Below are 71,838 nucleotides of genomic sequence, written 5' to 3' on the forward strand. Positions count from 1 at the left end.
GTCCTGTGACCTGGTGTCGGGGGTATCATGTCCTGTGGCCTGGTGTCGGGGGTATCATTTCCTGTGACCTGGTGTCGGGGGTATCATGTCCTGTGACCTGGTGTCGGGGGTATCATGTCCTGTGATCTGGTGTTGGGAGTATCATTTCCTGTGACCTGGTGTCGGGGGTATCATTTCCTGTGACCTGGTGTCGGGGGTATCATGCCCTGTGACCTGGTGTCGGGGGTATCATGCCCTGTGACCTGGTGTTGGGAGTATCATGTCCTGTGACCTGGTGTCGGGGGTATCATGCCCTGTGACCTGGTGTCGGGGGTATCATGCCCTGTGACCTGGTGTCGGGGGTATCATGCCCTGTGACCTGGTGTCGGGGGTATCATGCCCTGTGACCTGGTGTTGGGAGTATCATGTCCTGTGACCTGGTGTCGGGGGTATCATGCCCTGTGACCTGGTGTCGGGGCTTTCATGTCCTGTGACCTGGTGTCGGGGGTATCATGCCCTGTGACCTGGTGTCGGGGGTATCATGTCCTGTGACCTGGTGTCGGGGGTATCATGCCCTGTGACCTGGTGTCGGGGGTATCATGTCCTGTGACCTGGTGTCGGGGTATCATGCCCTGTGACCTGGTGTCGGGGTATCATGCCCTGTGACCTGGTGTCGGGGGTATCATGCCCTGTGACCTGGTGTCGGGGTATCATGTCCTGTGACCTGGTGTCGGGGTATCATGCCCTGTGACCTGGTGTCGGGAGTATCATGCCCTGTGACCTGGTGTCGGGGGTATCATGCCCTGTGACCTGGTGTCGGGGTATCATGTCCTGTGACCTGGTGTCGGGGTATCATGCCCTGTGACCTGGTGTCGGGAGTATCATGTCCTGTGGAATGCTGGCTCCCTTTGTATTCTCACAGACACAAGTTGGGCTCGATATTACCGGGGCTGGGGTTCGCGGCGGGGGGTCGACCCACACGCCCGGTGAAATTAGTTAGCCCCCCGCGCGATCGTGGCCCAATTGGATCCACTTACCTTCTCCTCCGGGTTCCCCGCTGCTGGTCTGCACGTCGGGCGGGCTGCGCATGCGCAGTAAGGTCTGTCAGCTGGAGGAGCTCTATTTAAAGGGGCAGTCCTCCACTGACAGATGCTGCAGGAAATAGCAAAAATTACAGCATGGAGCAGCCCAGGGGGAAGGCTGCTCCCAGGTTTAATGATGCCTCACTCCAGGTATCATTAGATGGGGTGAGGAGGAGGGGGAGGACAGAGATCATCCCCCCGGCGGGTGGGAGGAAGCGGCCTGCCTTTGCCACCAGGAAGTCCTGGCTCGAGGTGGCAGAGGGGGTCACCTGCGCCACCAACATATCGCCCACCTGCATACAGTGCAGGAGGCGCTCCAATGACCTCAGTAGGTCAGCCAAAGTGAGTACACTTACTCATTCCCCTGCACTCCGTCTGCCACATCACCGCCCCCACCCCACATCTCCTTCTGCACTGCCAACACTACTCTGTCACATCACCCCTCACACCCACTCAAACCTCATCCTCATCTTACCTGCACTTACTCACCTCGCCAGTACTAATCCCACCACTACCACTCAACCCAATCCTCATACAATCTCATGGCTCTCTCTCATACTCACCCTCTCGTGCATCTCTTTCACGGTCAGTCTCACTCAACCTGCCACTACCTGTGCTGCAGCCACAGGGCATGCATCACATATGTGCAGTAGGCAGCATAAGGCAAACGTGTCGTGAGCATGAAGGGGATGCACAAGGGTGTTTGAGGGTTTGTCATGGTTTTTACTTGTATTGAATTTCTGACCAACTCACATTACATATTATATTGGCACCACTACTGCCATGTCTCCGCGAATCCTGTCCGGTTTGTGCAATAATGCCCACTCCTGGGTATCACTATGAGGACCCACTACTGATGCCACCCATTGTGTCACTGCAGAGTGGGTGTAGGTGTATTTGCAGGGCTCTTTTGTGCAGACGGCTGAGAGACGTCGGCGATGTCCCCGGTTGCACCCTGGAAGGATGCGGAGGAGAAGTTGTTGAGGGCAGTGGTGACTTTGACAGCGACAGGTAAGAAGATGGTGCTCGGGCCAGCCAGGAGCAGCTCAGCATGAAAGAGGCTGCAGATGACCACGACTACATGTCGAGTGACTCTGAGCCTCCGTGTGCACTGCTGCTCAGAGAGGTCCAGGAGGCTGAGCCTCGGTCTGTGGACCCTGTGGCGAGGGTAGTGCCCTCTGCGACGCATCTCTCTCTGCGGTAGCCCTCCCTCCTGCTGTGCAGGTGGATGTGTCACAGCACTCTGTTGTGGAGCTCCACGTGTCAGAGGTGGACGGCGAGGCTGGTGAGGCTGGTGAGGCTGTTCGCCCTCCGAGGAGGTCATGGCTGCAGCTACGGCGGCCCCCATCCGGAAGATGTACATCTGAGGGGGCCCGCAAGGTAGGCACATGTCTCCGGACCCCGGGGTAAGTGTGCAGGTTGGTGACTTTGACCGTCAGGAGGAGGGTGGTGGAGGCCAAACTTTGTCCCAAGTGACGGAGCGGCCTCCTGCAATGGGTGAGGGTCTCCCCCCCGACCCCACAACTGTCAAATGGACCTTTGCAGCTGCCACAGGCTGATGGCTGCAACACATCCAATTCAACTGGGAGTGTTTCCCCCAGTATGGGAAACAGTCCCAGTTGTCTCTAAAATCCCACCCCTCCTGACATATTCCCCTAATCAGGTCTGTTAATGACCTGAAAGACCAAGGTAAATATTGTCAAGTGGCACCCCGCTGGCTTTAATTGCCTGCAGGATTCCCACATGCGGGGGCTGCGCGCACACGTCGGCACGTCAGCGGGGAACCCGGAAGTGGGCGGGATCGAGGCGGGCTCCAAACCCGCTCCGGGATTTCCGGATTTTTGGAGCCCCCCCGCCAGGAACGCACCCGATAGCGGGTGCTAAAATGAAGCCCAGAAGTTTCCCCACTACTGAGGTTAAACTGACCGGCCTGTAGTCGCTGGGTTTATCCTTACACCCTTTTTTGAACAAGGGTGTAACATTTGCAATTCTCCAGTCCTCTGCCACCACCCCTGTATCTACGGATGTTTGGAAGATTATGGCCAGTACCTCCGCAATTTCCACCCTGACTTCCCTCAGCAACCTAGGATGCATCCCATCCAGACCGGGTGATTTATCTACTTTAAGTACAGCCAGCCTTTCTAGTACCTCCTCTTTATCAATTTTTAGCCCATCCAGTATCTCAACTATATGTTTCTTTACTGAGACTCTGGCAGCATCTTCTTCCTTGGTAAAGACAGATGCAAAGTTCTCATTTAGTACCTCGGCCATGCCCTCTGCCTCCACGAGTGGATCTCCTTTATGGTCCCTAATCGGCCCCACCCCTCCTCTTACTACCCGTTTACTGTTTACAGCCTGTAGAAGACTTTTAGATTCCCTTTTATGTTGGCCGCCAGTCTATTCTCACACTCTCTCTTTGTCCCTCTTATTTCCTTTTTCACTTCCTCTCTGAACTTTCTATATTCTGTCTGGTTCTCACTTGTGTTATCAACCTGACATCTGTCATACGTCCCTTTTTTTCCATTTCATCTTACTCTCTATCTCTTTTGTCATCCAGGGAGCTCTGGCTTTAGTTGCCCCTTTCCCCCTTGTGGGAATGTACCCAGACTGTACCTGAACCACCTCCTCTTTAAAGGCCACCCATTGTTCAATTACAGTTTTGCCTGTCAATCTTTGATTCCAATTTACCCGGGCCAGATCTGTTCTCATCCCATTGAAATTGGCTCTTGTCCAATTGAGTATTTTTACCTTAGAGTGGTCCATGTCCTTTTCCATAGCTATTCTAAACCTTATGGTACTATGATCGCTGCTCCCTAAATGCTCCCCCACTGACACTTGATCCACTTGGCCCGCTTCATACCCCAGAACCAAGTCCAGCAATTCCTCCTTCCTCATTGGCCGGAAATGTACTGGTGAAGAAAATTATCCTGGTCACACTTCAAAAATCCCTCCCCCTCTTTGCCCCTTATATTATTATTGTTATCCCAGTCTGTATTAGGATAGTTGAAATCCCCAGTTATCATTACTCTATGGCTTTTGTAATTTCCCTGCAAATTTGCTCCTCTATATCCTTCCCACTAGTTGGTGGCCTATGGAATACACCCAGTAGTGTAATGGCACCTGTTTTATTTCTTAAGTCGAACCAAACAGATTCTGTCCTTGACCCCTCCAGGATATCCTCTCTCTCCAGCACTGCAATATTCTCCTTCATCAATGCTGCCATCCCCCCACCTCCTTTCTTTCCTTCCCTATCTTTCCTGAACACCTTGTATCCAGGAATATTTAGTACCCAATCCTGCCCTTTTTTGAGCCAGGTCTCTGTTATCACCATGACATCATATTCCCATGTGATTATTTGCACCTGCAGCTCACCAACCTTGTTTACCACGCTTCATGCGTTTACACACATGCACTGTGAACCCGTCTTAGACTTTCTTGTACCCTTTTAGTCTGATCCCATCTAATACTGTACTATTACTTGCTCTAGTGTTATCTTTCTCTCCCAATCCTTTGTGCCATTTGTTTCTCCTTTCCAGTGCTACATCCTGGTGCCCATCCCCCTGCCAAATTAGTTTAAACCCTCCCACAGCACTAGTGAACCTCCCCGCGAGGATGTTGGTCTCAGCTCTGTTGAGGTGCAACCCATCCAGCCAGTGCAGATCCCACCTCCCCCAGAACTGGTCCCAATGCCCCAGGAATCTAAAGCCCTCCCCCTTGCCCCATCTCTCCCGCCATGCATTCATCTGCTCTATCCTCCTATTTCTATACTCACTAGTGCAAGGCACCGGGAGTTGTCTGGTTTATCCCTCTTGTCTTTTTTCTGCAGGGGTGTAACATTTGCAATCCTCCAGTCCTCTGACACTGATCCCATATCTATTTAAGGAGGATTGGAAGATTGTGGCCAGAGCCTCTGCAATTTCCACCCTTCCTTCAGTAACCTGAGGTGCGTCCCATCCGGACCAGATTACTTTTCTACTTTGAGCACTGCCAATCTTTTAAGTGACTCCTCTTTATCTATTTTATCCTATCCAATATCTCTATTACCTTGTCTTTTACTGTGACAGTGGCAGCACCCTCTTTAGTGAAGACACATGCAAAATACTCCTTTAGTACCTCAGCCTTATCCTCTGCCTCCAAAAGATCTCCTTTTTAATTATTTAGTACCTGTCCATTGGTTTTAGTGATTTCTGTACTTGGACCCCTAAATCTCTCTGCTCATCTACAGTTCCGAGTTTCTCACCATTTAGAAAATACTCTGATTTGTTTTACTTGGGTCCAAAGTGGATGACCTCACACTGAACTCCATCTCCACAGTTTTGCCCACTCTCAGAACAGACACAGCAACAAGTGATCTGCAGTCAGCCAGTTCATTGATTTATTCAGACAGAAAAGGCAGAAAGGTTCCAGACACATTCTCACAGACCAGTAACTGTCCAATGCCGACAGTGAATGGTGAGTCAGTACAGAGCCCCTTAGACACTCGCTGACAGCAATAAACTGCACAGAGTCCGGGATTAATCCTGGCTCTGTTCACACAGCAGCAGATGTTACATTAGACAGGAATTACAGTTTCAATGTGTGGGACAGACACTGTCAGTGGGCCAGGGATGGGACTGATCCCATCACTCTGTGTCCCTGTGTCCTGGGCCCTGGTGTTTTACAGATTCTTTCCCTGGGGACTGGGCCCCTTTCACTGATCACCGTCCTGGTGGCTGTGATTTGTCTTTCACTCTCTGTTCTCGGATGTGCTGCAGAAACCCTTAAAGGGAGACGTGATGCGTAAATTCATTGTTTAAAGCTGGACTGGACCGAGCTGGGCCCAGGATAAGAAGCCGATGGTGATCTGGATTTGTTGCGTAAGCTAGAAGCACAAACTGGACATTTCCAAACCAGCGCTGATTTCAGTTTGGATCATTCCAGAATTCTGGAAAAAAAAAATCAGTGTCAGGGAATAACATTTTTACATATTAATTCTGGGGAATTGGGCGTCGCTGGCAAGGCTGGCATTTATTGCCCATCCCTCGTTGCCCTGAGAAGGTGGTGATGGGCCTTCATGAACCACTGGTAGTGGTTTGATTCAACTGAGTGTGTTGCTGGACCACTTCAGAGGGCAGTTAAGAGTCAACCACGTTGGTGTGGGGACTGGAGTCACATAGAGGCCCAGACCGGGTAAGGACGGCAGGTTTCCTTCCCTAAAAGACATTAGAAAATTGGATGTTCCCACTCCCACTCTGACCTCTCTGTCCTCGGGCTCTTACTCTGTTCCAGTGAAGCTCAACGGAAGCTCGAGGAACAGAACCTCATCTTTCAATTAGACATTTTACAACCTCCCGGACTCAATAATTTGAGATCAGAGCTATTGTTCCCCATTGTTTTCGGACAGCAGGTGCTGGGAATGGTTCTGCTGTGACCATTTACACCTCCTCCAGACCCATCTTTTGTCACTTGTCCCATTCCCGCCCTCCGTGCCTCGCACCATCATCCCTTTTGTCATTTAATCACTCCCGCCCTCCACCCTATCACAGACCTTCCCTTTTGTTCTTTCCCCCCACCCCTCCCTCCCCTCCCTCCCCTCCCTCCCCCCCCCCTTTCCATGACTCTGTATTTGCTCAAAAACTGTTCAATCTTTAACTTTCTCCAGTTCTGACGAAAGATCTTCGACCTGAAATGTTAACTCTGTTTCTTTCTCCACAGACGCTGCCTCACTCGCTGAGTATTTCCAGCATTTTCTGTCTTTGTTTCAGATTTCCAGCAAAGGCTGTATTTTGCTTTCAATGTATTGGGAGATTGTTCGGAGTGAATGGACCTGGATATTTATTGCGGGAATGATGCTGCAGTGAGTGGGGATCGCAGGGAGCTTCTCAGTGCCGGGGTAGAAAGTAACTTCACATCAGCTCGGCATTGGGAACAGGGGCCTTGGTAACAAGGGATGGCTGAGCCCTGGTTGGTGGAGGCCCATCTCTAAGCAGGTTGCAGGGTCGTTGTGAGTCCATGCCGACAGTGGGAGACTCGGCCAGCTCCAACGTCAGTCAGAGATTTGAACGAGCTCAGCCCGTGAGCTTCTGACCGTTCAAAGCCTCTGTTTCAAGCCGGGCAAGGCAGGTTCGTAAGATAACCCCCTGACTGTCCGCTTGGCTCATTCAGTGGAACACGCACTTAATCAGAGGGATTGTGGATAGAGGATTGGTTAACGGACAGAAAACAGAGAGTCGGGATAAACGGGTCATTCTCAGGTTGTCAGGCTGTAACTAGTGGGGTGCCGCAAGGATCAGTGCTTGGGCCTCAGCTATTTACAATCTATATTAATGACTTAGATGAAGGGACCGAGTGTAATGTATCCAAGTTTGCTGACGATACAAAGCTAGGTGGGAAAGTAAGCTGTGAGGAGGACACAAAGAGTCTGCAAAGGGATAGAAACATAGAAAATAGGAGCAAGAGTAGGCCATTCGGCCCTTCGGGCCTGCTCCCCCATTCAAAATGATCATGGCTGATCGTCTAACTCAGTACCCTGTTCCCACTTTTTCCCCATATCCCTTGATCCCTTTAGCATTAAGAAATATATCTATCTCCTTCTTGAATACATCTAATGACTTGGCCTCCACTGCCTTCTGTGGTAGAGAATTCCACAGGTTCACCACCCTCTGAGTGAAGAAATGTCTCCTCATCTCGGTTCTAAATGGCATACCCCGTATCCTGAGACTGTGACCCCTGGTTCTGGACTCCCCAGCCATCGGGAACATCCTCCCTGCATCCAGTCTGTCTAGTCCTGTTAGAATTTTATATGTTTTGATGAGATCACCTCTCATTCTTCTAAACTCCAGTGAATATAGGCCCAGTCGACCCAATCTCTCCTCATACGTCAGTCCTGCCATCCTAGGGATCAGTCTGGTAAACCTTCGTTGCACTCCCTCCATGGCAAGGACATCCTTCCTCAAATAAGGAGACCAAAACTGCACATAATACTCCAGATGTGGTCTCACCAAGGCCCTGTATAACTGCAGTAAGACATCCCTGCTCCTGTACTCAAATCCTCTTGCAATGAAGGCCAACATACCATTCGCCTTCCTAACTGCTTGCCGCACCTGAATGCTCGCTTTCAGCGACTGGTGTACAAGGACACCCAGGTCTCGTTGCACCTCCCCTTTTCCCAATCTATCACCATTCAGATAATAATCTATCTTTTTGTTTTTACAACCAAAGTGGATAACCTCACATTTATCCACATTATACTGCATCTGCCATGTTCTTGCCCACTCACCCAACTTGTCTAAATCACAAGACAGGTCAAGTGAGTGGGCAAGAAGGTGGCAGATGGAGTATAATGTGGGGAAATGTGAGGTTATTCATTTTGGTAGGAAGAATAGAAAAACAGAGTATTTTTTAAATGGTGAGGAATTATAAAATGTTGGTGTTCAGAGAGATTTGGGTGTCCTCGTACAAGAAATACAAAAAGTTAACATGCAGGTACAGCAGGAAATTAGGAAAGCAAATTGTATGTTATAAGAGTATAAGAAATAGGAGCAGGAGTAGGCCATTCGGCCCCTCGAGCCTGCTCCACCATTCAATCAGATCATGGCTGATCTTCGACCTCAACTCCACTTTCCTGCCCAATCCCCATCTCCCTTGATTCCCCTAGAGTCCATGTTGGCCTTTATTGCAAGGGGATTGGAGTACAAGAGTAAGGAAGTCTTGCTGCAATTGTACAGGGCTTTAGTGAGACCTCACCTGGAGTACTGTGTACAGTTTTGGTCTCCTTATCCAAGGAAGGATATACTTGCCTTAGAGGCGGTGCAACGAAGGATCACTAGATTAATTCCTGGGATGAGAGGGTTGTCCTCTGAGGACAGAATGAGTTTAGAAGAATGAGAGGTGATCTCATTGAAAAAGATAAGATTCTGTGGGGCTTCACAGGGTAGATGCTGAGAGATTGTTTCCCCTGGCTGGAGAGTCCAGAATTACAGGGCATAGTCTCAGGATAAGGGGTCGACCATTTAAAACTGAGATGAGGAGGAATTTCTTCACTCAGGGGGTTGTGAATCTTTGGAATTCTCTACCCCAGAGGGCTGTGGATGCTCAGTTGTTGAATATATTCAAGGCTGAGATCGATAGATTTTTGGACTCTGGTGGAATCAAAGGGATATGGGGATCGGGCGGGAAAGTGGAGTTGAGGTTGAAGATCAGCCATGATCTGATTGAACAGCAGAGCAGGCTCGAGGGGCTGAATGGCCTTCTCCTGCTCCTGCTCCTATTTCTAATGTTCTTAAGCCCCACTCCAGGAGAGGAGTATGGAATCTAGGCTGACTCTCCAGTGCAGGGTCTGTTCTGCTGTAATATAGTAAATGTGATTGACAGTGTGAAGAACTTGCACATCTTTCAATGTGATAAGGACCATCTACTGCAACCCTTTTTATAACCTTAAACCCGAGTGGGCCTAAGACGCCCATCTCTCTTCACACCCTTAGTGTTAATACCATCTCCGCCCCGGGCTGCTGATACAAAGAGAATTTCATCAATAAATTCTGTAATCTCTCAGTTCCTGGGATGAGCAACTCTCTGCCATTTGGCCCCAGAGCCCTGACCCTTGACCCGCTGAACCCTGGGAGTGATCTCAGGAGCTGAGAGAGTGAATGAATGGAGATGGAGTGAGCTGGCATCATGAATGGGGACAGAGACTCAGGATTAATACTCACAGTGAGGATAGGACATCTGCTGCTCAGTGGGGCTCGTGGGCTCCATAGGCCTCCACCTCACACAGCGCCAGGCGTCCCGAACGCTCTGGGACGATGATGCTCATAAAACGACCGTGCACTCCGAGTGGCGCACAGTAAAAGAGCTTAGTCTGTCCCGGAGACATGGATGTGATTTTTGCACAGCTGTAAGAGACAGAGTGAGAATAAGGAGGGAATCTGTCCACAGCAAGGAGACAACTGAATCTAACACATTCGATAGGTTATATATCACACAGCTTGTATATTATTGGGTAGTACATCAGAGGTTGTATATTATTGGGTTTTAAATTACAGGATATTGTACGTTACTGAGGGGTGTGTATGTTACACGGGGTGTGTACGTTACAAGGGTGTATGTACATTACGGGGGTGTGTGTACGTTACGGGGGTGTGTGTACGTTACAAGGGTGTATGTACATTACGGGGGTGTGTGTACGTTACGGGGGTGTGTATATTACAGGGGGGGGTGTACGTTACAGAAGAGTGTGTACATTACAGGGGGGTGTATATTATTGGATAGTACATCAGAGGTTGTATATTATTGTTTGTATATTACAGAGGGTGGTGTTTATTATTGGGTTTTAAATTACAGGGTGTACGTTACAGGGGGTGTATATTACAAGGGGGTGTTTTTTCTTATATTCGTTCATGGGATGTGGGCATTGCTGGTGAGGCCGGCATTTATTGCCCATCCCTAATTGCCCTTGAGAAGGTGGTGGTGAGCCGCCTTCTTGAACCGCTGCAGTCCGTGTGGTGAAGGTTCTCCCACAGTGCTGTTAGGAAGGGAGTTCCAGGATTTTGACCCAGCGACAATGAAGGAACGGCGATATATTTCCAAGTCAGGATGGTGTGTGACTTGGAGGGGAACGTGCAGGTGGTGTTGTTCCCATGTGCCTGCTGCTCTTGTCCTTCTAGGTGGTAGAGGTCGTGGGTTTGGGAGGTGCTGTCGAAGAAGCCTTGGCGAGTTGCTGCAGTGCATCCTGTGGATGGTGCACACTGCAGCCACTGTGCGCCGGTGGTGAAGGGAGTGAATGTTTAGGGTGGTGGATGGGGTGCCAATCAAGCAGGCTGCCTTGTCCTGAATGGTGTCGAGCTTCTTGAGTGTTGTTGGAGCTGCACTCATCCAGGCCAGTGGAGAGTATTCCATCACACTCCTGACTTGTGCCTTGTAGATGGTGGAAAGGCTTTGGGGAGTCAGGAGGGGAGTCACTCGCCGCAGAATACCCAGCCTCTGACCTGCTCTTGTAGCCACAGTATTTATATGGCTGGTCCAGTTAAGTTTCTGGTCAATGGTGACCCCCAGGATGTTGATGGTGGGGGAATTCGGCGATGATAATGCCGTTGAATGTCAAGGGGAGGTGGTTAGACTCTCTCTTGTTGGAGATGGTCATTGCCTGGCACTTATCTGGCGCGAATGTTACTTGCCACTTATCAGCCCAAGCCTGGATGTTGTCCAGGTCTTGCTGCATGCGGGCTTGGACTGCTTCATTATCTGAGGGGTTGCGAATGGAACTGAACACTGTGCAATCATCAGCGAACATCCCCATTTCTGACCTTATGATGGAGGGAAGGTCATTGATGAAGCAAGGAGGTGTACGTTACAGGGTGTTGCATATTACAGGAGGGTGTATGTTACAGGGGGTGTATATTACAAGAGGGTGTATATTACAGGGTGTTTTATATTACAGGGGGTGTATATTACAGGGGGTGTATATTACAGGGGGTGTATATTACAGGGTGTTTTATATTACAGGGGGTGTATATTACAGGGGGTGTATATTAAAAGGGGGTGTATATTACAGGGGGTGTATATTACAGGGTGTTGTATATTACAGGGTGTGTATATTACAGGGTGATGTATATTACAAGGGGTGTATATTACAAGGGGTGTATATTACAGGGGGTGTATATTACAGGGTGTTGTCTATTACAGGGTGTGTATATTACAGGGTGATGTATATTACAAGGGGTGTATATTACAAGGGGTGTATATTACAAGGGGTTGTATATTACAGGGGGTGTATATTACAAGGGGTGTATATTACAAGGGGTTGTATATTACAGGGGGTGTATATTACAAGGGGTTGTATATTACAGGGGGTGTATATTACAGGGTGTTGTATATTACAGGGTGTGTATATTACAGGGTGATGTATATTACAAGGGGTGTATATTACAAGGGGTGTATATTACAAGGGGTTGTATATTACAGGGGGTGTATATTACAAGGGGTGTATATTACAAGGGGTTGTATATTACAGGGGGTGTATATTACAAGGGGTTGTATATTACAGGGGGTGTATATTACAGGGTGTTGTATATTACAGGGTGTGTATATTACAGGGTGATGTATATTACAAGGGGTGTATATTACAAGGGGTTGTATATTACAGGGGGTGTATATTACAAGGGGTGTATATTACAAGGGGTTGTATATTACAGGGGGTGTATATTACAAGGGGTTGTATATTACAGGGGGTGTATATTACAAGGGGTTGTATATTACAGGGCGTTATTGGCGCCGTTGTGTTCCGGTGAGTCTCCGATGCGGATTTCTGCTCCGTTCAGGGTGTTTGCATCACTGCCGTCACTGCTGGCGGTGATTTTTACGACATAGACTCGGTAATGGTAGAAAAAATCAATTTTCCACCACGGTCGCGATTGCATTGCTGTGCTGCTGCACGATCCCATCTTGTAAGAACTGTCTGCATTTCCATCAATGGCATTCCGGGGAGATCCGAGAAAATCCAGGATGCTGGACTGGGTGGCACGAATGGTCGCTGCCAGATTGCCTGAAATCAGGAGGGTGGAACTTGGTTAAAGCTTTATCTTTTACTCAACTTTGTCAAAAGGTCTGTGTCAGTGTCCCATCAGGCGGAGAGAGGGGGGGGGCTCGGGGAGAGAGAGGGGGGCACAGAGAGAGAGAGAGAGAGGGGGCTCTTTAGAGAGAGAGACGGGGGCTCGCGGAGAGAGGGGGGAGCTCAGGGAGAGAGAGGGGGGCACACAGAGAGAGAGAGAGGGGGCTCTTTAGAGAGAGAGACGGGGGCTCGCGGAGAGAGGGGGGAGCTCAGGGAGAGAGAGGGGGGCACACAGAGAGAGAGAGAGGGGGCTCTTTAGAGAGAGAGAGACGGGGGCTCGCGGAGAGAGGGGGGGCTCAGGGAGAGAGAGGGGGGCACAGAGAGAGAGAGAGAGAGGGGGCTCGCTAGAGAGAGAGATGGGGGCTCGCGGAGAGAGGGGCGGGGCTCGGAGAGAGGGAGAGAGAGAGGGGTGCTCGCGGAGAGAGAGAGGGGGGCTTGCTAGTGAGAGAGACGGGGGCTCGCGGAGAGAGAGAGATGGGGGCTCGCGGAGAGTGGGGGGGGAACACAGAGAGAAGGGGGTGCGCGGAGAGAGAGGGTGGGCTTGCAGAGAGGGGGGCTCACGGAGAGAGGGGGGGGCTCAGGGAGAGAGAGAGGGCTCGCAAGAAAGAGAGGGGGGCACACAGAGAGAGGGGGGCGTGCGGGGAGAGAGAGAGAGGGGGGCTCGCGGAGAGAGGGGGGTCTTAGGGAGAGAGAGAGACAGGGGCTCGCGGAGAGAGAGGGGGGTACACAGAGAGAGAGGGGGTGCGCGGAGCGAGAGGGGGCACATGGAGAGACGGGGCACGCGTAGAGAGAGAGGGGGCACGCGTAGAGAGAGAGGGGGCACGCGTAGAGAGAGGGGGGCACGCGAAGAGAGAGGGGGGCACGCGAAGAGAGAGGGGGGCACGCGTAGAGAGAGGGGGGCACGCGAAGAGAGAGGGGGGCACGCGAAGAGAGAGGGGGGCACGCGAAGAGAGAGGGGGGCACGCGTAGAGAGAGAGGGGGCATGCGTAGAGAGAGAGGGGGGCACGCGTAGAGAGAGAGGGGGGCACGCGTAGAGAGAGGGGGGCATGCGTAGAGAGAGAGGGGGGCACGCGTAGAGAGAGAGGGGGCACGCGTAGAGAGAGAGGGGGCACGCGTAGAGAGAGGGGGGCACGCGTAGAGAGAGGGGGGCACGCGAAGAGAGAGGGGCACGCGTAGAGAGAGAGGGGGCACGCGAAGAGAGAGGGGGGCACGCGTAGAGAGAGAGGGGGCACGCGAAGAGAGAGGGGGGCACGCGTAGAGAGAGAGGGGGCACGCGTGGAGAGAGAGGGGGCACGCGAAGAGAGAGGGGGGCACGCGTAGAGAGAGAGGGGGCACGCGTAGAGAGAGAGGGGGCATGCGTAGAGAGAGGGGGGCACGCGAAGAGAGAGGGGGGCACGCGTAGAGAGAGGGGGGCACGCGGAGAGGGGGGGCTCAGGGAGAGAGAGGGGGGCACGCGTAGAGAGAGAGGGGGGCACGCGTAGAGAGAGAGGGGGCTCAGGGAGAGAGAGGGGGGCACGCGTAGAGAGAGAGGGGGCATGCGTAGAGAGAGGGGGGCACGCAAATAGAGAGGGGGACACGCGTAGAGAGAGGGGGCTCGGGGAGAGAGAGGGGGTTTGCAGAGAGAGGGGGGCACGCGGAGAGAGAGGGGCTCGCAGAGAGAGAGGGGGCACACGCCAGAGAGAGGGGGCTCGGGGAGAGAGAGGGGGGTTTGCAGAGAGCGGGGGGGTATGTGGAGAGAGAGAGTGGGGGCACATGCCAGAGGGAGGGGGGCTCGCAGACACAAGCACATTTAGATTAGGAAAGCTCAAAATTGATCGGGCTCCAGTTCTGGATAATATCCATCCAAAGGTGATTAAAGAGATGGGACAGGTGTTCTGTGGGCCCCTTGTCCATATCTTCAACAGTTCAATAGAGTCGGGGATCGTTCCCTTCGCTCAAGGAGCTCCTATTTTCAAAACGGGGACAAATCAGAGCCAGGGGACTATGGGCCTATCGGCCGGACATCAATTATTGGGAAGATGCTGAAAGGGACGGTATGCGATGCCCCTTTCAGATCACTGGGCAAGGGAAGGAGGCACTAAAAATTCACAACACGGCTTCCGAAAAAATAGGCCGTGCTGAATAAATTCAATCGATTTTTTGGGGCAGACACTAGGGTGGTGGATGAGGCAAATCGAGTAGACTTTGTCCACCTGGACTTAGAGAAAGCCTTTGATAGGGTTCCTCACACTGGGGTCCTTCACAAGATCAAATCTCGTGGTGTCAGTAGAAACTTGAAATGCTGGATTCGGAATTGGCTCCAATTCAAAAAGTTGTAGTTAACGGATGGGGTTCAGTCTGGGGACATGTGACTAGTGGTATGATCATAGGCAGGGGGAGAGGCAGACAGGGGGAGAGGCAGACAGGGGGCAGAGGCAGACAGGGGGAGAGGCAGACAGGGGGCAGAGGCAGACAGGGGGCAGAGGCAGACAGGGGGCAGAGGCAAACAGAGGGCAGAGGCAGACAGGGGGAGAGGCAGACAGGGGGAGAGGCAGACAGGGGGAGAGGGGGGCAGAGGCAGACAGGGGGCAGAGGCAGACAGGGGGCAGAGGCAGACAGAGGGCAGAGGCAGACAGGGGCAGAGGCAGACAGGGGGAGAGGCAGACAGGGGCAGAGGCAGACAGGGGGCAGAGGCAGACAGAGGGCAGAGGCAAACAGAGGGCAGAGGCAGACAGGGGGAGAGGCAGACAGGGGGAGAGGCAGACAGGGGGCAGAGGCAGACAGAGGGCAGAGGCAGACAGGGGGAGAGGCAGACAGGGGGAGAGGCAGACAGGGGGCAGAGGCAGACAGGGGGAGAGGCAGACAGAGGGCAGAGGCAGACAGGGGGAGAGGCAGACAGGGGGCAGAGGCAGACAGAGGGCAGAGGCAGACAGGGGGCAGAGGCAGACAGGGGGCAGAGGCAGACAGGGGGAGAGGCAGACAGGGGGCAGAGGCAGACAGGGGGCAGAGGCAGACAGAGGGCAGAGGCAGACAGGGGGGAGAGGCAGACAGGGGGAGAGGCAGACAGAGAGCAGAGGCAGACATGGGGAGAGGCAGACAGGGGCAGAGGCAGACAGGGGCAGGTCTCCTCAGATCTGTGACTGTTTGTGCTCAGGTATTGGTCAGTCTGTCAGTGCAGGTCCAGGGACAGTGTAATCCAACACAGGCTGTACCTGGTCTCAGCCCCTGACCATTAACCCAGTCTGACCCGTACCAGTCTGCACTAATAACCCGTGTGAATGGGAATCAAACACTGACTGAATCTGAGTCAGCTCCTTCATACTTTTCCCGGCCATGTTTGTAACGATGAGTAACTGACACACGTTAATTTCTTACCTGTTGAGTGATGAGCATTAGCGAATCCCCAGAGACAGGCCAACACCAGGATATAATGGGATTTCATGCTATAGGAAAGACACAAAGACAAGGAAATATTAATCACACTGAGAAAGGGCAGGTGTGATGTTGCGAGGGACGGCCAGTGTCCCTTACAGATATTAATAAAGCTTTGATTCATATTTATGGGGAGATTTGTGCCATTTGATTGTTCTGTCCTGTTCGGGAGGCTCTCCTCTGTGTTTTGCCTCCTCACTTGGAAACAGTTGACTCTGGGTGAGGGGGGGTAAGACTCCCTCTGGGGGGAGATTGACTCTGGGTGGGGGGATTGACTCTGGGTGGGGGGATTGACTCTGGGTGGGGGGGATTGACTCTGGGTGGGGGGTTTGACTCTGGGTGGGGGGATTGACTCTGGGTGGGGGGATTGACTCTGGGTGGGGGGATTGACTCTGGGTGGGGGGGATTGACTCTGGGTGGGGGGTTTGACTCTGGGTGGGGGGATTGACTCTGGGTGGGGGGATTGACTCTGGGTGGGGGGATTGACTCTGGGTGGGGAGATTGACTCTGGGTAGGAGGATTGACTCTGGGTGGGGGGATTGACTCTGGGTGGGGGGATTGACTCTGGGTGGGGGGATTGACTCTGGGTGGGGGGGATTGACTCTGGGTGGGGGGGATTGACTCTGGGTGGGGGGGTTTGACTCTGGGTGGGGGGGATTGACTCTGGGTGGGGGGATTGACTCTGGGTGGGGGGGATTGACTCTGGGTGGGGGGTTTGACTCTGGGTGGGGGGATTGACTCTGGGTGGGGGGATTGACTCTGGGTGGGGAGATTGACTCTGGGTAGGAGGATTGACTCTGGGTGGGGGGATTGACTCTGGGTGGGGGGATTGACTCTGGGTGGGGGGGTTTGACTCTGGGTGGGGGGGATTGACTCTGGGTGGGGGGGATTGACTCTGGGTGGGGGGGTTTGACTCTGGGTGGGGGAGATTGACTCTGGGTGGGGGGGATTGACTCTGGGTGGGGGGGATTGACTCTGGGTAGGAGGGTTGACTCTGGGGGGGGGATTGACTCTGGGGGGGGGATTGACTCTGGGTGGGGGGGTTTGACTCTGGGTGGGGGGGATTGACTCTGGGTGGGGGGGATTGACTCTGGGTGGGGGGGTTTGACTCTGGGGGGGGGTTTGACTCTGGGTGGGGGGATTGACTCTGGGTGGGGGGGATTGACTCTGGGTGGGGGGATTGACTCTGGGGGGGGGATTGACTCTGGGTGGGGGGATTGACTCTGGGTAGGAGGGTTGACTCTGGGTGGGGGGATTGACTCTGGGTGGGGGGGATTGACTCTGGGTGGGGGGATTGACTCTGGGTGGGGGGATTGACTCTGGGTAGGAGGGTTGACTCTGGGTGGGGGGATTGACTCTGGGTGGGGGAGATTGACTCTGGGTGGGGGGGATTGACTCTGGGTGGGGGGATTGACTCTGGGTGGGGGAGATTGACTCTGGGTGGGGGGGATTGACTCTGGGTGGGGGGATTGACTCTGGGTGGGGGGATTGACTCTGGGTGGGGGGATTGACTCTGGGTAGGAGGGTTGACTCTGGGTGGGGAGATTGACTCTGGGGGGGGGATTGACTCTGGGTGGGGGGGTTTGACTCTGGGTAGGAGGGTTGACTCTGGGTGGGGAGATTGACTCTGGGTGGGGGGGTTTGACTCTGGGTAGGAGGGTTGACTCTGGGTGGGGAGATTGACTCTGGGTGGGGGGATTGACTCTGGGTGGGGGGGTTTGACTCTGGGTAGGAGGGTTGACTCTGGGTGGGGAGATTGACTCTGGGTGGGGGGTTTGACTCTGGGTAGGAGGGTTGACTCTGGGTGGGGAGATTGACTCTGGGTGGGGGGGTTTGACTCTGGGTAGGAGGGTTGACTCTGGGTGGGGAGATTGACTCTGGGTGGGGGGATTGACTCTGGGTGGGGGGGTTTGACTCTGGGTAGGAGGGTTGACTCTGGGTGGGGAGATTGACTCTGGGTGGGGGGTTTGACTCTGGGTAGGAGGGTTGACTCTGGGTGGGGGGATTGACTCTGGGTAGGAGGGTTGACTCTGGGTAGGAGGGTTGACTCTGGGTGGGGAGATTGACTCTGGGTGGGGGGTTTGACTCTGGGTAGGAGGGTTGACTCTGGGTGGGGGGTTTGACTCTGGGTAGGAGGGTTGACTCTGGGTAGGAGGGTTGACTCTGGGTAGGAGGGTTGACTCTGGGTGGGGAGGGTTGACTGGGTGAGATCCTTGGTACCATCGTGTACACAACACTTAATCTGTATAATCTCGAGGTGGTCCATAATTGGACTATTTTGGATTATTCTACAGTGTCAGGCTTCCACTCACCGAGAACACTGATTGGAAATTCAGGAGTGAGCACACGAACATATCTACAAACATACAAACATACGAACATACATACAAACATACGAACATACATACATACATACAAACATACATACAAACATAGGAACATACATACAAACATACGAACATACATACATACAAACATACGAACATACATACAAACATACAAATATGCGAACATACATACAAACATACGAACATACATACAAACATACGAACATACGAGTTAAGAGCAGGAGTCGGCCATTCGGCCCCTCGAGCCTGCTCTGCCATTTGATAAGATCACGGCTGATCTGATTGTGACCTCAACCCTACTTTCCAGTCTACCTACTATAACCTTTGACTCCCTTGTTAATCTGGAATCTATCAAACTCCGCCTTAAAAATATTCAATGACCCCGCCTCCCCCGCTCTCTGGGGAAGGGAGTTCCACAGACTCACCACCCTCTGAGAGAAAAAATTTCTCCTCATCTCCGTCTTAAATGGGAGACCCCTTATTTTTAAACTGTGGCCCCTAGTTTGAGTCTCTCTCACAAGGGGAAACATCCCCTCAGCATCTACCCCTTCCAGTCCCCTCAGGATCTTATATGTTTCAATAAGATCACCTCTCATTCTTCTAAACTCCAGTGTATACAGGCCCAACTTGTCCAACCTTTCCTCATAAGATAACCCCCTCATCCCAGGAATCAGTCGAGTGAACCTTCTCTGAACCGCCTCCAAAGCAATTATGTCCTTTCTTAAATAAGGAGACCAAAACTGCACACACTATTCTAGATGTGGTCTCACCAATGCCCTGTACAACTGGAGCAAAACATCTCTACTTTTATATTCCATTCCCTTTGCAATAAATGACAACATTCCATTTGCCTTCCTAATCACTTGCTGTACCTGCATACTAACTTTTAGTGATTTATGTACTCGGACACCCAGATCCCTCTGTACCTCAGAGTTCTGCAATCTCTCTCCATTTAAATAATATATTGCTTTTCTATCCCTCCTGCCAAACTGGACAAGTTCACATTTTCCCACATTATACTCCATCTGCCAAATTTTTGCCCACTCACTTAACCTATCTCTATCCCTTTGCAGACTCCTTATGTCCTCTTCACAACTTACTTTCCCACCGACCTTTGTGTCATCAGCAAATTTAGCAACCATACATTCAGTCCCTTCATCCCAGTCATTGATATAGATTGTAAATAGTTGAGGCCCTAGCACTGATCCCTGTGGCACTCCACTCGTTACATCTTGCCCACCTGAACATGACCCATTTATGCCTACTCTCTGTTTCCTGTTAGCTAACCAATCCTTTATCCATGCTAATATGTTACCCCCTACACCATGAGCTCTTATTTTGTGCAGTAGCCTTTGATGTGGCATCTTGTCAAAAGCCTTCTGGAAATCCAAGTACACCACATCCACAGGATCCCCTTTATCCACATTGCTTGTTACTTCCTCAAAGAACTCTGATAAATTGGAAAAGTGACTGGCGATTTTCCAAAATGTCACCTTGTTGTCGAGGGAGCAACTTCGGAATGTGACCAGTTTGTAATCTCAATGATTTGGAGAAATTACAGAGGAGAGAAATCAAGAACTCAGCAAATCTGAGAGCCCTTGGTTATGAGGATAGGCTCCAAGAGCTGGGGACATCAAACTGTTTAAATTGGAGAAACGCAGGCTTGAGAGGAAATGACTGATATTATTTCAAATGATGAAGGGATTGGAAGCAGTTCGATGGATGATTTCAAAACCACAGGAATGGTGGGACGACAGCTCATGGCCAATAAAATCAGCAGGTGTTTCTTGCCCGATAGTGTAGTGAGTTCTCAGGGCAGGTACAGCACGGGTCAGATACAGAGTAAAGCTCCCTCTACACTGTCCCATCAAACACTCCCAGGGCAGGTACAGCACGGGTCAGATACAGAGTAAAGCTCCCTCTACACTGTCCCATCAAACACTCCCAGGGCAGGTACAGGGTTAGATACAGAGTAAAGCTCCCTCTACACTGTCCCATCAAACACTCCCAGGGCAGGTACAGCACGGGTTAGATACAGAGTAAAGCTCCCTCTACACTGTCCCATCAAACACTCCCAGGGCAGGTACAGGGTTAGATACAGAGTAAAGCTCCCTCTACACTGTCCCATCAAACACTCCCAGGGCAGGTACAGCACGGGTTAGATACAGAGTAAAGCTCCCTCTACACTGTCCCATCAAACACTCCCAGGGCAGGTACAGCACGGGTCAGATACAGAGTAAAGCTCCCTCTACACTGTCCCATCAAACACTCCCAGGGCAGGTACAGGGTTAGATACAGAGTAAAGCTCCCTCTACACTGTCCCATCAAACACTCCCAGGGCAGGTACAGCACGGGTTAGATACAGAGTAAAGCTCCCTCTACACTGTCCCATCAAACACTCCCAGGGCAGGTACAGGGTTAGATACAGAGTAAAGCTCCCTCTACACTGTCCCATCAAACACTCCCAGGGCAGGTACAGCACGGGTTAGATACAGAGTAAAGCTCCCTCTACACTGTCCCATCAAACACTCCCAGGGCAGGTACAGGGTTAGATACAGAGTAAAGCTCCCTCTGCACTGTCCCATCAAACACTCCCAGGGCAGGTGCAGGGTTAGATACAGAGTAAAGCTCCCTCTACACTGTCCCATCAAACACTCCCAGGGCAGGTACAGCACGGGTTAGATACAGAGTAAAGCTCCCTCTACACTGTCCCATCAAACACTCCCAGGGCAGGTACAGGGTTAGATACAGAGTAAAGCTCCCTCTGCACTGTCCCATCAAACACTCCCAGGGCAGGTGCAGGGTTAGATACAGAGTAAAGCTCCCTCTACACTGTCCCATCAAACAGCCCCAGGGCAGGTACAGGGTTAGATACAGAGTAAAGCTCCCTCTACACTGTCCCATCAAACACTCCCAGGGCAGGTACAGCACGGGTTAGATACAGAGTAAAGCTCCCTCTACACTGTCCCATCAAACACTCCCAGGGCAGGTACAGCACGGGTCAGATACAGAGTAAATCTCCCTCTACACTGTCCCATCAAACACTCCCAGGGCAGGTACAGCACAGGTTAGATACAGAGTAAAGCTCCCTCTACACTGTCCATCAAACACTCCCAGGGCAGGTACAGCACGGGTCAGATACAGAGTAAAGCTCCCTCTACACTGTCCCATCAAACACTCCCAGGGCAGGTACAGCACGGGTTAGATACAGAGTAAAGCTCCCTCTACACTGTCCCATCAAACACTCCCAGGGCAGGTACAGGGTTAGATACAGAGTAAAGCTCCCTCTGCACTGTCCCATCAAACACTCCCAGGGCAGGTGCAGGGTTAGATACAGAGTAAAGCTCCCTCTACACTGTCCCATCAAACACTCCCAGGGCAGGTACAGCACGGGTCAGATACAGAGTAAAGCTCCCTCTACACTGTCCCATCAAACACTCCCAGGGCAGGTACAGCACGGGTCAGATACAGAGTAAAGCTCCCTCTACACTGTCCCATCAAACACTCCCAGAGCAGGTACAGGGTTAGATACAGAGTGAAGCTCAACCTTCCCCATTTCATGCAGAGATCACTGCCCTGGGATTTCTCTTGATTTCACTTCACACACACATCACTGGAACTCAGTAGTAATCGGTCCCTATTCTGTCCCTGTCCTACTGACAGTGAGTCCTAAAACAGATTGAAGGTGCACTTTGAGGAAGACATAAGACATAAGAAGTTGGAGCAGGAGTAGGCCATACGCCTCCGCCATTCAATCAGATCATGGCTGATCTTCAACCTCAACTCCACTTTCCCGCCCGATCCCCATATTCCTTAATTCCCCTAGACTCTAAATATCTATCGATCTCAGCCTTGAATATACTCATGATGTGGAGATGCCGGTGATGGACTGGGGTGGACAAATGTAAGGAGTCTTACAACACCAGGTTATAGTCCAACAGCTTTATTTAAAATCACAAGCTTTCAGAGGCTTCCTCCTTCGTCAGGTGACCTGGTGTTGTGTGACTCCTTACATTTGAATATATTTAATGACTGAGCATCCACAGCCCTCTGGGGTAGAGAATTCCAAAGATTCACAACCCTCTGAGTGAAGAAATTTCTCCTCATCTCAGTCTTAAACGGCCGACCCCTTATCCTGAGACTATGCCCCCTAGTTCTAGACTCTCCAGCCAGGGGAAACAGCCTCTCAGCATCTACCCTGTCAAGCCCACTCAGAATCTTATATGTTTCAATTAGATCATCTCTCATTCTTCTAAACTCCAGAGAGTATCGGCCCAGTCTACTCGATCTCTCCTCATAGGACAACCCTCTCATCCCAGGAATTAATCTAGTGAACCTTCGTTGCACCGCCTCTAAGGCAAGTATATCCTTCCTTAGATAAGGAGACCAAAACTGTACACAGTACTCCAGGTGTGGTCTCACCAATGCTCTGTACAATTATAATAAGACTTCCTTACTCTTGTACTCCAACCCCCTTGCAATAAAGACCAACATGCCATTTGATTTCCTAATTGCTTGCTGTACCTGCATGTTAACTTCTTGTGTTTCTTGTACGAGGACACCCAAATCTCTCTGAACACCAACATTTAATAGTTTCTCACCAGTTAAAAAACATTCTGTTTTTCTTTTCTTCCTACCAAAGTGAATAACCTCACATTTCCCCACATTATACTCCATCTGCCACCTTCTTGCCCACTCACTTAACCTGTCTATATCCCTTTGCAGACTCTTTTAGCAGGATTTTAACTGTGAAAGTGGGTGGGTTTTTTCACCGGGCGGGACGAGGGGTGGGCGACCAATCCGCTCCCAGGAGGGCGGTTGGTGACTGAAACCTTTCAAGGAGGCTGCGGGCCTCCATTTTGAAAGGTTTTGCGATTTTAGGGGGGGCTGGGATTCCCGTGCCTTCTCCTTCACGCCCCGTGAGAAGAGGGGAGAAGGCACGGGTACGGCGGTTATTTTACTGGACTCGTAATCCAGAGGCCTGGACTAATAATCCGGAGTCATGAGTTCAAATCCCGCCACGGCAGCTGGGGAATTTAAATTCAATTAAATAAATAAAATCTGGAATTAAAATACTAGTATCAGTAATGGTGGCCATGAAACGACCGGATTGTCGTAAAAACCCATCTGGTTCACTAATGTCCTTCAGGGAAGGAAACCTGCCGTCCTCACCCGGCCTGGCCGACATGTGACTCCAGACCCACAGCAATGTGGTTGATTCTTAATTGCCCTCTGAAATGGCCTAGCAAGACACTCAGTTGTACAATCTCGCTAAAAAAAGTCATAATAAGAATAAAACTGGATGGACTACCCGGCATCGGACATGACAAAGGCAAACCAAGCCCAGTCGACCCTGCAAAATCCTCATCACTAACATCTAGGGACTTGTGCCAAAATCAGTCCTCCTCCATGTTGGAGCAAGCACTGAGGGTAGCAAGGGCACAGAATGTACTCTGGGTGGGGGACTTCAATGTCCATCACCAAGAGTGGCTCGGGAGCACCACAGCCGGCCGAGTCCTGAAGGATTTAGCTGCCAGACTGGGCCTGCGGCAGGTGGTGAGCGAACCAACACGAGGGAAAAACTTACTTGACCTCGTCCTCACCAATCTACCTGTCGCAAATGCATCTGTCCGTGACAGTATTGGTAGGAGTGACCACCACACAGTCCTTGTGGAGACAAAGTACCGTCTTCGCACTGAGGACACCATCCAACGTGTTGTGTGGCACTACCACCGTGCTAAATGGCATAGATTCAGAACAGATCTAGCAGCTCAAAACTGGGCATCCATGAGGCACTGTGGGCCATCAGCAGCAGCAGAATTGTATTCCAGCACAATCTGTAACCTCATGGCCCGGCATATTCCTCACTCTACCATTACCAACAAGCCAGGGGATCAACCCTGGTTCAATGAGGAGTGTAGAAGAGCATGCCAGGAGCAGCACCAATCGTACCTAAAAATGAGGTGCCAACCTGGTGAAGCGACAACTCAGGACTACATGCATGCTAAACAGCGGAAGCAACATGCTATAGGCAGAGCTAAGCGATTCCACAACCAACGGATCAGATCAAAGCTCTGCAGTCCTGCCACATCCAGTCGTGAATGGTGGTGGACAATTAAACAACTAACGGGAGGAGGAGGCTCTGTAAACATCCCCAGCCTCAATGATGGCGGAGTCCAGCACGTGAGTGCAAAAGACAAGGCTGAAGCGTTTGCAACCATCTTCAGCCAGAAGTGCGGAGTGGATGATCCATCTCGGCCTCCTCCCGATATCCCCACCATCACAGAAACCAGTCTTCAGCCAATTCGATTCACTCCACATGATATCAAGAAATGGCTGAGTGCACTGGATACAGCAAAGGCTATGGGCCCCGACAACATCCCAGCTGTAGTGCTGAAGACTTGTGCTCCAGAACTCGCTGCGCCTCGAGCCAAACTGTTCCAGTACAGCTACAACACTGGCATCCACCCAACAATGTGGAAAATTGCCCAGGTATGTCCTGTCCACAAAAAGGAGGACAAATGCAATCCGGCCAATTACCGCCCCATCAGTCTACTCTCAATCATCAGCAAAGTGATGGAAGGTGTCGTCGACAGTGCTATCAAGCAGCACTTACTCACCAATAACCTGCTCACCGATGCTCGGTTTGGGTTCCGCCAGGACCACTCGGCTCCAGACCTCATTATAGCCTTGGTCCAAACATGGACAAAAGAACTGAATTCCAGAGGTGAGGTGAGAGTGACTGCCCTTGACATCAAGGCAGCATTTGACCGAGTGTGGCACCAAGGAGCCCGACTAAAATTGATGTCAATGGGAATCAGGGGGAAAACTCTCCAGTGGCTGGAGTCATATCTAGCACAAAGGAAGATGGTAGTGGTTGTTGGAGGCCAATCATCTCAGCCCCAGGGCATTGCTCCAGGAATTCCTCAGGGCAGTGTCCTCGGCCCAACCATCTTCAGCTGCTTCATCAATGACCTTCCCTCCATCATAAGGTCAGAAATGGGGATGTTCGCTGATGATTGCACAGTGTTCAGTTCCATTCGCAACCCCTCAAATAATGAAGCAGTCCGAGCCCGCATGCAGCAAGACCTGGACAACATCCAGGCTTGGGCTGATAAGTGGCAAGTAACATTCATAAGAACATAAGAAATAGGAGCAGGAGTAGGCCAATCGGCCCCTCGAGCCTGCTCCGCCATTCAATAAGATCATGGCTGATCTGATCCTAATCTCAAATCGAAATTCATGTCCAATTTCCTGCCCGCTCCCCGTAACCCCTAATTCCCTTTACTTCTAGGAAACTGTCGATTTCTGTTTTAAATTTATTCAATGATGTAGCTTCCTGGGGCAGCAAATTCCACAGACCTACTACCCTTCGTGCCAGACAAGTGCCAGGCAATGACCATCTCCAACAAGAGAGAGTCTAACCACCTCCCCCTGACATTCAACGGCATTACCATTGCCGAATCCCCCACCATCAACGTCCTGAGGGTCACCATTGACCAGAAACTTAACTGGACCAGCCATGTAAATACTGTGGCTGCAAGAGCAGGTCAGAGGCTGGGTATTCTGCGGCGAGTGACTCACATCCTGACTCCCCAAAGCCTTTCCACCATCTACAAGGCACAAGTCAGGAGTGTGATGGAACACTCTCCACTTGCCTGGATGAGTGCAGCTCCAACAACACTCAAGAAGCTCGACACCATCCAGGACAAAGCAGCCCGCTTGATTGGCACCCCATCCACCACCCTAAACATTCACTCCCTTCACCACCGGCGCACTGTGGCTGCAGTGTGTACCATCCACAGGATGCACTGCAGCAACTCGCCAAGGCTTCTTCGACAGCACCTCCCAAACCCACGACCTCTACCACCTAGAAGGACAAGGGCAGCAGGCACATGGGAAAAACACCACCTGCACGTTCCCCTCCAAGTCACACACCATCCCGACTTGGAAATATATCGCCGTTCCTTCATCGTCGCTGGGTCAAAATCCTGGAACTCCCTTCCTAACAGCACTGTGGGAGAACCTTCACCACACGGACTGCAGCGGTTCAAGAAGGCGGCTCACCACCACCTTCTCAAGGGCAATTAGGGATGGTCAATAAATGCCGGCCTCGCCAGCGACGCCCACATCCCATGAACGAAAAAAAAAGGCCCGAAACTGCAGGTCAGTGCCTTTGTAGCACTGCTTGTGGGCCCTGAGGAGCAGGAGTGCTTCATCCAGGCCCAATAAGCCTACATGCAGCGACCGCCAACCCCCTACAACAATCGCGGACCCCCCCCCCGATGATCACAGACCCCCCCCCCCCACCAAACAATCATGGAACCTTCCCAAATGAACGCGGACCCCGTCCCCAATGATTGTGGACCCCCCCCCCCCCCCCCAATGATCACGGGCTCCGCCTCCCGCAATCATGGATCCCGCCCCCAGCAATCATGGGCCCCTCCCCTCAATGATCATGGACCCCGCCTCCAATGATCATGGACCCCGCCCCTAATGATCATGGACCCGCCTCCAATGATCATGGACCCCGCCCCCAATGATCATGGACCCCGCCTCCAATGATCATGGACCCCGCCCCTAATGAGCTTGGACCCCGCCCCTAATGAGCTTGGACCCCGCCCCTAATGATCATGGACCCCGCTCCCAATGATCATGGATCCCACCCCCAATGATCACAGAACCCCCCAATGACCGCAGACCCCCTCCCCCAATCAAATGCGGACCACCCCACCCAATGATCACGGACCCCTCCAACGATTATGGACCCCCCCAACAATCGCGGACCCCCCCCCAGTGACTGACACCCGATCGCTTCCCCCATGACCCCCGATCTCTCCCCGTCCGCCATGACCGACTACCCACACCCCCCATGACCTCCATACCCATCGGTGTCTCTGTGCCCATCGGTGTCCCCATGCTCATCGGTGTCTCTGCCCATCAATGTCCCCATGTCCATTGGTGTCCCCATGCTCATCGGTGTCTCTCTGCCCACCAATGTCCCCATGCCCATTGGTGTCCCCATGCTCATCGGTGTCCCCATGCCCATCGGTGTCTCTCTGCCCATCGGTGTCCCCATGCCCGTTGGTGCCCACCCATGCCCAACTTTTATGTGGCTCCTTATCGAGTGCCTTTTGGAAATCCAAATATACCACGCCCACTAGTTCCCTTTTATCCACCCTGCTAGATACATCCTCAAAAAACTCTGGAATATTTAGTTCCCAACCTTGGTCACTTTGTAACCATGTCTCTGTAATGACTATTAGACCAAACCCATTTATCTCTATTTGTGCCATTAATTCCTCTCTCTTGTTACGAATGCTCCGTGCATTCAGATAAAGAGCCTTTAATTTTGACTTTTTACCATTTTTTCCTGCTTTGACCTTACTTGTTGTTGCTCTATTATCGTTAAACTCTTTGTCCCTTCCTGCCACTCTCTGTTTATCTTTACCCAAATCACCACACTGCTCTGTTGTCTTAACTTTTCTCATTCGATTTCTAAATTTCCCCCCACCTGACCCCCTCCCGTTTTTAGTTTAAATCTCTATCTACAGCCCCAGTTATTCGATTCGCCAGAACGCTGATCCCAGCCCGGTTTAAGTGAAGCCCGTCCCAGTGGAACAGCTCCCTCTTTCCCCAGTACTGGTGCCAGTGCCCCATGAATCGAAACCCCTGTCTCCCACACCACTCTTTGATCCACACATTTAACTCTCCGATCTGTTTCTCCCTGTGCCAATTTGCGTGTGGATCAGGTGGTAATCCAGAGATTATTACCTTTGAGATTCAGCTTTTTAATTTAGACCCGAGCTCCTCAAACTCTCTCACCAGAACCTCATTCCTAGTTCCACCTATGCTGTCGGTCCCTCCGTGGACCGTGACAACTGGATCCTCCCCTCATGCTCCAAGTTCTTCTCCAGTCGTGAGGAGCTGTCCTTCACCCTGGCACCGGGCAGGCAACACAGCCTTCGGGACTCCCGGTCGTGGCTGCAGAGAACAGTGTCTATCCCCCTGACGATACTGTCCCCCAACACCACCACATTCCTTTTTACTCCCCCCCACTCGAATGGCCTCCTGTACCACGGTGCCGTGGTCACTTTGCCCATCCTCCCTGCAGCCTTTGTTCTCATCCATACTGGAGCAGGAGTGTTGGGGTAAATTCCCAGCACGGACCCACTCCCCGACCCCCAGACCACACTCTCAGACGACAAAAACAGAGATCAGGAAAAGTTCCTCACCTTCCGCAGAATCTTCCCAGGAGCTGAGAGTCCGGGTTTGATCCGAGTTTATATCACCGAGGTTTAGAGAGGGGTCAGTGTACAACTGGTCACATGCTGCTGGAGCTGGGTTTCTATTGGCCAAAAGTTTGATGCCATTTGTCAATCTGAGGCAATATTGTTTGGGAAACGCACTCCAAAAATAGAGGAACAGGAGGAACATGTAATATGTGTAGGGCCGTTACAGAGGATGGGGAAAGAGGGAATGTTCTGTTTGAATGGAGAAGTGGAGCGAGACCTAGGGCTCGGGGGGGAGGGGGGGCGGGGGGGAGATGAGGTCAGAGGAGCAGGAAAATCAAACAAAAATATTTCCAAAGGTGTAAGAAACAGAAATAAGCAAGTTTAGGAATCAGTCAGAAAGCAACTGGGAATACAGGAGGGATTAGAAAAAGGGAGGGGCGTGGGGGGAGCAGGAAAAGTTCGACAATCTGTAAAGAGTAGAAGGAAAGTCAAAGAACTGGCAGGTCCACGAAAGGATAAACTGGGTAAAAGTACACTCCGGGTAATCAGGGTGTGGGAACAGGATCAGGCAGAAGGTCACTCAGCCCCTCGAGCCTGCGTTCAATTACGGCCGATCTGAACCTCAATCCCATTTTCCCGCCTTTGCTCCATATCCCTCGATACCCAACAAAAATCTGTCGATCTCAGTATTGAAAGCTCCAACTGACCCCCAGTATCCACAGTCTTTTGGGGGAGAGAGTTCCAGATTTCTGATACCCTTTGTGTGAAAAAGTGCCTCCTGATTTCACTCCAGATTTTAAGATTACGCTCCCTTGTTCTCGACTCGCCCTCCAGAGGAAATAGTTTCTCTCATTCCAACCTATCAAATCACTTTATCATTTTAAATACCTCAGTATCATCCTTGTAAATCTTTTTTGCACCTTCTCCAGTGCCTCCATATTCTATAGTGCTCTGGGTGCGGTATGTGGTGCTCTGGGTGCGGTATGTGGTGCTCTGGGTGCGGTATGTGGTGCTCTGGGTGCGGTATGTAGCGCTCTGGGTGCGGTATGTGGTGCTCTGGGTGCGGTATGTGGTGCTCTGGGTGCGGTATGTGGCGCTCTGGGTGCGGTATGTGGCGCTCTGGGTGCGGTATGTGGTGCTCTGGGTGCGGTATGTGGTGCTCTGGGTGCGGTATGTGGCGCTCTGGGTGCGGTATGTGGTGCTCTGGGTGCGGTATGTGGTGCTCTGGGTGCGGTATGTGGCGCTCTGGGTGCGGTATGTGGTGCTCTGGGTGCGGTATGTGGTGCTCTGGGTGCGGTATGTGGTGCTCTGGGTGCGGTATGTGGTGCTCTGGGTGCGGTATGTGGTGCTCTGGGTGCGGTATGTGGTGCTCTGGGTGCGGTATGTGGTGCTCTGGGTGCGGTTTGCTCGGCGCTCTGGGTGCGGTATGTGGTGCTCTGGGTGCGGTATGTGGTGCTCTGGGTGCGGTATGTGGTGCTCTGGGTGCGGTATGTGGTGCTCTGGGTGCGGTATGTGGTGCTCTGGGTGCGGTATGTGGCGCTCTGGGTGCGGTATGTGGTGCTCTGGGTGCTGAGTGTGGTGCTCTGGGTGCGGTATGTGGCGCTCTGGGTGCGGTATGTGGTGCTCTGGGTGCGGTATGTGGTGCTCTGGGTGCGGTATGTGGTGCTCTGGGTGCGGTATGTGGTGCTCTGGGTGCGGTTGCTCGGCGCTCTGGGTGCGGTATGTGGCGCTCTGGGTGCGGTATGTGGTGCTCTGGGTGCGGTATGTGGCGCTCTGGGTGCGGTATGTGGTGCTCTGGGTGCGGTATGTGGCGCTCTGGGTGCGGTATGTGGTGCTCTGGGTGCGGTATGTGGCGCTCTGGGTGCGGTATGTGGTGCTCTGGGTGCGGTATGTGGTGCTCTGGGTGCGGTATGTGGTGCTCTGGGTGCGGTATGTGGTGCTCTGGGTGCGGTATGTGGTGCTCTGGGTGCTGAGTGTGGTGCTCTGGGTGCGGTATGTGGTGCTCTGGGTGCGGTATGTGGTGCTCTGGGTGCGGTATGTGGTGCTCTGGGTGCGGTTGCTCGGCGCTCTGGTTGTGGTATGTGGTGCTCTGGGTGCGGTTGCTCGGCGCTCTGGGTGCGGTATGTGGCGCTCTGGGTGCGGTTTCTCGGCGCTCTGGGTGCGGTATGTGGTGCTCTGGGTGCTGAGTGTGGTGCTCTGGGTGCGGTATGTGGTGGTCTGGGTGCGGTATGTGGTGGTCTGGGTGCGGTATGTGGTGCTCTGGGTGCGGTATGTGGTGCTCTGGGTGCGGTATGTGGTGCTCTGGGTGCTGAGTGTGGTGCTCTGGGTGCGGTATGTGGTGCTCTGGGTGCGGTATGTGGTGCTCTGGGTGCGGTATGTGGCGCTCTGGGTGCGGTATGTGGCGCTCTGGGTGCTGAGTGTGGTGCTCTGGGTGCGGTATGTGGTGGTCTGGGTGCGGTATGTGGTGCTCTGGGTGCGGTTGCTCGGCGCTCTGGGTGCGGTATGTGGTGCTCTGGGTGCGGTATGTGGTGCTCTGGGTGCGGTATGTGGTGCTCTGGGTGCGGTATGTGGTGCTCTGGGTGCTGAGTGTGGCGCTCTGGGTGCGGTATGTGGTGCTCTGGGTGCGGTATGTGGCGCTCTGGGTGCGGTATGTGGTGCTCTGGGTGCGGTATGTGGTGCTCTGGGTGCGGTATGTGGTGCTCTGGGTGCGGTATGTGGTGCTCTGGGTGCGGTATGTGGTGCTCTGGGTGCGGTAAGTGGTGCTCTGGGTGCGGTATATGGCGCTCTGGGTGTGGTATGTGGTGCTCTGGGTGCGGTATGTGGTGCTCTGGGTGCGGTATGTGGTGCTCTGGGTGCGGTATGTGGCGCTCTGGGTGCGGTATGTGGCGCTCTGGGTGCGGTATGTGGTGCTCTGGGTGCGGTATGTGGTGCTCTGGGTGCGGTATGTGGTGCTCTGGGTGCGGTATGTGGTGCTCTGGGTGCGGTATGTGGTGCTCTGGGTGCGGTATGTGGTGCTCTGGGTGCGGTGTGTGGTGCTCTGGGTGCGGTATGTGGTGCTCTGGGTGCGGTATGTGGCGCTCTGGGTGTGGTATGTGGTGCTCTGGGTGTGGTGTGTGGTGCTCTGGGTGCGGTATGTGGTGCTCTGGGTGCGGTATGTGGCGCTCTGGGTGCGGTATGTGGTGCTCTGGGTGCGGTATGTGGCGCTCTGGGTGCGGTATGTGGCGCTCTGGGTGTGGTATGTGGTGCTCTGGGTGCGGTATGTGGTGCTCTGGGTGCGGTATGTGGTGCTCTGGGTGCGGTATGTGGCGCTCTGGGTGTGGTATGTGGTGCTCTGGGTGCGGTATGTGGCGCTCTGGGTGTGGTATGTGGCGCTCTGGGTGCGGTATGTGGCGCTCTGGGTGCGGTATGTGGTGCTCTGGGTGCGGTATGTGGCGCTCTGGGTGTGGTATGTGGTGCTCTGGGTGCGGTATGTGGTGCTCTGGGTGCGGTATGTGGCGCTCTGGGTGCGGTATGTGGTGCTCTGGGTGCGGTATGTGGCGCTCTGGGTTTGACTGTGCAACAACAACTTGCATTTAATTTGTGCCTTTAAAGTCATAAAACGTCCCAAGGAGCTTCACAGGAGCAATGAGCAAATAAAATTTGACACCGAGCCACATAAGGAGATATTAGGACAGGTGACCAAAAGCTTGGTCAAAGAGGCAGGTTTTAAGGAGTGACTTAAAGGAGGAGAGAGAGGCGGAGAGGTTTAGGGAGGGAATTCCAGAGCTTAGGGCCCAGGCAGCTGAAGGCACGGCCGCCAATGGTGGAGCGAAGGAAATCGGGGATGTGCAAGAGGCCAGAATTGGAGGAGCGCAGAGATCTCGGAGGGTTGTAGGGCTGGGGGAGGTTAGAGAGATAGGGAGGGGTGTAGGGGGGAGGAGATTACAGAGATAGGGAGGGGTGTAGGGGGGAGGGGTTACAGAGAGAGGGAGGGGCGTAGGGGGGAGGGGGTTACAGAGAGAGGGAGGGGTGTAGGGGGGAGGGGTTACAGAGAGAGGGAGGGGCATAGGGGGGAGGGGGTTACAGAGAGAGGGAGGGGTGTAGGGGGGAGGGGGTTACAGAGATACGGAGGGGCATAGGGGGGAGGGGGTTACAGAGAGAGGGAGGGGTGTAGGGGGGAGGGGGTTACAGAGAGAGGGAGGGGTGTAGGGGGGAGGGGGCTACAGAGAGAGGGAGGGGTGTAGGGGGGAGGGGGTTACAGAGAGAGGGAGGGGCGTAGGGGGGAGGGGGTTACAGAGAGAGGGAGGGGTGTAGGGGGGAGGGGGTTACAGAGAGAGGGAGGGGTGTAGAGGGGAGGGGGTTACAGAGAGAGGGAGGGGTGTAGGGGGGAGGGGGTTACGGAGAGAGGGAGGGGTGTAGGGGGGAGGGGGTTACAGAGAGAGGGAGGGGTGTAGGGGGGAGGGGGTTACAGAGAGAGGGAGGGGCGTAGGGGGGAGGGGGTTACAGAGAGAGGGAGGGGTGTAGGGGGGAGGGGGTTACAGAGAGAGGGAGGGGTGTAGGGGGGAGGGGGTTACAGAGAGAGGGAGGGGTGTAGGGGGGAGGGGGTTACAGAGAGAGGGAGGGGTGTAGAGGGGAGGGGGTTACAGAGAGAGGGAGGGGTGTAGGGGGGAGGGGGTTACTCATCCTTGTTTTCAAATCCTTCCGTGGCCTCACCCCCTCCCTATCTCTGTAACTTGTAAACAATTTTACAACACCAAGTTATAGTCCAGCAATTTTATTTTAAATTCACAAGCTTTCGGAGATTTTCTCCTTCCTCAGGTAAATGTTTCAAGATCTCCTTGAAGCCTACGCATTTATACATATTGAACAATAATACATGGTGTTTACAGACTGCCCCTGCAACTGCCCGTTGCCAAGGCAATCACCGTGTTCAGACAGAGAGGTGTCACCTGCAGAACCCCCGAATACACATTCAACAAAAAAACAAACGGGGAAAAAAAAACAGAGAAAAAAAAACACAGAGAGAGGCAGAAACATCCGGAAGGCAGAGAGAGCCAGCAAATGTTTCTGCCTCATGGATGTTTCTGCCTCTCTCTGTGTTTTTTTTTCTCTGTTTTTTTTTTCCCTGTTTGTTTTTTTGTTGAATGTGTATTCGGGGGTTCTGCAGGTGACACCTCTCTGTCTGAACACGGTGATTGCCTTGGCAACGGGCAGTTGCAGGGGCAGTCTGTAAACACCATGTATTATTCAATATGTATAAATGCGTAGGCTTCAAGGAGCTCTTGAAACATTTACCTGAGGAAGGAGAAAATCTCCGAAAGCTTGTGAATTTAAAATAAAATTGCTGGACTATAACTTGGTGTTGTAAAATTGTTTACAATTGTCAACCCCAGTCCATCACCGGCATCTCCACATCATATCTCTGTAACCTTTTGGTCACCTGTCCTAATATCTCCTTATGTGGCTCGGTGTCAAATTTTATTTGATAACGTGAAGCACCTTGGGTCGTTTTACTACGTTAAAGGCGCAAAATAAATGCAAGTTGTTGTTATTGTTTAATTGCATCTACACTATTCTCCTCAACTAGATAGAGGTGTTCAAAATCATGAAGGGTCAAGACAGAAACTTAACTGGACCAGCCACATAAATACTGTGGCTACAAGAGCAGGTCAGAGGCTGGGTATTCTGCGGCGAGTGACTCACCTCCTGACTCCCCAAAGCCTTTCCACCATCTACAGGGCACAAGTCAGGAGTGTGATGGAATACTCTCCACTTGCCTGGATGAGTGCAGCTCCAACAACACTCAAGAAGCTCGACACCATTTAGGACAAAGCAGCCCGCTTGATTGGCACCCCATCCACCACCCTAAACATTCACTCCCTTCACCACCGGCGCACTGTGGCTGCAGTGTGTACCATCCACAGGATGCACTGCAGCAACTCGCCAAGGCTTCTTCGACAGCACCTCCCAAACCCGCGACCTCTACCACCTAGAAGGACAAGAGCAGCAGGCACATGGGAACAACACCACCTGCACGTTCCCCTCCAAGTCACACACCATCCCGACTTGGAAATATATCGGCCGTTCCTTCATCGTCGCTGGGTCAAAATCCTGGAACTCCCTTCCTAACAGCACTGTGGGAGAACCTTCACCACATGGACTGCAGCGGTTCAAGAAGGCGGCTCACCACCACCTTCTCAAGGGCAATTAGGGATGGGCAATAAATGCCGACCTCGCCAGCGACGCCCACATCCTGAGAATGAATTAAAAAATCCTCCCCTGTGCATTTCCCCATCCTCGCATCAGCCCACCACTGGCCGCTGTGCCTTCAGCCATGTGGACACCACGCTCTGGAATTCTCTCCTCCTTAGCAACCACCTCTTTGACCGAGCTTTTGGTCACCTCACTTTCTTTCACTGGATTTGCCTCTAATTTTCTTCACACCTCTGTGAAAAGCCGAGGGCTGTTTTTCTACATGAAAGTGCGATCTAATTTGTTGCTTAATGTCATTGATGTGGGTCTCCCACCGCTGCCCCCTCTCCTTCGATTAGCAGGTTTGTGTGTGAGCTGAGTAGTTGCTTGTGTTCTGTAAGTCTGAGCTTTGCTAGTGTGCGTATGGTGGCAATCAGGGTGACCATGCGTGATATAGTGAGCAACAAGCTCGAGCCCATGGCAGGAACTACATGAACAACAGATTGCAAAGCCCAGGCTCCAGGCAGAGCTCAGCATTCAGATCCGCGGTCTCTTCCAAACCAGATCATCCCACACTTCACTTTTATTTTAGTGTCTGCCGTCTGGGCTGATATTTATTTACCATCAGGAACATCAAACATGTCAAAGAACGACCCAGGCTGCAAATCCCTGCCCAACATAATGGGAGAGAAACGCTCTTTCAAATCAGAATTACATTCGATTGTAATTGTCTGAATTCAATCCAGTTTGTACCAGGATTACATTCGATTGTAATTGTCTGAATTCAATCCAGTTTGTATCAGGATTACATTCGATTGTAATTGTCTGAATTCAATCCAGTTTGTACCAGGATTACATTCGATTGTAATTATCTGAATTCAATCCAGTTTGTATCAGGATTACATTCGATTGTAATTGTCTAAATTCAATCCAGTTTGTACCAGGATTACATTAGATTGTAATTGTCTGAGTTCAATCCAGTTTGTACCAGGATTATATTAGATTCTAATTGTCTGAATTCAATCCAGTTTGTACCAGGATTACATTAGATTGTAATTGTCTGAGTTCAATCCAGTTTGTACCAGGATTATATTAGATTCTAATTGTCTAAATTCAATCCAGTTTGTACCAGGATTACATTAGATTGTAATTGTCTGAGTTCAATCCAGTTTGTACCAGGATTATATTAGATTCTAATTGTCTGAATTCAATCCAGTTTGTACCAGGATTACATTCGATTGCAATTGTCTGAATTCAATCCAGTTTGTACCAGGATTACATTAGCTTGTTACTGTCTGGACTCAATCCAGGTCCATTTTGTCGTGATGTTTCTTAATATTTCTGGGTTCAGTTTCTGATTTTTGTAGGACTGGTCGACACCCAAATAATTCTGCTCATTGATAATTGTGTTTGAGAATTTTATAGTGAATGACCCTTGATTGACCCTGGTGTGACGCTGAGTTTTATTGAGAGGGAAATTTAGCAGTTGCACATTGCACAACTCTCAGTGTTTCAAACCGTTATCTCGCTGAGCCAGGATGTCCTTTCCCAATTGTCAGTTGGTGGGAGAGAAGTTTTCTTCGGTCCTGAAACAGATGTTCACAAGCTTGCGACAATCGTGGTTCAGTGAACTGTTCACCCATCAGACAGAAGGTCATGGGTTCAGTCCCACTCCAGAGAGCTGAATCTACAATCCAGGCACTTCAGTGCAGTCCTAGGAACATAGGAACAGGAGTAGGCCATTCAGCCCCTCGAGCCTGCTCCACCATTTGATAAGATCATATCCCTTAATACCTTTGGTTGCCAAAAGGCTATCTATCTCAGATTTAAATTTAGCAATTGAGCTAGTATCAATTGCCGTTTGCGGAAGAGAGTTCCAAACTTCTACCACCCTTTGTGTGTAGAAATGTTTTCTAATCTCACTCCTGAAAGGTCTGGCTCTAATTTTTAGACTGTGCCCCCTACTCCTAGAATCCCCAACTAGTGGAAATAGTTTCTCTCTATCCACCCTATCCGTTCCCCTTAATATCTTATAAACTTCGATCAGATCACCCCTTAACCTTCGAAACTCCAGAGAATACAACCTCAATTTGTGTAATCTCTCCTCGTAACTTAACCCTTGAAGTCCGGGTATCATTCTAGTAAACCTACGCTGCACTCCCTCCAAGGCCAATATGTCCTTCCGAAGGTGCGGTGCCCAGAACTGCTCACAGTACTCCAGGTGCGGTCTAACCAGGGTTTTGTATAGCTGCAGCATAACTTCTGCCCCCTTGTACTCCAGTCCTCTAGATATCAAGGCCAGCATTCCATTAGCCTTATTGATTATTTTCTGCACCTGTTCATGACACTTCAATGATCTGTGTACCTGAACCCCTAAGTCCCTTTGGACATCCACTGTTTTTAACTTTTTACCATTTAGGAAGTACCCTGTTCTATCCTTTTTTGATCCAAAGTGGATGACCTCACATTTGTCTACATTGAATTCCATTTGCCACAGTTTTGCCCATTCACCTAATCTATCAATATCGCTTTGTAATTTTATGTTTTCATCCACACTGCTTACAATGCCAACAATCTTTGTGTCATCGGCAAACTTAGATATGAGACTTTCTATGCCTTCATCTAAGTCATTAATAAAAATTGTGAATAATTGAGGCCCCAAGACAGATCCCTGCGGGACTCCACTAGTCACATCCTGCCAATGTGAGTACCTTCCCATTATCCCTACTCTCTGTCGCCTTTCGCTCAGCCAACTTCCTAACCAAGTCCGTACTTTTCCCTCGATTCCGTGGGCTTCTATCTTAGCTAACAGTCTCTTATGTGGGACTGAGGGAGAGCTGCACTGTTGGAGGGTCAGTACTGAGGGAGCGCTGCACTGTCGGAGGGTCAGTACTGAGGGAGCGCTGTACTGTCGGAGGGTCAGTACTGAGGGAGCGCTGCACTGTCGGAGGGTCAGTACTGAGGGAGCGCTGCACTGTCGGAGGGTCAGTACTGAGGGAGCGCTGCACTGTCGGGGGGTCAGTACTGAGGGAGACCTGCAACAACAACTTGAATTTATTTCACACCTTTAACATAGTAAAATATCCCAAGGCGCTTCACAGGAGCGATTATCAAACAAATGATGACACTGAGTCCCACATGAAGATATGGAATTATAGATTTATAGAACGGTTACAGCATGGAAGGAGGCCATTGGGCCCATCGAGTCCACGTCAGTTCTACGCACGAGCAATCCAGCTAGTCCCACTCCCCCGCTCTTTCCCTGTAGCCCTGTAAATTTTTCCTTTCAAGTACTTATCCAGTTCCCTTTTGAAGGCCATGATTGAATCTGCCTCCACCACCCCCTCGGGCAGTGCATTCCAGATCCTAACCACTTGCTGTGTAAAAAAGTTTTTCCTCATGTCACCTTTGGTTCTTTTGCCAATCACCTTAAATCTGTGTCCTCTGGTCCTTGACCCTTCCGCCAATGCGCACAGTTTCTCTCTATCTACTCTGTCTGGACCCTTCATGATTTTGAACACCTCGATCAAATCTCCTCGCAACCGTCTCTGTTCCAAGGAGAACAACCCCAGCTTCTCCAGTCTATCCATGCAACTAAAGTCCCTCATCCCTGGAATCAATCTAGTAAATCTCTTCTGCACCCTCTCTAAGTCCTTCACATCTTTCCTAAAGTGCGGTGCCCAGAACTGGACACAATACTCCAGTTGTGGCTGAACCAGTGTTTTATAAAAGTTCATCATGACTTCCTTGCTTTTGTACTCTATGCCTCTATTTATAAATTTATAAAGCCCAGGATCCCGTATGCTTTTTTAACCGCTTTCTCAACCTGCCCTGCCATCTTCAACGATTTGTGTACATATACCCCCAGATCTCTCTGTTCCTGTACCCCTTTTAGAATTGGACCCTCTAGTTTATATTGCCTCTCCTCGTTCTTCCTACTGAAATGTATCACTTTGTATTTCTCAGCGTTAAATTTCATCTGCCACGTGTCCGCCCATTCCACCAGCCTGTCTATATCCTCTTGAAGATAACACTATTTGCTCACTGTTCACTACAATTCCAAGTTTTGTGTCACCTGCAAATTTTGAAATTGTGCCCTGTACACCCAAGTCCAAGTCATTAATATATATCAAGAAAGGCAGTGGTCCCAGCACCGACCCCTGGGGAACACCACTGTACACCTCCCTCCAGTCCGAAAAACAACCGTTCACCACTACTCTCTGTTTCCTGTCGCTTAGCCAATTCTGTATCCATGTTGCTACTGCCCCCTTTATTCCATGGGCTTCAATCTTAATGATAAGCCTTTGGAGCATTCAGGGTAAGATAAGGCAGAAAAAGGAAGCCTATGATAGACACCAGGAACTCAATACTACGGAAAGCTTCGAGGAGTATACAAAGTGCAGGGGTGAAGTTATAAAGGAAATTAGGAAATATAAGAGAGGGCATGAAAAAATATTAGCAGGTAAAAATCAAAGAAAACCCAAAGATGTTTTATAAATATATTAAGAGCAAGAGGATAATTAAGGAAAGAGTAGGGCCTATTAGAGACCAAAAGGTAATCTATGTGTGGAGGCGGAAGATGTGGGGATGGTTCCTAATGAATACTTTGCATCTGTCTTCACAAAGGAGAGGGATGATACAGGGATTGTAGTTAAGGAGGAGGAGTGTGAAATATTGGATGGGATAAACATAGTGAGAGAGGAAGTATTAAGGGGATTAGCATCTTTGAAAGTGGATAAATCACCAGGACCGGATGAAATGTATCCCAGGCTGTTAAAAGAAGCCAGGGAGGAAATAGCGGAGGCTCTGACCATCATTTTCCAAACTTCACTGGATACAGGCGTAGTGCTGGAGGATTGGAGGACTGCGAACATTGTACCGTTGTTTAAAAAGGGAGCGAAGGATAGACCGAGTAATTACAGGCCAGTCAGTCTAACCTCGGTGGTGGGCAAATTATTGGAATCAATTCTGAGGGACAGGATAAACCGTCACTGAGAAAGGCACGGAGTGATCAAGGACAGTCAGCACGGATTTGTTAAGGGAAGGTCATGTCTGACTAACTTGATTGAATTTTTTGAGGAGGTAACAAGGAGGGTCGATGAGGGTAGTGCAATTGATGTAGTCTACATGGATTTTAGCAAGGCTTTTGACAAGGTCCCACATGGCAGATTGATCAAAAAAGTAAAAGCCCATGGGATCCAAGGGAATGTGGCAAATTGGATCCAAAATTGGCTCAGTGGCAGGAAGCAAAGGGTAATGGTCGACAGGTGTTTTTGTGACTGGAAGGCTGTTTCCAGTGGGGTTCAGCAGGGCTCGGTACTCGGTCCCTTGCTTTTTGTGGTATATATTAATGATTTGGACTTAAATGTAGGGGGCATGTTGTGGGAAAATCACCACTCGGAGTCAGACTTAAAGATTCAACATGCAGTTTATTGGACAAAGTACTTTGGGAGAAGAACTGGACGCTCCGCAGCGTGCGCAACTACCTCCTCAACTTCAAAATGGTTGTCATGCTTTTTTATACCTTTGAAATACAGATTTTCAGCAGCTATTACATCATTAGTCTTTATTAGTGTACACATTAACCAATTAGGCCCACACAGCAACCACAGACCTCCAATCACATTAAAACAACTGTTATCACCTTAAGACAGTATGGGCTTTGTCTATTCAGTCTGGTTCTGTAGTTTTTATCAGCTCGTTGTGAAATGTCTTTTGTATTCCCAGACTGTAAGTCAGTTTTCGGAATATACAAACTCAGCACTTTAACTGTCTTTCCCACAGTCACAGAATCCATTTTGTTTAGTAGAGTCCATTTTGTTAGTAGTCAAGTGTTATGCTTAAGCTTTTAATCAAGGTTAGTCTGGTCTGCACAAAGCGCATTTCGGTGTGGTTTTAGGGCAATGACCGCCGCCATGTACCCAATAGTCACTTCATCTTTGCCTTTAACCCAACAGCCCAAATTTTACTCTAACAGGGCATGATTAAGAAATTTGCGGAAGACAAAGATAGGCCGTGTGGTTGATAGTGAGGAGGAAAGCTGTAGACTGCAGGAAGATATCAATGGACTGGTCAGGTGGGCAGAAAAGTGGCAAATGGAATTCAATCCGGAGAAGTGTGAGGTAATGCATTTGGGGAGGGCAAACAAGGCAAGGGAATACACAATAAATGGGAGGATACTGAGAGGTGTAGAGGAAGTGAGGGACCTTGGAGTGCATGTCCACAGATCCCTGAAGGTAGCAGGACAGGTAGATAAGGTGGCTAAGAAGGCAGACGGGATACTTTCCTTTATTAGCCAAGGCATAGAATATAAGAGCAGGGAGGTTATGCTGGAACTGTATAAAACACTAGTTAGGCCACAGCTTGAGTACTGTGTACAGTTCTGGTCACCACATTACAGGAAAGATGTGATTGCACTAGAGAGGGTGCAGAGGAGATTTACGAGGATGTTGCCAGGACTGGAGAATTTTAGCTATGAGGAAAGATTGGATAGGCTGGGGTTGTTTTCTTTGGAACAGAGGAGGCTGAGGGGAGATTTAATTGAGGTGTATAAAATTATGAGGGGCCCAGATAGAGTGGATAGGAAGGACCTATTTCCCTTAGCGGAGGGGTCAATAACCAGGGGGCATAGATTTAAAGTGATTGGTAGAAGGATTAGAGGGGAGCTGAGGAGAATGTTTTCCCCCAGAGGGTGGTGGGGGTCTGGAACTCACTGCCTGAGAGGGTGGGAGAGGCAGAAACCCTCAACTCATTTAAAAAATACCTGGATGTGCACCTGAAGAGCCGTGACCTGCAGGGCTACGGACCAAGTGCGGGAAAGTGGGATTAGGCTGGGTAGCTCGTTTCTCAGCTGGCACTGACACGATGGGCCGAATGGCCTCCTTCTGTGCCGTAATTTTTCCATGATTCTATGAAGCCTATTATGTGGCACTTTATCAAATGCCTTTTGAAAATCCATATACACCACATCAACTGCATTGCCCTCATCTACCCTCTGTTACCTCATCAAAAAACTCTATCAGGTTAGTTAAACACGACATTAGGACAGGTGACCAAAAGCTTGGTCAAAGAGGTAGGTTTTAAGAAGCGTCTTAAAGGAGGAGAGAGAGGCGGAGAGGTTTAGGGAGGGAATTCCAGAGCTTAGGGCCCAGGCAGCTGAAGGCACGGCCGCCAATGGTGGAGCGATGAAAATCGGGGATGGGCAAGAGGCCAGAATTGAAGGAGCGCAGAGATCTCGGAGGGTTGTAGAGGGGAGGAGGTTACAGCGATAGGGAGGGGGCGAGGGCCATGGAGGGATGACCCTATAAATACGCTGCTGCTCTGGGAGCCAATGTAGGTCAGCGTGCACAGCGTTGATGGGTGAACGGGACTTGGCACAAATTAGGAGAAGCAGAATTTTGAATGTGCCTTACCCCTCTGTGTACAGTAGTTCATAGTACCATGGTAGGTACAGCACAGGAGGAGGCCATTCGTCGCATTGTGCCTGTGCTGGCTCTTTGAAAGAGCTATTACACTACTGGGTGTATTCTACAGGCCACCAACTAATGGGAAGGATATAGAGGAGCAAATTTGCAGGGAAATTACAGAGAGGTGCAAAAGCCATAGAGTAATGATAACTGGGGATTTCAACTATCCTAAAATAGACTGGGATAACAATAATAATATAAGGGGCAAAGAGGGGGAATAATTTTTGAAATGTGTCCAGGATAACTTTCTTGACCAGTACATTTCCAGTCCAATGAGGAAGGAGGCATTGCTGGACTTGGTTCTGGGGAATGAGACGGGCCAAGTGGAGCAAGTGTCAGTAGGGGAGCATTTAGGGAGCAGCGATCATAGTATCGTAAGGATTAGAATAGCTATGGAGAAGGACACAGATCACTCTAAAGTAAAAATACTCAATTGGAGGAGGGCCAATTTCAATGGGATGAGAACAGATCTGGCCCGGGTAAATTGGAATCAAAGATTGGCAGGCAAAACTATAATTGAACAGTGGGCGGCCTTTAAAGAGGAGGTGGTTCAGGTACAGTCTGGGTACATTCCCACGAGGGAGAAAGGGGCAACTAAAGCCAGAGCTCCCTGGATGACAAAAGAGATGGTGAGTAAGATGAAATGGAAAAAAAGGGGCCTATGACAGATGTCAGGTTGATAACACAAGTGAGAACCAGGCAGAATATAGAAAGTTCAGAGGGGAAGTGAAAAAGAAAATAAGAGGGGCAAAGAGAGAGTATGAGAATAGACTGGCGGCCAACATAAAAGGGAATCCAAAAGTCTTCTACAGGCTGTAAACAGTAAACGGGTAGTAAGAGGAGGGGTGGGGCTGATTAGGGACCATAAAGGAGATCGACTCGTGGAGGCACTGGGCATGGCCAAGGTACTAAATGAGTACGTTGCATCTGTCTTTACCAAGGAAGAAGATGCTGCCAGAGTCTCAGTAAAGGAAGATATAGTTGAGATACTGGATGGGCTAAAAATTGATAAAGAGGAGGTACTAGAAAGGCTAGCTGTACTGAAAGTAGATAAGTCACCCGGTCCGGATGGGATGCATCCTAGATTGCTGAGGGAAGTAAGGGTGGAAATTGCAGAGATACTGGCCATAATCTTCCAAACATCCATAGATACGGGGATGGTGCCAGAGGACTGGAGAATTGCAAATGTTACACCCTTATGGGCTGAATTGAGAAATAGGAAAGGATCTAAGACTATAGTGGGAGTTGTGTATAGGAGCCCTGGCAGCAGCTCTGAAGTGCTAGATTGTATAAATGTAGAGATTAGACAAGCGTGTAACAAAGGCATAGTGGTCTTAATGGGGGACTTTAACCTTCACATAGATTGGGGAAAGCAGACTAGCAACTGTCAGAAAGGTAGTGAATTTCTTGAGTGTGTTCGGGATAGTTTTCTACAGCAGTATGTCCTGGAGGCAACAAGGGGGCAAGCCATACTAGATTTAGTAATGAGCAATGAACCAGATTTAGTTAACGGCTTAACTGTACGCGAACATAAATCCAATAGCGATCATAACATGATCGAGTTCAATGTAGTGTTTGAAAGGGAAAAAGTGAATCAGCTGCTAAGGTTCTAGACTTGGGTAAGGCCGGCTTCAATGGGATGAGACAGAGACTGTCCACAGTAAACTGGGCAAATCTGTTAATGGGTAAAACGACTGATGATCAGTGGGAAATGTTTAAAGAAACATTTAACGTGATACAGAATCGGTTTATACCCGAGGGGCAAGAATTCTATTTGCCAAAAAAAACAGCCATGGGCAACTAAAGAGGTAAGGGACAGTATAAGACATAAGGAAAGGGCAGACAAAAAGGCAAAAAATGGCACAGATCCTGACGAATGGGAAAGATACAAAGATCAACAAAGGGTCACAAAACAGATAGTAAGAGCTACAAAAAGAGAGTATGAAAAGAAACTTGCAAGGGATATCAAAACCAATAGGAAGAACTTTTATAGTTATATTAGGAAAAAGAGGGTGGTCAGGAGCAGTGTTGGCCCCTTAAAAACTGAAAGTGGGGATATTGTCATTGACAATGGGGAAATGGCGGACATGTTGAACAATTACTTTGCGTCAGTATTTACAGTAGAAAGAGGATAGCATGCCGGAAATCCCAAGAAAACTAATATTGAATCGGGGACAGGGACTCGATAAAATTAACATAAGTAAAGCAACAGTAATGAAGAAGATAATAGCACCAAAGAGTGACAAATCCCCAGGACCAGATGGTTTCCATCCCAGGGTTTTAAAGGAAGTAGGTGAGCACATTGCAGATGCCCAAACTATAATCTTTCAAAATTCTCTAGATTCAGGAACTGTCCCTCTAGATTGGAAAATTGCACATGTCACTCCGCTTTTTAAGAAAGGAGAGAGAGGGAAACCGGGGAATTATAGACCAGTTAGTCTAACATCTGTTGTGGGGAAAATGCTGGAGTCTATAATTAAGGATAGGGTGACTGAACACCTCGAGAATTTTCAGTTAATCAGAGAGAGCCAGCATGGATTTGTGAAAGGTAGGTCGTGCCTGACAAACCTGATTGAATTTTTTGAAGAGGTGACTAAAGTGGTGGACAGGGGAAGGTCAATGGATGTTATTTATATGGACTTCCAGAAGGCATTTGATAAGGTCCCACATTAGAGACTGTTAGCTAAGATTGAAGCCCATGGAATCGAGGGAAAAGTACGGACTTGGTTAGGAAGTTGGCTGAGCGAAAGACGACAGAGAGTAGGGATAATGGGTAAGTATTCACATTGGCAGGATGTGACTAGTGGAGTCCCGCAGGGATCTGTCTTGGGGCCTCAATTATTCACAATATTTATTCACGACTTAGATGAAGGCATAGATAGTCTCATATCGAAGTTTGCCAATGACACAAAGATTGGTGGCATTGTAAGCAGTGTAGATGGAAAAATAAAATTACAAAGCGATATTGATAGATTAGGTGAATGGGCAAAACTGTGACATCAAGGCAGCATTTGACCGAGTGTGGCACCAAGGAGCCTTTGTAAAATTGAAGTCAATGGGAATCAGGGGGAAAACTCTCCAGTGGCTGGAGTCATACCTAGCACAAAGGAAGATGGTAGTGGTTATTGGAGGCCAATCATCTCAGCCCCAGGACATTGCTGCAGGAGTTCCTCAGGGCAGTGTCCTAGGCCCAACCATCTTCAGCTGCTTCATCAATGACCTTCCCTCCACCATAAGGTCAGAAATGGGGATGTTCGCTGATGATTGCACAGTGTTCAGTTCCATTTGCAACCCCTCAGATAATGAAGTAGTCCGTGCCCGCATGCAGCAAGACCTGGATAACATCCAGGCTTGGGCTCATAAGTGGCAAGTAACATTCACGCCAGATAAGTGCCAGGCAATGACCATCTCCAACAAGAGAGAATCTAACCACCTCCCCTTGACATTCAACGGCATTACCATCGCCGAATCCCCCACCATCAATATCCTGGGGGTCACCATTGACCAGAAACTTAACTGGACCAGCCATATAAATACTGTGGCTACGAGAGCAGGTCAGAGGCTGGGTATTCTGCGGCGAGTGACTCACCTCCTGACTCCCCAAAGCCTTTCCACCATCTACAAGGCATAAGTCAGGAGTGTGATGGAATGCTCTCCACTTGCCTGGATGAGTGCAACTCCAACAACACTCAAGAAGCTCGACACCATCCAGGACAAAGCAGCCCACTTGACTGGCACCCCATCCACCACCCTAAACATTCACTCCCTTCACCACCGGTGCACTGTGGCTGCAGTGTGTACCATCCACAGGATCTGTCCATTCCCTCCCCTCTGTGTACAGTAATTCTACCTGATCTGTACATTCCCCTCCCTCTCTGTACAGTCATAGAGTCATAGAGTCATAGAGACAGTCATAGAGTTATACAGCACGGATAGAGGCCCTTCGGCCCATCGTGTCCGCGCCGGCCATCAGCCCTGTCTACTCTAATCCCATATTCCAGCATTTGGTCCGTAGCCTTGTATGCTATGGCATTTCAAGTGCTCATCCAAATGCTTCTTGAATGTTGTGAGGGTTCCTGCCTCCACAACCCTTTCAGGCAGTGAGTTCCAGACTCCAACCACCCTCTGGGTGAAAAAGTTCTTTCTCAAATCCCCTCTAAACCTCCAGCCTTTTACCTTGAATCTATGTCCCCTTGTTATAGAACCCTCAACGAAGGGAAAAAGCTCCTTAGTATCCATCCTATCTGTGTCCCTCATAATTTTGTACACCTCAATCATGTCCCCCCTCAGCCTCCTCTGCTCCAAGGAAAATAAACACAATCTTCCCAGTCTCTCTTCATAGCTGAAGCGCTCCAGCCCTGGTAACATCCTGGTGAATCTCCTCTGCACCCTCTCCAAAGCGATCACATCCTTCCTGTAGTGTGGCGACCAGAACTGCACACAGTACTCCAGCTGTGGCCTAACCAGTGTTTTATACAGCTCCATCATAACCTCCTTGCTCTTATATTCTATGCCTCGGCTAATAAAGGCAAGTATCCCATATGCCTTCTTTACCACCTTATCTACCTGTTCCGCCGCCTTCAGGGATCTGTGAACTTGCACACCAAGATCCCTCTGACCCTCTGTCTTGCCTAGGGTCCTCCCATTCATTGTGTATTCCCTTGCCTTGTTAGTCCCTCCAAAGTGCATCACCTCGCACTTTTCCGGGTTAAATTCCATTTGCCACTGTTCCGCCCATCTGACCAACCCATCTATATCGTCCTGCAGACTGAGGCTATCCTCCTCGCTATTTACCACCCTACCAATTTTTGTATCATCAGCGAACTTACTGATCATACCTTTTACATTCATATCCAAGTCATTAATGTAGACCACAAACAGCAAGGGACCCAGCACCGATCCCTGTGGTACCCCACTGGCCACAGGCTTCCAGTCACAAAAACAACCTTCGACCATCACCCTCTGCCTTCTGCCACTAAGCCAGTTTTGTATCCAAAGTGCCAAGGCACCCTGGATTCCATGGGCTCGTACCTTCTTGACCAGTCTCCTGTGGGGGACTTTATCGAAGGCCTTACTGAAATCCATGTATACCACATCCACTGCGTTACCCTCATCCACACGCCTAGTCACCCCCTCAAAAAATTCAATCAAATTAGTCAGACATGATCTTCCCTTGACAAAGCCATGTTGACTATCCCTGATTAATCCTTGCTTCTCCAAGTGGAGACTAATTTTGTCCTTCAGAATTTTTTCCAATAATTTTCCTACCACTGATGTTAGGCTCACTGGCCTGTAGTTCCCCGGTTTTTCCCTACTCCCCTTCTTGAATAATGGTATTACATTAGCGGTTCTCCAGTCCTCTGGCACATCCCCTGTGGCCAGAGAGGTTCTGAATATATGTGACAGAGCCCCCGCAATCTCCTCCTTTGCCTCACACAGTAGCCTGGGATACATTTCGTCCGGGCCTGGGGATTTATCCATTTTTAGGCCTGCTAAAACCGCCAATACCTCCTCCCGCTCGATGTTAATATGTTCAAGTATATCACAGTCCCCCTGCCGTATTTCTATGTCTACATCGTCCTTCTCCATAGTGAAAACAGATGCAAAAAATTCATTTAGAACCCCTCCTACATCTGCCGGCTCCACACACACATTGCCATTTTTGTCCCTAATGGGCCCTATTTTTTCCCTAGTCATCCTCTTACCCTTAATATACTTATAAAACATCTTAGGATTTTCCTTTATTTTGCTCGCCAGTGTTATTTCATGGCCCCTCCTTGATCTCCTAATTTCTTTTTTAAGTATCCCCCTGCACTTTTTGTACTCCTCTAGGGCTTCCTCCGTCTTTAGCCTTTTGTATCTGCCAAAAGCCCTCCTTTTTTTCCTAATCCATTCTCGTATATCCCCTGACATCCAAGGTTCCCTGGAGTTCTTGGAACCACCCTTGACCTTTACGGGAACATGTTGCCATTGTATGGTCTCAATCTCCCTTCTGAAAGACTCCCATTGCTCCGATGCGGATTTTCCTACAAGCAGCTGATCCCAGTCCATTTTGGCCAGATCCTGCCTTATCCTATTAAAATCGGCCTTCCCCCAATTTAGAACCTTTATTTCCGGCCCCTCCCTGTCCTTTTCCATGACCACCTTAAATCTCACCAAATTATGGTCACTGTCACCAAAGTGCTCACCTACTAGCACTTCTTCCACTTGGCCGGCCACATTCCCTAGAATTAGGTCCAGTACCGCCCCCTCTCTTGTCGGACTTTCTACATGCTGGCTCAAAAAGCTCTCCTGGATGCACGTTAAGAATTTTGTACCCTCTAAGCTTTTACACTCTGAGTATCCCAGTTAATATTGGGGAAGTTGAAATCCCCCACTATTATTACCCTATTATTTGCACAATTTTCTGAGATTTGCCTACATATCTGTTCCTCTATCTCCCCCTGACTGTTTGGGGGCCTATAGTACACTCCCATCAAAGTGCTTGCCCCCTTTTTGTTTTTAAGCTCCACCCATATGGCCTCATTAGAGGAACCTGCTAATATATCATCCCTCCTTATGGCAGTAATTGATTCTTTAATTAATATTGCGACCCCCCCTCCCCTTATACCTCCCCCTCTGTCTCGCCTGAAGATTCTGTACCCTGGAATATTGAGCTGCCAGTCTTGCCCCTCCCTCAACCATGTCTCTGTGACAGCAACAATATCATACTCCCATGTGTTTATCAACACCTTCAGTTCATCCACCTTATTCGCAAGACTCCTTGCATTAAAATAGATGCCATCCAGCCTTGCCCTCACATATTTGCCCTGTCTTCTAAGCTGACTTGTTTTTTTCTCTATATTTGGCTGCACATCACCCCCTATTGTAGCTCCACTCTGTATCCCATCCCCCTGCCAAGTTAGTTTAAACCCCCCCCAACACTTCTTCCTGATCTGTCCATTCCCTCCCCTCTGTGTACAGTAATTCTACCTGATCTGTACATTCCCTCCCCTCTGTGTACAGTAATTCCATCTGATCTGTCCATTCCCTCCCTCTGTGTACAGTAATTCTATCTGATCTGTCCATTCCCTCCCCTCTGTGTACAGTAATTCCATCTGATCTGTCCATTCCCTCCCTCTGTGTACAGTAATTCTATCTGATCTCAACATTTCCCTCCCTCTGTGTACAGTAATTCTATCTGATCTCAACATTTCCCTCCCTCTGTGTACAGTAATTCTATCTGATCTCTCCATTCCCCTCCCTCTGTGTACAGTAATTCTATCTGATCTGTCCATTCCCTCCCTCTGTGTACAGTAATTCTATCTGATCTCTCCATTCCCCTCCCTCTGTGTACAGTAATTCTATCTGATCTCTCCATTCCCCTCCCTCTGTGTACAGTAATTCTATCTGATCTCAACATTTCCCTCCCTCTGTGTACAGTAATTCTATCTGATCTCTCCATTCCCCTCCCCTCTGTGTACAGTAATTCTATCTGATCTCTCCATTCCCTCCCTCTGTGTACAGTAATTCTATCTGATCTGTACATTCCCCTCCCCTCTCTGTACAGTAATTCTATCTGATCTCTCCATTCCCCTCCCTCTGTGTACAGTAATTCTATCTGATCTGTCCATTCCCCTCCCCTCTGTGTACAGTAATTCTATCTGATCTGTACATTCCCCTCCCCTCTGTGTACAGTAATTCTATCTGATCTCTCCATTCCCTCCCTCTGTGTACAGTAATTCTATCTGATCTCTCCATTCCCCTCCCTCTGTGTACAGTAATTCTATCTGATCTGTCCATTCCCTCCTCTGTGTACAGTAATTCTATCCGATCTGTCCATTCCCATCCCCTCTGTGTACAGTAATTCTATCTGATCTGTCCATTCCCCTCCTCTGTGTACAGTAATTCTATCTGATCTGTACATTCCCCTCCCCTCTGTGTACAGTAATTCTATCTGATCTCTCCATTCCCCTCCCTCTGTGTACAGTAATTCTATCTGATCTGTCCATTCCCTCCTCTGTGTACAGTAATTCTATCCGATCTGTCCATTCCCATCCCCTCTGTGTACAGTAATTCTATCTGATCTGTCCATTCCCTCCTCTGTGTACAGTAATTCTATCCGATCTGTCCATTCCCCTCCCTCTGTGTACAGTAATTCTATCTGATCTGTCCATTCCCCTCCCCCTGTGTACAGTAATTCTATCCGATCTGTCCATTCCCATCCCCTCTGTGTACAGTAATTCTATCTGATTTGTCCATTCCCTCCTCTGTGTACAGTAATTCTATCCGATCTGTCCATTCCCTCCTCTGTGTACAGTAATTCTATCCGATCTGTCCATTCCCCTCCCTCTGTGTACAGTAATTCTATCTGATCTGTCCATTCCCCTCCCTCTGTGTACAGTAATTCTATCTGATCTGTCCATTCCCTCCCTCTGTGTACAGTAATTCTATCTGATCTGTCCATTCCCCTCCCTCTGTGTACAGTAATTCTATCTGATCTGTCCATTCCCTCCCTCTGTGTACAGTAATTCTATCTGATCTCTCCATTCCCCTCCCTCTGTGTACAGTAATTCTATCTGATCTGTCCATTCCCTCCCTCTGTGTACAGTAATTCTATCTGATCTCTCCATTCCCCTCCCCTCTGTGTACAGTAATTCTATCTGATCTGTACATTCCCCTCCCCTCTGTGTACAGTAATTCTATCTGATCTGTCCATTCCCTCCCTCTGTGTACAGTAATTCTATCTGATCTGTCCATTCCCCTCCCCTGTGTACAGTAATTCTGTCTGATCTGTCCATTCCCCTCCCCTCTGTGTACAGTAATTCTATCTGATCTGTACATTCCCCTCCCCTCTGTGTACAGTAATTCTATCTGATCTGTACATTCCCCTCCCCTCTGTGTACAGTAATTCTATCTGATCTCTCCATTCCCTCCCTCTGTGTACAGTAATTCTATCTGATCTGTCCATTCCCCTCCCTCTGTGTACAGTAATTCTATCTGATCTCTCCATTCCCTCCCTCTGTGTACAGTAATTCTATCTGATCTGTCCATTCCCCTCCCCTCTGTGTACAGTAATTCTATCTGATCTGTACATTCCCTCACTCTGTGTACAGTAATTCTATCTGATCTCTCCATTCCCCTCCCCTCTGTGTACAGTAATTCTATCTGATCTGTACATTCCCTCACTCTGTGTACAGTAATTCTATCTGATCTCTCCATTCCCCTCCCCTCTGTGTACAGTAATTCTATCTGATCTGTCCATTCCCCTCCCTCTGTGTACAGTAATTCTATCTGATCTGTCCATTCCCTCCCTCTGTGTACAGTAATTCTATCTGATCTGTCCATTCCCCTCCCTCTGTGTACAGTAATTCTATCTGATCTGTCCATTCCCTCCCTCTGTGTACAGTAATTCTATCTGATCTGTCCATTCCCCTCCCTCTGTGTACAGTAATTCTATCTGATCTGTCCATTCCCCTCCCTCTGTGTACAGTAATTCTATCTGATCTGTCCATTCCCCTCCCTCTGTGTACAGTAATTCTATCTGATCTGTCCATTCCCCTCCCCTCTGTGTACAGTAATTCTATCTGATCTGTACATTCCCCTCCCCTCTGTGTACAGTAATTCTATCTGATCTCTCCATTCCCTCCCTCTGTGTACAGTAATTCTATCTGATCTCTCCATTCCCCTCCCCTCTGTGTACAGTAATTCTATATGATCTGTCCATTCCCTCCCTCTGTGTACAGTAATTCTATCTGATCTCTCCATTCCCACCCCTCTGTGTACAGTAATTCTATCTGATCTGTCCATTCCCCTCCCCTGTGTACAGTAATTCTGTCTGATCTGTCCATTCCCCTCCCCTCTGTGTACAGTAATTCTATCTGATCTGTACATTCCCCTCCCCTCTGTGTACAGTAATTCTATCTGATCTCTCCATTCCCTCCCTCTGTGTACAGTAATTCTATCTGATCTGTCCATTCCCCTCCCTCTGTGTACAGTAATTCTATCTGATCTCTCCATTCCCTCCCTCTGTGTACAGTAATTCTATCTGATCTGTCCATTCCCCTCCCCTCTGTGTACAGTAATTCTATCTGATCTGTACATTCCCTCACTCTGTGTACAGTAATTCTATCTGATCTCTCCATTCCCCTCCCCTCTGTGTACAGTAATTCTATCTGATCTGTACATTCCCTCACTCTGTGTACAGTAATTCTATCTGATCTCTCCATTCCCCTCCCCTCTGTGTACAGTAATTCTATCTGATCTGTCCATTCCCCTCCCTCTGTGTACAGTAATTCTATCTGATCTGTCCATTCCCCCCTCTGTGTACAGTAATTCTATCTGATCTGTCCATTCCCCTCCCCTCTGTGTACAGTAATTCTATCTGATCTCTCCATTCCCCTCCCCTCTGTGTACAGTAATTCTATCTGATCTGTCCATTCCCCTCCCCTGTGTACAGTAATTCTATCTGATCTGTCCATTCCCCTCCCCTGTGTACAGTAATTCTATCTGATCTGTACATTCCCACCCCTCTGTGTACAGTAATTCTATCTGATCTGTCCATTCCCCTCCCCTGTGTACAGTAATTCTATCTGATCTCTCCATTCCCCTCCCCTCTGTGTACAGTAATTCTATCTGATCTGTCCATTCCCACCCCTCTGTGTACAGTAATTCTATCTGATCTGTCCATTCCCTCCCCTCTGTGTACAGTAATTCTATCTGATCTGTCCATTCCCTCCTCTGTGTACAGTAATTCTATCCGATCTGTCCATTCCCATCCCCTCTGTGTACAGTAATTCTATCTGATCTCTCCATTCCCTCCTCTGTGTACAGTAATTCTATCCAATCTGTCCATTCCCCTCCCCTCTGTGTATAGTAATTCTATCCGATCTGTACATTCCCCTCCCCTCTGTGTACAGTAATTCTATCTGATCTGTCCATTCCCTCCCTCTGTGTACAGTAATTCTATCTGATCTGTCCATTCCCCTCCCTCTGTGTACAGTAATTCTATCTGATCTGTCCATTCCCCTCCCCTCTGTGTACAGTAGTTCTATCTGATCTGTACATTCCCCTCCCCTCTGTGTACAGTAATTCTATCTGATCTGTCCATTCCCTCCCCTCTGTGTACATAAGAACATAAGAACATAAGAAATAGGAGCAGGAGTAGGCCAATCGGCCCCTCGAGCCTGCTCCGCCATTCAATAAGATCATGGCTGATCTGATCCTAACCTCAAATCTAAATTCATGTCCAATTTCCTGCCCGCTCCCCGTAACCCCTAATTCCCTTTACTTCTAGGAAACTGTCTATTTCTGTTTTAAATTTATTTAATGATGTAGCTTCCACAGCTTCCTGGGGCAGCAAATTCCACAGACCTACTACCCTCTGAGTGAAGAAGTTTCTCCTCATCTCAGTTTTGAAAGAGCAGCCCCTTATTCTAAGATTATGCCCCCTGGTTCTAGTTTCACCCATCCTTGGGAACATCCTTACCGCATCCACCCGATCAAGCTCCTTCACAATCTTATATGTTTCAATAAGATCGCCTCTCGTTCTTCTGAACTCCAATGAGCAGAGTCCCAATCTACTCAACCTCTCCTCATATGTCCGCCCCCTCATCCCCGGGATTAACCAAGTAAACCTTCTTTGTACTGCCTCGAGAGCAAGTATGTCTTTTCTTAAGTATGGAGACCAAAACTGTATGCAGTATTCCAGGTGCGGTCTCACCAATACCTTATATAACTGCAGCAATACCTCCCTGTTTTTATATTCTATCCCCCGAGCAATAAAAGCCAACATTCCGTTGGCCTTCTTGATCACCTGCTGCACCTGCAAACTAACTTTTTGACTTTCTTGCACTAGGACCCCCAGATCCCTTTGTACTGCAGTACTTTCCAGTTTCTCGCCATTAAGATAATAACTTGCTCTCCGATTTTTCCTGCCAAAGTGCATAATCTCACATTTTCCAATATTGTATTGCATCTGCCAAATCTCCGCCCACTCACCCAGCCTGTCTATATCCCCTTGTAGGTTTTTTATGTCCTCCTCACTCTCTACTTTCCCTCCCATCTTTGTATCATCTGCAAACTTTGATATGTTACACTCGGTCCCCTCCTCCAAATCGTTAATATAGATTGTAAAGAGTTGGGGACCCAGCACCGACCCCTGTGGAACACCACTGGCTACTGGTTGCCAGTCCGAGAATGAACCATTTATCCCAACTCTCTGCTTCCTGTTAGATAACCAATCCTCCACCCATGCCAGAATATTACCCCCAATCCAGTGATTCTTTATCTTGAGCAATAATCTTTTATGTGGCACCTTGTCGAATGCGTTCTGGAAGTCCAAATACACTACGTCCACTGATTCCCCTTTATCCACCCTGTACGTTATATCCTCAAAGAACTCAAGCAAATTTGTCAGACATGACTTCCCCTTTGTAAAGCCATGCTGACTTTGTCCTATTAAATTATGTTTGTCCAAATGTTCTGCTACTGTCTCCTTAATAATAGACTCCAAACTTTTACCCACCACAGACGTTAAGCTAACTGGTCTATAATTTCCAGCCTTCTGCCGACTACCCTTTTTAAATAAGGGTGTTACATTGGCAGTTTTCCAATCTGCCGGGACCTTTGCCGAGTCCAGGGAATTTTGGAAAACTATCACCAAAGCATCCACAATCCCTACTGCCACTTCCCTCAAGACCCTAGGATGTAAGCCATCAGGTCCAGGGGATTTATCCGCCTTGAGTCCCATTAATTTACTGTGCACAATAATTCTATCTGATCTGTCCATTCCCTCCCCTCTGTGTACAGTAACTCCATCTGATCTGTCCATTCCCTCCCCTGTGTACAGTAATTCTATCCGGTCTGTCCATTCCCTCCCCTCTGTGTGCAGTAATTCATAGAATCATAGAAGTTACAACATGGAAACAGGCCCTTCGGCCCAACACGTCCATGTCGCCCAGTTTATGCCACTAAGCTAGTCCCAATTGCCTGCACTTGGCCCATATCCCTCTATACCCATCTTACCCATGTAACTGTCCAAATGCTTTTTAAAAGACAAAATTGTACCCGCCTCTACTACTGCCTCTGGCAGCTCGTTCCATATACTCACCACCCTTTGAGTGAAAAAATTGCCCCTCTGGACCCTTTTGTATCTCTCCCCTCTCACCTTAAATCTATGTCCCCTCGTTATAGACTCCCCTACCTTTGGGAAAAGATTTTGACTATCTACCTTATCTATGCCCCTCATTATTTTATAGACTTCTATAAGATCACCCCTTAACCTCCTACTCTCCAGGGAAAAAAGTCCCAGTCGATCTAACCTCTCCCTATAAGTCAAATCATCAAGTCCAGGTAGCATCCTAGTAAATCTTTTCTGCACTCTTTCTAGTTTAATAATATCCATTCTATAATAGGGTGACCAGAACTGTACACAGTACTCCAAGTGTGGCCTCACCAATGCCCTGTACAACTTCAACAAGACATCCCAACTCCTGCATTCAATGTTCTGACCAATGAAACCAAGCATGCCGAATGCCTTCTTCACCACCCTATCCACCTGTGACTCCACTTTCAAGGAGCTATGAACCTGTACTCCTAGATCTCTTTGTTCTATAACTCTCCCCAACGCCCTACCATTAACGGAGTAGGTCCTGGCCCGATTCAATCTACCACAATGCATCACCTCACATTTATTTAAATTAAACTCCATCTGCCATTCATCGGCCCACTGGCCCAATTTATCAAGATCCCGTTGCAATCCTAGATAACCTTCTTCACTGTCCACAATGCCACCAATCTTGGTGTCATCTGCAAACTTACTAACCATGCCTCCTAAATTCTCATCCAAATCATTAATATAAATAACAAATAACAGCGGACCCAGCACTGATCCCTGAGGCACACCGCTGGTCACAGGCCTCCAGTTTGAAAAACAACCCTCTACAACCACCCTCTGTCTTCTGTCGTCAAGCCAATTTTGTATCCAATTGGCTACCTCACCTTGGATCCCGTGAGATTTAACCTCATGTAACAACCTACCATGCGGTACCTTGTCAAAGGCTTTGCTGAAGTCATGTCGACCACGTCTACTGCACAGCCCTCATCTATCTTCTTGGTTACCCCTTCAAGAAACTCAATCAAATTCATGAGACATGATTTTCCACTCACAAAACCATGCTGACTGTTCCTAATCAGTCCCTGCCTCTCCAAATGCCTGCAGATCCTGTCTCTCAGAATACCCTCTAACAACTTACCCACTACAGATGTCAGGCTCACCGGTCTGCAGTTCCCAGGCTTTTCCCTGCCGCCCTTCTTAAACATTTGCTACCCTCCAATCTTCAGGCACCTCACCTGTAGCGGTGGATGATTCAAAGATCTCTGCTAGGGGACCCGCAATTTCCTCCCTAACCTCCCATAACGTCCTGGGATACATTTCATCAGGTCCCGGAGATTTATCTACCTTGATGCGCGTTAAGACTTCCAGCACCTCCCTCTCTGTAATATGTACACTCCTCAAGACATCACTATTTATTTCCCCAAGTTCCCTAACATCCATGCCTTTCTCAACCGTAAATACCGATGTGAAATATTCATTCAGGATCTCACCCATCTCTTGTGGTTCCGCACATAGATGACCTTGTTGATCCTTAAGAGGCCCTACTCTCTCCCTAGTTACCCTTTTGCCCTTTATGTATTTGTAGAAGCTCTTTGGATTCTCCTTTGCCTTATCTGCCAAAGCAATCTCATGTCCCCTTTTTGCCTTCCTGATTTCTCTCTTAACTCTACTCCGGCAATCTCTATACTCTTCAAGGGATCCACTTGATCCCAGCTGCCTATGCATGTCATATGCCTCCTTCTTCTTTTTGACTAGGGCCTCAATCTCCCGAGTCATCCAAGGTTCCCTACTTCTACCAGCCTTGCCCTTCACTTTATAAGGAATGTGCTTACCCTGAACCCTGGTTAACACACCTTTGAAAGCCTCCCACTTACCAGACGTCCCTTTGCCTGCCAACAGACTCTCCCAATCAACTTCTGAAAGTTCCTGTCTAATACCATCAAAATTGGCCTTTCCCCAATTTAGAATTTTAACTTTTGGGCCAGACCTATCCTTCTCCATAGCTATCTTAAAACTAATGGAATTATGATCACTGGTCCCAAAGTGATCCCTCACTAACACTTCTGTCACCTGCCCTTCCTTATTTCCCAAGAGGAGGTCAAGTTTTGCCCCCTCTCTAGTCGGGCCATCCACATACTGAATGAGAAATTCCTCCTGAATACACTCAACAAATTTCTCTCCATCCAAGCCCCTAATGCTATGGCTGTCCCAGTCAATGTTGGGAAAGTTAAAGTCCCCTACTATTACCACCCTATTTTTCTTGCAGCTGTCTAGTGAGTGACAATGACACAGAGTAACAGATACTCTTACTGTGTATGTTTTGCTCTCCCCATGTCTGTAACTCTTGGCCTGTGTCTGTTATTCCATGTCTCTGTTATTCCCTCGGTATTTGTAACTCTCCTTATGTCTGTTACTATAGCCACACCCTCTAGTGAATGCACTGACAGTTACACTGTAACTCCCGCTACACTGACAGTATTACTCGGACTCCTGATACATCAGTACTGTTACTGAAAACCTCATGAAAACATTAATATTGTTCCCAAGCCCCCCAATACTAGCACCCCAAGCCCTCCGATTCTGGCATCCCAAACCCCCGAAACTGGCATCCTGAGCCTCCTGATACTGGCACCCCGAGCCCCCCGATACTGGCACCCCGAGCCCCCCGATACTGGCACACCGAGCCCCCCGATACTGGCACACCGAGCCCCCGATACTGGCACCCCGAGCCCCGCGATACTGGCACCCCGAGCCCCCCGATACTGGCACACCGAGCCCCCCGATACTGGCACCCCGAGCCCCCCGATACTGGCACACCGAGCCCCCCAATACTCCTTTTCATTCTTCCTTTTGTTGTGACTTAGGTGCTCACGGATTGTGCCAGTGCTGCAAACATTGTCGGGACCCTCGCTCCCCAACCCTGGATCACTGCAAATGGAATTTAACCCGGAAAAGTGCGAGGTGATGCACTTTGGAGGGACTAACAAGGCAAGGGAATACACAATGAATGGGAGGACCCTAGGCAAGACAGAGGGTCAGAGGGATCTTGGTGTGCAAGTTCACAGATCCCTGAAGGCGGCGGAACAGGTAGATAAGGTGGTAAAGAAGGCATATGGGATACTTGCCTTTATTAGCCGAGGCATAGAATATAAGAGCAAGGAGGTTATGATGGAGCTGTATAAAACACTGGTTAGGCCACAGCTGGAGTACTGTGTGCAGTTCTGGTCGCCACACTACAGGAAGGATGTGATCGCTTTGGAGAGGGTGCAGAGGAGATTCACCAGGATGTTACCAGGGCTGGAGCGCTTCAGCTATGAAGAGAGACTGGGAAGATTGGGTTTGTTTTCCTTGGAGCAGAGGAGGCTGAGGGGGGACATGATTGAGGTGTACAAAATTATGAGGGGCACAGATAGGATGGATACTAAGGAGCTTTTTCCCTTCGTTGAGGGTTCGACAACAAGGGGACATAGATTCAAGGTAAAAGGCGGGAGGTTTAGAGGGGATTTGAGAAAGAACTTTTTCACCCAGAGGGTGGTTGGAGTCTGGAACTCACTGCCTGAAAGGGTTGTGGAGGCAGGAACCCTCACAACATTCAAGAAGCATTTGGATGAGCACTTGAAATGCCATAGCATACAAGGCTACGGACCAAATGCTGGAATATGGGATTAGAGTAGACAGGGCTGATGGCCGGCGCGGACACGATGGGCCGAAGGGCCTCTATCCGTGCTGTATAACTCTATGACTCTATGACCTGGATCCTCTCTGTCCCCAAATCCTCACTCCATACCTGGGGAACCTTTCTCCACACTCGGGGACTCTCCATCTCACCCCAGACCCTCACTCTCTGCCCCCGAACCCTTGCTCTCTCCCCGGACCCGCCCTCCGTCCCTGGACTCTCTCTCTCTCCACCGATTCCCCCCCTCTCTCTAATCCCAGACCAACTCTCTCCCTTCCCAGAGCATCCCTCTCTCTCTCTCTCCCCCCAGACTCTCTTCCCAGATCCTCTCTCTCGCTTCCTGGACCCTGTCTCTCTCCACAGACGCTCTCCCTGTCCCTTTGTGGTGAGAAACTATTAAATGTTGGTGTTGAGAGAGATTTGGGTGTCCTCATACAAGAGACACAAAAAGTTAGCATGCAGGTAAAGCAAGCAATTAGAAAGGCAAATGGTATGTTGACCTTTATTGCAAAGGGGTTGGAGTACAAGAGCAAGAAAGTCTTACTGCAATTGTACAGGGTATTGGTGAGACCTCACCTGGAGTACTGTGTACAGTTTTGGTCTCCTTATCTAAGGAAGGATATACTTGCCTTAGAGGCGGTGCAACAAAGGTTCACTAGATTGATTCCTGGGATGAGAGGGTTGTCCTGTGAGAAGAGATTGAGTAGAATGGACCTATACTCTCCGGAGTTTAGAAGAATGAGAAGTGATCTTATTGAAACATATAAGATTGTGAGGGATCACTAGAGAAAAAGTACTAGGTAAACTAATGGGTCTAAAGGTTGACAAGTCCCCTGGACCTGATGGCTTGCATCCGAGGGTCTGAAAGGAAGTGTCTACAGAGATAGTGGATGCATTGGTTGTAATCTTCCAGAATTCACCAGATTCTGGAAAGGTCCCAGCGGATTGGAAAACCGCAAACGTAACACCCCTATTCAAGAAGAGAGTGAGACAGAAAGCAGGTAACTATAGACCAGTTAGCCTAACATCTGTCATTGGGAAAATGCTAGAATCCATTATTAAGGAAGTAGTAGCAGGACATTTGGAGACTCATAATACAATCAAGGAGAGTCAACATGGTTTTATGAAGGGGAAATCAGGTCTGACAAATTTATTAGAGTTCTTTGAGGAAGTAACAGGCAGGGTGGATAAAGGGGAACCAATGGATGCAGTACATTTGGATTTCCAAAAGGCATTCGATAAGGTGCCACATAAAAGCACAAGATAAGAGCTCATAGTTTTGGGGCTAATCTACTGGCATGGATAGAGGATTGGCTAACTAACAGAAAACAAAGAGTCGGGATAAAAGGGTCATTTTCAAAATGGCAATCTGTAACTAGTGGGATGTCGCAGGGCTCAGTGCTGGGGCCTCAACTATTTACAATATATATCAATGACTTGGATGAAGGAACAGAGTGTCTTGTGGTCTTGTGTACTGATCCCTGCCGTACATCCGTCCCACCTTTTGCCAGTCTGAGTAACTACCCTTAACCCCTACTCTCTGTTTTCTGTTTTGTAGCCAGCTTGCTATCCATTCTGCTACCTGTCCCCTGACTCCACATGCTCTGTCCTTAATCATGAGTCTACAATGCAGTGACTTATCGAAGGCCTTTTGAAAATCCAAATATATTACATCTACTGCATTACTCTTGTCTACTCTTTCTGTTACTTCTTCAAAGAATTCAATAAGTTTGGTCAAACACGACCTTCCCTTCTGAAATCCGTGCTATTATATTTTCGGTTTCTAGATGATTTTCTATTACATCTTTGAGCAAGGATTCCATTATCTTTTCTACCACCGACATTAAGCTCATTGGTCTATAGTTCCCTGGACTGGTTCTATCTCCCTTTTTAAATTTGGAATCACATTATCTGTCCGCCAGTCCTCTGGCACTATTCCCTATTCTATTGATTTTTTATATATATGTAATAGTGCCTCTGCTATCTCTTCCCTAACTTCTTTTAATATGCACGGATGTAATCCATCCGGACCAGGGGTTTGTTTCCTAAGTGGCTTTAATTTGCAGGGCTACAGATATAGGACGGGGGAGTGGGACCAGCTGGATTGCTCTTGCATAGAGCCAGCCCAGACTCGATGGGCCGAATGGCCTCCTTCCATGCAGTAACCTTTCTATGATTCTAAGTTTGATTAGTTTATCAATTATCTCTCCCCTTTCTATCTTAAATGTTTTAATATCTTTTTTTGATCTCTGCTTCTAATGTCCTGCCCATCCCGTTAGTCTCCCTGGTAAACACTGAGGCAAAGTAATAATTTAATATTTCTGCCATTTCGCTGTCATTACCTGTGCAGTTTTAACCTCCTTACCTAAGAAAGGATATACTTGCCATGGAGGGAGTGCAGCGAAGGTTCACCAGACTGATTCCTGGGATGGCAGGGCTGTCGTATGAGGAGAGATTGGGTCGACTTGGCCTGTATTCACTCGAGTTCAGAAGAATGAGAGGGGATCTCATTGAAACATATAAAATTCTGACAGGTCTAGACAGACTGGATGCAGGGAGGATGTTTCCCCTGGCTGTGGGGTCCAGAACGAGGGGTCACAGTCTCAGGATACAGGGTAGGACATTTAGGACTGAGATGAGGAGAAATTTCTTCACTCAGAGGGTGGTGAACCTGTGGAATTCTCTACCACAGAAGGCAGTGGAGGCCAAGTCACTGAATATATTTAAGGAGCGGGATAGATTTCTAGACACAAAAGGCATCAAGGGGTATGGGGAGAGAGCGGGAATATGGTATTGAGAGAGAGGATCAGCCATGATCATATTGAATGGTGGGGCAGGCTCAAAGGGCCGAATGGCCTGCTCCTGCTCCTATTTTCCATGCTTCGATGTTTCCCTTAATGGCCCTCTCCCTATCACTACCCTGATTTTTCTTTCATTATTTATCTATCTGTAGAATACTTCACCATTTCTTTTTCTATTCCTTGAAGATTTTATTTCCTAGTTCTTCTGAGAGTTTGGTGAGTGTGGGAGTTCGGTGAAGTGGGGGAAGGAGGTGCTGCTTTGCCTTGCTTTTCCGAACTTTTTCCCCAGAGCGGCAGTGGACCTGAGAGTAGAAGACTGAGATTGAGGAATAAAAGCAGCAGCAGACCTGCAACAAGAGACAACTGCTGTGCGACGTCACAGGTGAGGCAGGAGAGTCCGAGAGGTGAGCACAGGACAAAAAGGAGAGACCTAGAGCGGGAGGAGTCTGAGAGTAGAAGGCAAGTCATGTCAGCAGAGCTCGCACCCGTGATATGCTCCTCCTGCACTATGTGGGAAGTCATGGACACGACCAGTGTCCCTGGCGACCATGTGTGCAGGAAGTGTGTCCAGCTGCAGCTACTGGCTAACCGTCTTTCGGAGCTCGAGCTGCGGGTGGATTCACTGTGGAGCATCCGTGATGCTGAGATTATCGTGGATAGCACGTTCAGTGAGGTGGTCACACCGCAGGTAAAGATTACGCAGGCAGAAAGGAAATGGGTGACTGCCAGGCAAAGTAAAAGGACTAGGCAGGTAGAGCAGGAGTCCCCTGGGGCCATCTCCCTCTCCAACAGATATTCTGCTTCAGATACTGTTGGGGGAGATGGCTTATCAGGGGAAAGCAGCAAGAGCCAGGTTCGGGACAACATGGGTGGCTCTGCTGCACAGGAGGGGAGGAAGAAGAGTGGCAGGGCTATAGTGATAGGGGATTCAATTGTAAGGGGAACAGATAGGCGTTTCTGCGGCCGCAAACGTGACACCAGGATGGTATGTTGCCTCCCTGGTGCTAGGGTCAAGGATGTCACGGTGCGGCTGCAGGGCATTCTGGAGGGGGAGGGTGAACAGCCAGTAGTTGTGGTCCATATTGGTACCAACGACATAGGTAAAAAAAGGGATGAGGTCCTGCAAGGTGAATTTAAGGAGTTAGGAGATAAATTAAAAAGCAGGACTTCAAAGGTAGTGATCTCAGGATTACTACCGGTGCCACGTGCTAGTGAGTATAGGAACAGGAGAATAGACAGGATGAATGTGTGGCTGCAGGGATGGTGTAGGAGGGAGGGATTGAGATTCCTGGGACATTGGGACCAGTTCTGGGGAGGGTGGGACCTGTACAAGCGGGACGGGTTACACCCGAGCAAGACCGGGACCAATGTCCTCGCGGGGGTGTTTGCTAGTGCTGTTGGGGAAGGTTTAAACTAGAGTGGCAGGGGGATGGGAACCTGAGCGGGGAGTCAGAAGGGAATAAAGTTGAGAGCAGCAAGAGAGGGGAAGACCCAGGGGAAATTTACAATACAAATAGTACAAACAGTTGTTCAAGAACAAGTGAAAGGGAAAAGCGTAGAGCAGCGTAAAGAAAGTGTACTTTAGGCACGACAGATAAAATAAAAACTAGAAGGCGTAAGGCGATTAACCAAGCATCAAAGCTGTGGCAGGGGGTTGGGAACCTGAGCAGGGAGACAGAGGAAAGCGTGTCAGGAAGGGACAGAAGGTATGGAGTAAAAGGTAAAGTGTTAAAAAAGGAAAAAGCAGGAACTAAGTGTCACAAAACATATTTGAAAGTTCTTTATCTGAATGCACGTAGCATTCGTAACAAAATGGACGAGTTAACGGCACAAATAACTACGTATGGGTATGATCTTGTGGCCATTACAGAAACATGGCTGCAGGGTGACAACGACTGGGAATTAAATATGCCAGGGTATTTAACAATCAGGAAGGACAGGCAGGAAGGGGAGGTGGGGTGGCCATGTTAATAAAGGAAGGAATCACTGTAATACAGAGAAATTATATATTTTTTTTATTCGTTCACGGGATGTGGGCGTCGCTGGCAAGGCCAGCATTTATTGCCCATCCCTAATTGCCCTTGAGAAGGTGGTGGTGAGCCGCCTTCTTGAACCGCTGCAGTCCGTGTGGTGACGGTTCTCCCACAGTGCTGTTAGGAAGGGAGTTCCAGGATTTTGACCCAGCGACAATGAAGGAACGGCCGATATATTTCCAAGTCGGGATGGTGTGTGACTTGGAGGGGAACGTGCAGGTGGTGTTGTTCCCATGTGCCTGCTGCTCTTGTCCTTCTAGGTGGTAGAGGTCGCGGGTTTGGGAGGTGCTGTCGAAGAAGCCTTGGCGAGTTGCTGCAGTGCATCCTGTGGATAGTGCACACTGCAGCCACGGTGCGCCGGTGGTGAAGGGAGTGAATGTTCAGGGTGGTGGATGGGGTGCCAATCAAGCGGGCTGCTTTATCTTGGATGGTATCGAGCTTCTTGAGTGTTGTTGGAGCTACACTCATCCAGACAAGTGGAAAGTATTCCATCACACTCCTGACTTGTGCCTTGTAGACAGTGGAAAGGCTTTGGGGAAGTCAGGAGGTGAGTCACTCGCCGCAGAATACCCAGCCTCTGACCTGCTCCAGTAGCCACAGTATTTATGTGGCTGGTCCAGTTAAGTTTCTGGTCAATGGTGACCCCCAGGATGTTGATGGTGGGGGATTCGGCGATGGTAATGCCGTTGAATGTCAAGGGGAGGTGGTTAGACTCCCTCTTGTTGGAGATGGTCATTGCCTGGCACTTATCTGGCGCGAATGTTACTTGCCACTTATGAGCCCAAGCCTGGATGTTGTCCAGGTCTTGCTGCATGCGGGCTCGGACTGCTTCATTATCTGAGGGGTTGCGAATGGAACTGAACACTGTGCAGTCATCAGCGAACATCCCCATTTCTGAACTTATGATGGAGGGAAGGTCATTGATGAAGCAGCTGAAGATGGTTGGGCCTAGGACACTGCCCTGAGGAACTCCTGCAGCAATGTCCTGGGGCTGAGATGATTGGCCTCCAACAACCACTACCATCTTCCTTTGTGCTCGGTATGACTCCAGCCACTCGAGAGTTATTCCCCTGATTCCCATTGACTTCAATTTTACAAGGGCTCCTTGGTGCCACACTCGGTCAAATGCTGCCTTGATGTCAAGGGCAGTCACTCTCACCTCACCTCTGGAATTCAGCTCTTTTGTCCATGTTTGGACCAAGGCTGTAATGAGGTCTGGAGCCGAGTGGTCCTGGCGGAACCCAAACTGAGCATCAGTGATCAGGTTATTGGTGAGTAAGTGCCGCTTGATAGCACTGTCGACGACACCTTCAATCACTTTGCTGATGATTGAGAGTAGACTGATGGGGCGGTAGTTGGCCGGATTGGATTTGTCCTGCTTTTTGTGGACAGGACATACCTGGGCAATTTTCCACATTGTCGGGTAGATGCCAGTGTTGTAGCTGTACTGGAACAGCTTGGCTAGAGGCGCAGCTCGTTCTGGAGCACAAGTCTTCAGCACTACAGCTGGGATGTTGTCGGGGCCCATAGCCTTTGCTGTATCCAGTGCACTCAGCCGTTTCTTGATATCACGTGGAGTGAATCGAATTGGCCGAAGACTGGCTTCTGTGACGGTGGGGATATCGGGAGGAGGCTGAGATGGATCATCCACTCGGCACTTCTGGCTGAAGATGGTTACAAACGCTTCAGCCTTGTCTTTTGCACTCACGTGCTGGACTCCGCCATCATTGAGGATGGGGATGTTTGCAGAGCCTCCTCCTCCCGTTAGTTGTTTAATTGTCCACCACCATTCACGACTGGATGTGGCAGGACTGCAGAGCTTTGATCTGATCCGTTGGTTGTGGAATCGCTTAGCTCTGTCTATAGCATGTTGCTTCCGCTGTTTAGCATGCATGTAGTCCTGAGTTGCAGCTTCACCAGGTTGGCACCTCATTTTTAGGTACGCCTGGTGCTGCTCCTGGCATGCTCTTCTACACTCCTCATTGAACCAGGGTTGATCCCCTGGCTTGTTGGTAATGGTAGAGTGAGGAATATGCCGGGCCATGAGGTTACAGATTGTGCTGGAATACAATTCTGCTGCTGCTGATGGCCCACAGCACCTCATGGATGCCCAGTTTTGAGCTGCTACATCTGTTCTGAATCTATCCCATTTAGCACGGTGGTAGTGCCACACAACACGTTGGATGGTGTCCTCAGTGCGAAGACGGGACTTCATCTTCACGAGGACTGTGCGGTGGATATTGGGACAAAGGATCAGGATAATGAAACAGTTTGGGTAGAGATAAGGAATAATAAGGGGGAAAAAACACTAGTGGGCGTAGTATATAGGCCTCCTAATAGTTGCAACTCTGCTGGAAGAAGTATTAATCAGGAAATAGTCGGGGCATGTAATAAGGGAACAGCTATAATTATGGGGGATTTTAACTATCATATTAACTGGACAAATCAAATTGGGCAGGGCAGCCTTGAGGAAGAGTTTGTTGAGTGTATTAGGGATGGATTTCTTGAGCAGTATGTCACTGATCCTATGAGGGGGCAAGCAACCTTGGACCTGGTCCTGTGTAATGAGCCAGGATTAGTTAATAATGTCCTAGTTAAGGATCCCCTGGGAATGAGTGACCATAACATGGTTACATTCCATATCCAATTAGAGGGTGAGAAGGTTGGTTCTCAAACAAGCGTACTGAGCTTGAATAAAGGAGACTATGATGGTATGAGAGCGGAATTGATTAAAGTGGACTGGGAAAATAGATTAAAGGGTAAGACGGTACATGAGCAGTGGTGTTCATTCAAGGAGTTATTTTACAACTTTCAAAAAAAATATATTCCACTGAGGAAAAAAGGGTGTAAAAGAATTGACAGCCATCCGTGGCTAAGTAAAGAAATTAAGGATAGTATCCGATGAAAAACAAGGACCTATAAGGTAGCCAAACTTAGTGGGAGGATAGAAGATTGGGAAGTCTTCAAAAGACAGCAAAAACTAAAGGATTGATTAAGAAAGGGAAGATAGATTATGAAAATAAATTAGCAAAAAATATAAAAACAGATAGCAAGAGTTTCTATAGTTATATAAAAAGAAAAAGGGTGGCTAAGGCAAACGTAGGTCCCTTAGAGGATGAGACTGGGAAATTAATGGTGGGAAACATGGAGATGGCAAAAATGCTGAACAAATATTTTGTTTCAGTCTTTATGGTAGAGGTCACTAAGAATATCCCAACACTGGACAAACAGGGGGCTCTAGGTGGGGAGGAGCTAAATACGATTAAAATCACTAAGGAATTGGTACTCAGTAAAATAATGGGACTCAAGGCGGATAAATCCCCTGGACCTGATGGCTTACATCCGAGGGTCTTGAGGGAAGTGGCAGTAGAGATTGTGGATGCTGTGGTAATAATTTTCCAAAATTCTCTGGACTCGGCAAAGGTCCCGGCAGATTGGAAAACTGCTAATGTAACACCCTTATTTAAAAAGGGTAGTCGGCAGAAGGCTGGAAATTATAGACCAGTTAGCCTAACATCTGTGGTGGGTAAAATTTTGGATTCTATTATTAAGGAGACAGTAGCGGAACATTTGGATAAACATAATTTAATAGGACAAAGTCAGCATGGCTTTATGAAGGGGAAGTCATGTCTGACAAATTTGCTTGAGTTCTTTCAGGACATAACGTACAGGGTGGATAAAGGGGAACCAGTGGACGTAGTGTATTTAGATTTCCAGAAGGCATTCGACAAGGTGCCACATAAAAGATTATTGCTCAAGATAAAGAATCACTGGATTGGGGGTAATATTCTGGCATGGGTGAAGGATTGGTTATCTAACAGGAAGCAGAGAGTTGGGATAAATGGTTCATTCTTGGACTGGCAACCTGTAGCCAGTGGTGTTCTGCAGGGGTCGATGCTGGGTCCCCAACTCTTTATAATCTATATTAACGATTTGGAGGAGGGGACCGAGTGTAACATATCAAAGTTTGCAGATGATACAAAGATGGGAGGGAAAGTAGAGAGTGAGGAGGACATAAAAAACCAACAAGGGGATACAGACAGGCTGGGTGAGTGGGCGGAGATTTGGCAGATGCAATACAATATTGGAAAATGTGAGGTTATACACTTTGGCAGGAAAAATCAGAGAGCAAGTTATTATCTTAATGGCGAGAAACTGGAAAGTACTGCAGTACAAAGGGATCTGGGGGTCCTAGTGCAAGAAAATCAAAAGGTTAGTACGCAGGTGCAGCAGGTGATCAAGAAGGCCAACGGAATGTTGGCTTTTATTGCTCGGGGGATAGAATATAAAAACAGGGAGGTATTGCTGCAGTTATATAAGGTATTGGTGAGACCGCACCTGGAATACTGCATAGTTTTGGTCTCCATATTTAAGAAAAGACATACTTGCTCTCGAGGCAGTACAAAGAAGGTTCACTCGGTTAATCCCGGGGATGAGGGGGCGGACATATGAGGAGAGGTTGAGTAGATTGGGACTCTACTCATTGGAGTTCAGAAGAACGAGAGGCGATCTTATTGAAACATATAAGATTGTGAAGGGGCTTGATCGGGTGGATGCGGTAAGGATGTTCCCAAGGATGGGTGAAACTAGAACTAGGGGGCATAATCTTAGAATAAGGGGCTGCTCTTTCAAAACTGAGATGAGGAGAAACTTCTTCACTCAGAGGGTAGTAGGTCTGTGGAACTTGCTGCCCCAGGAAGCTGTGGAAGCGACATCATTAAATAAATTTAAAACAGAAATAGACAGTTTCCTAGAAGTAAAGGGAATTAGGGGTTACGGGGAGCGGGTAGGAAATTGGACATGAATTTAGATTTTAGGTTAGGATCAGATCAGCCATGATCTTATTGAATGGCGGAGCAGGCTTGAGGGGCCGATTGGCCAACTCCTGCTCCTATTTCTTATGTTCTTTACTTTCCTATGCCCTTCGTATTTCCCGTTTCCCATCCTCTCCCTTATTGTCTTTGTCCTCCGTTTAAGCCGTTTTCTTCAGTTTCAATGTCACCGTTATCTCTTTATTCTCCCGTGGTGTTGCTTTATTGGCGAGTTTGTTCTTGTTTTTTTTGGAGGATTATATTTCTCCTGAACTCTATTGAGACAAATGATAAAAGGCTCTGGGACGTCCCGAGGTTGTGAAAAGAGCTGTGGAAAGTGGAAGGTCCCTCGATGCCGACTGTTTATCTGTAAAGGCGATCACTGCTGGCGTCGAGCAGACTCCGCGAACCATCGATAAACCGCACCGCCATTTATAAAATGAAAAGTAAACTTTAATGAACCCTGGAGCACAAAATATACGTCTTTGGTTGTACAAATTCACTAGTTCCAGTCTCAGACGAGCTGTCAGCCCCAGAGGAGAGCAGTGAGCTTGCTCCTTGTTCAATGTAGTGATCGGGGAACTCCATCTTGTCCCCAGGGATCTTGGCCGATCTTCTCCCCAGATATCTCCCAGAACCGTTCCAGTTACACAATTCAAAATCAAACCCAGAGGAGGAACATTATTAGACTACCCATTCATCAGGATCCTCATCTGGTGAGGGATTTTAAAAATCCTTCTGCATATAGACCCCCCCGCCCCGCCCACACCCACCCCCCCCCAAATAATTTCTACCAAATTCACCCCATTAGCAGCACTTACAAACCTACGAGGACCTGGGACAAGGTTTCTACAAAGAGGAATCAGCAAATATACCTCCGAGAGAGGGGGGCCCCGATACAGAGAGAGCCCCCTCCCACCCCGAGAGAGGGGGGCCCCGATACAGAGAGAGCCCCCTCCCACCCCGAGAGAGGGGGGCCCCGATACAGAGAGAGCCCCCTCCCACCCCGAGAGAGGGGGGCCCCGATACAGAGAGAGCCCCCTCCCACCCCGAGAGAGGGGGGCCCCGATACACAGAGAGCCCCCTCCCACCCCGAGAGAGGGGGGCCCCGATACAGAGAGAGCCCCCTCCCACCCCGAGAGAGGGGGGACCCGATACAGAGAGAGCCCCCTCCCACCCCGAGAGAGGGGGGACCCGATACAGAGAGAGCCCCCTCCCACCCCGAGAGAGGGGGGACCCGATACAGAGAGAGCCCCCTCCCACCCCGAGAGAGGGGGGACCCGATACACAGAGAGCCCCTCCCATCCCGAGAACGGGGGACCCGATACAGAGAGAGAGCCCCCTCCCACCCCGAGAGAGGGGGGCCCCGATACAGAGAGAGCCCCCTCCCACCCCGAGAGAGGGGGGACCCGATACAGAGAGAGCCCCCTCCCACCCCGAGAGAGGGGGGACCCGATACACAGAGAGCCCCTCCCATCCCGAGAACGGGGGACCCGATACAGAGAGAGAGCCCCCTCCCACCCCGAGAGAGGGGGGCCCCGATACAGAGAGAGCCCCCTCCCACCCCGAGAGAGGGGGGACCCGATACAGAGAGAGCCCCCTCCCACCCCGAGAGAGGGGGGACCCGATACAGAGAGAGCCCCCTCCCACCCCGAGAGAGGGGGTCACCGATACACAGAGAGCCCCCTCCCATCCCGAGAACGGGGGACCCGATACAGAGAGAGAGCCCCCTCCCACCCCGAGAGAGGGGGGCCCCGATACAGAGAGAGCCCCCTCCCACCCCGAGAGAGGGGGGACCCGATACAGAGAGAGCCCCCTCCCACCCCGAGAGAGGGGGGACCCGATACAGAGAGAGCCCCCTCCCACCCCGAGAGAGGGGGTCACCGATACACAGAGAGCCCCCTCCCATCCCGAGAACAGGGGACCCGATACACAGAGAGCCCCCTCCCACCCCGAGAGAGGGGGGACCCGATACACAGAGAGCCCCCTCCCATCCCGAGAACGGGGGACCCGATACACAGAGAGCCCCCTCCCACCCAGAAGAGGGGGGCCCCCGATACAGAGAGAGCCCCTCCCACCCCGAGAGAGGGGGGCCCCCGATACAGAGAGAGCCCCTCCCACCCCGAGAATGGGGGACCCGATACACAGAGAGCCCCCTCCCACCCCGAGAATGGGGGACCCGATACACAGAGAGCCCCCTCCCACCCAGAAGAGGGGGGACCCGATACACAAAGAGCCCCTCCCACCCCGAGAGAGGGGGGGGCACCGATACAGAGAGCCCACGGCCCCTGTCACTGGTCAGTATTGGGTCCACCCTCCCTGTCACCGGTCAGTTTCGGGTCCACCCCCCCCTGTCACCGGTCAGTTTCGGGTCCACCCCCCCTGTCACCGGTCAGTATCGGGCCCACGGCCCCCGTCACCGGTCAGTTTCGGGTCCACCCCCCCCTGTCACCGGTCAGTATCGGGCCCACGGTCCCTGTCACCGGTCAGTATCGGGCCCACGGCCCCCTGTCACCGGTCAGTTTCGGGTCCACCCCCCCCCGTCACCGGTCAGTATCGGGCCCACGGTCCCTGTCACCGGTCAGTTTCGGGTCCACCCCCCCCTGTCACCGGTCAGTATCGGGCCCACGGTCCCTGTCACCGGTCAGTATCGGGCCCACGGCCCCCGTCACCGGTCAGTTTCGGGTCCACCCCCCCCCGTCACCGGTCAGTATCGGGCCCACGGTCCCTGTCACCGGTCAGTTTCGGGTCCACCCCCCCCTGTCACCGGTCAGTATCGGGCCCACGGTCCCTGTCACCGGTCAGTATCGGGCCCACGGCCCCCGTCACCGGTCAGTTTCGGGTCCACCCTCCCTGTCACCGGTCAGTTTCGGGTCCACCCCCCCTGTCACCAGTCAGTTTCGGGCCCACGGTCCCTGTCACCGGTCAGTATCGGGCCCACGGTCCCTGTCACCGGTCAGTATCGGGCCCACGGTCCCTGTCACCGGTCAGTTTCGGGCCCACGGTCCCTGTCACCGGTCAGTATCGGGCCCACGGTCCCTGTCACCGGTCAGTATCGGGCCCACGGCCCCCGTCACCGGTCAGTATCGGGCCCACGGTCCCTGTCACCGGTCAGTATCGGGCCCACGGTCCCTGTCACCGG

At 49.7% G+C, this 71,838-nt stretch overlaps 2 protein-coding genes across 2 annotated transcripts in view; both read right to left on the minus strand.

The window, feature by feature from the left end:
* Positions 1 to 5,414: 5,414 nt before the first annotated feature.
* LOC137300106 (fucolectin-like) lies at positions 5,415 to 28,712 on the minus strand. The gene is made up of 5 exons (XM_067969200.1): positions 28,643 to 28,712; positions 16,003 to 16,070; positions 12,297 to 12,582; positions 9,752 to 9,934; positions 5,415 to 5,985 (listed from the first exon to the last, which is right to left on the minus strand). The coding sequence occupies exons 2-4, from the start codon at positions 16,067 to 16,069 to the stop codon at positions 9,775 to 9,777; spliced, it is 513 nt and encodes a 170-aa protein (XP_067825301.1). The 5' UTR covers position 16,070; positions 28,643 to 28,712; the 3' UTR covers positions 5,415 to 5,985; positions 9,752 to 9,774.
* A 40,415-nt stretch (positions 28,713 to 69,127) lies between these two features.
* Positions 69,128 to 71,838, minus strand: part of scrib (scribble planar cell polarity protein) — a 296,559-nt gene continuing 293,848 nt past the window's right edge. Inside the window, 1 exon segment of the mRNA XM_067996625.1 lies at positions 69,128 to 71,838. This exon segment is cut by the window's right edge and continues 1,394 nt beyond it. The gene's annotated coding sequence lies outside the window, so the exon portion shown is untranslated.

The sequence above is a fragment of the Heptranchias perlo genome, chromosome 2 (assembly GCF_035084215.1).
Source record: "Heptranchias perlo isolate sHepPer1 chromosome 2, sHepPer1.hap1, whole genome shotgun sequence".
NCBI classification, from domain to species: domain Eukaryota; kingdom Metazoa; phylum Chordata; class Chondrichthyes; order Hexanchiformes; family Hexanchidae; genus Heptranchias; species Heptranchias perlo.

Excerpts from the sequence above, each read along its gene's own strand:
- LOC137300106 (XM_067969200.1), bottom strand. The coding sequence starts at position 16,069 with ATGAAATCCCATTATATCCTGGTGTTGGCCTGTCTCTGGGGATTCGCT. Across the intron at positions 12,583-16,002 it reads TAATGCTCATCACTCAACAG|GCAATCTGGCAGCGACCATT; the intron begins GTAAGAAATTAA and ends TCCTGATTTCAG. Across the intron at positions 9,935-12,296 it reads AACGGCGCCAATAACGCCCT|CTGTGCAAAAATCACATCCA; the intron begins GTAATATACAAC and ends TGTCTCTTACAG.